At 41.2% G+C, this 56,793-nt stretch overlaps 4 protein-coding genes, 1 long non-coding RNA gene and 1 pseudogene across 12 annotated transcripts; 1 reads left to right on the forward strand and 5 right to left on the reverse strand.

The window, feature by feature from the left end:
* Positions 1-2,898: 2,898 nt before the first annotated feature.
* On the forward strand, positions 2,899-4,976 carry LOC115674790 (wall-associated receptor kinase-like 1; annotated as a pseudogene).
* Positions 4,977-12,989: 8,013 nt separating this feature from the next.
* LOC130140982 (uncharacterized) lies at positions 12,990-14,684 on the reverse strand. Its single transcript, XR_008818941.1, has 2 exons — positions 14,109-14,684; positions 12,990-14,056 (listed from the first exon to the last, which is right to left on the reverse strand). It is a non-coding gene; the product is annotated as an uncharacterized LOC130140982 (long non-coding RNA).
* Positions 14,685-26,862: 12,178 nt separating this feature from the next.
* On the reverse strand, positions 26,863-29,122 carry LOC115674734 (NAC domain-containing protein 2-like). Its single transcript, XM_030597228.2, has 3 exons — positions 28,776-29,122; positions 28,339-28,667; positions 26,863-27,687 (listed from the first exon to the last, which is right to left on the reverse strand). Exons 1-3 carry the CDS (start codon positions 28,942-28,944, stop codon positions 27,022-27,024), a joined length of 1,164 nt encoding a protein of 387 aa, XP_030453088.2. The 5' UTR covers positions 28,945-29,122; the 3' UTR covers positions 26,863-27,021.
* A 3,504-nt stretch (positions 29,123-32,626) lies between these two features.
* LOC115674733 (pentatricopeptide repeat-containing protein At5g15010, mitochondrial) lies at positions 32,627-39,895 on the reverse strand. 8 transcript variants are annotated; one of them, XM_056321601.1, is made up of 5 exons: positions 37,925-39,895; positions 35,664-35,742; positions 34,474-34,668; positions 33,403-33,641; positions 32,627-33,342 (listed from the first exon to the last, which is right to left on the reverse strand). In XM_056321601.1, exon 1 carries the CDS (start codon positions 39,767-39,769, stop codon positions 37,979-37,981), a length of 1,791 nt encoding a protein of 596 aa, XP_056177576.1. In that variant the 5' UTR covers positions 39,770-39,895; the 3' UTR covers positions 32,627-33,342; positions 33,403-33,641; positions 34,474-34,668; positions 35,664-35,742; positions 37,925-37,978. The 8 variants fall into 8 exon arrangements, with proteins under 8 accessions (XP_056177576.1, XP_056177575.1, XP_056177574.1 ...); XM_056321600.1 differs by lacking the exon at positions 34,474-34,668 and adding an exon at positions 37,417-37,461; XM_056321599.1 differs by lacking the exon at positions 34,474-34,668 and having other exon boundaries at positions 33,433-33,641.
* A 3,457-nt stretch (positions 39,896-43,352) lies between these two features.
* LOC115674745 (apyrase 2) lies at positions 43,353-47,523 on the reverse strand. Its single transcript, XM_030597244.2, has 9 exons — positions 46,701-47,523; positions 46,463-46,591; positions 46,311-46,367; positions 46,107-46,199; positions 45,042-45,247; positions 44,814-44,905; positions 44,225-44,442; positions 43,950-44,139; positions 43,353-43,779 (listed from the first exon to the last, which is right to left on the reverse strand). The coding sequence occupies exons 1-9, from the start codon at positions 47,004-47,006 to the stop codon at positions 43,664-43,666; spliced, it is 1,407 nt and encodes a 468-aa protein (XP_030453104.2). The 5' UTR covers positions 47,007-47,523; the 3' UTR covers positions 43,353-43,663.
* A 547-nt stretch (positions 47,524-48,070) lies between these two features.
* LOC115674785 (aquaporin SIP1-1-like) lies at positions 48,071-51,443 on the reverse strand. Its single transcript, XM_030597302.2, has 3 exons — positions 50,882-51,443; positions 50,302-50,574; positions 48,071-48,410 (listed from the first exon to the last, which is right to left on the reverse strand). The coding sequence occupies exons 1-3, from the start codon at positions 51,182-51,184 to the stop codon at positions 48,264-48,266; spliced, it is 723 nt and encodes a 240-aa protein (XP_030453162.1). The 5' UTR covers positions 51,185-51,443; the 3' UTR covers positions 48,071-48,263.
* Between the last annotated feature and the right edge of the window lie 5,350 nt (positions 51,444-56,793).

Consider the following 56,793-nt stretch of genomic DNA (forward strand, 5'->3'; position numbering starts at 1 on the left):
GAATGTACCTTGTTTCCACGGATTATATGCCTTCAATGCAAACTTGAGAATTCCTCGGATCTCTTGTCGGGGATGAAGAACAGAGAGCAACAACACCGTGTTCTCACATAAACTCATAATGTCTTTCTTCTTTCTGTAATTGGCAATTTTTCTCTATTGATTTCCTGCTCTTTATATCTCATCAGATATTATTCCCTCATTGAAATCGCTTTTATTTCCTTATTAAAACTGTTAAAAGTAGTTACATGATCCGTAATTAATTGCCTGAGCAATTACTTGAGATGGGCCACATGATAGGTCATGGGTTGGGTTAGCCCAACATGAGCGGCCCACCCATAAAACTCAATATCCATAAGTTTCTATGTCATAATATGTTACCTCTACTCCGAGTAGTCATGATCTACTAGATATAAATGAAAGTGGATACCCTGCTCACTGCCAGGAACACGTGGAAACATTCCTGGGAGCAACACATGCGGATTTCATGGAAGCATTCAGGCCAGGTTCATCATTATAGGTAATTTTCGACTCTGTTTCTCGTGATTTAAGGAGAATAAATGTCAAAGCATTTCACTATATGTTTTTTATGTCGCACAATCATTTGTAAAGCTAATTTGCATATAAGCCTGAGATTAAAAAATTAAAACCTCAGTAGCATATTGTAGGAAATCTTGATTTGCATTAATTTCTTTGATAGAGGAAATACACCCTTCATTCTATTGAACATACAAAAAGTTCATCATCTAAAATTTCGTATGGGAAATCTCATTTTACCAAGCAAACGTTCTTCCATCCTCTGTGAATCAGGAGTTAGCAGAGCCCTCGAACTACCGTTTCGTCCAATCTACACTTGCAAACTGTACGAAGTTATCAAGAGGAAAAAGAAAATCAAAGAAACGTTCTTCAAGAAGAACGGTGGGCTTTTATTACAGCAGCAACTATATTCAGGGGAACGCAATGTCGAGAAAACCACATTGTTCAAAGCAAAGGAGCTGGAGAAAGCTACGGATAAGTTCAATGAGAAGAGAATACTCGGTCAAGGTGGCCAAGGCACCGTCTATAAAGGAATGTTGGCAGATGGAAGAATCGTGACAATCAAGAAATCAAAGGTCTTCCACAGCAGAAGCAGAAAATCTCCCGGTGTGACAGTTTTGCATGCTCAACTGAACTACCTTGCAACAATAGCTATGAATCCACAAATAATACCAGGTTTTAGGCATTTCTGGTGCTGAGGCCACAGGTCTTTATTATTCTACATCATTTGAGACATGAGAGACCAACAAAAAAATGAATAGTGAATCATTAATTAATGATTGAAATGTACTGAATATTCTTCTAAACAAGCACTGCCATGGTGTTTTGCTTAATGACATAGATTGAATCTGAAATTCAAGTTCATGGCCTCTCGCCTGGACTCATGTAACACTTTATTTTTCAAATGAAGAACGGGATATCATACACAGAATGAGAGTCATTTCTGAAATATTCAAAAAACATTTTTCAGTGTTGTATTAACAACCTCATGTCGTCTAATGGAAGTCACCCATTCATGTCTTTTACCTCTACTTGTGAAGCATGATGTATTAACATAAAAGAATTGATGGCGGAAGCTCCACAATGTCTGGCCACAACTTGCTAATTTCTTTGCTGAATCCAGTAAAAACGTCTGGTTCAAGCTGACAAAATTAAACAACCCTTGATAAGTTAATCTTTTATGTGCTTCTCTCCTCTGCCATCTGACTCGTTCAATCTCATAACTTAGTGAGTATAATATTTAGTGTCTTCTTTCTAAATAACGGTGCTAGAAAAAGAATTTTCTCTGTACAAACTATAGTGCCTTAAGCAACGAGTACATCACATACAACAGAGAGAACTGAGGATGGTCCATTTGCTTTTCTACTCCATTCTCTTGCTGACATTCCCACTAAACAATGCAACAGCTAAAGCAACGGTGTCTCTAGCAAAGTCCAGTTGCCAACAATCCTGTAAAAATGTCGCGATTCCTTTTCCGTTTGGAATTGGAGAGAACTGTTACTTCAACATATGGTTCGAGATCAAATGCAGCAGTATATTCTACCCGTTACTGACAAGTGTCATCTTGGAGATTCTGGAGATCACTCTTGCAACTTTCCACAATAAAGACAGCATCGTTCGCATCAAATCTCCGATCATATACTCAAACTGCAGTGGCAGGGGAAATGGAACCCTTTCTGTTAGCTTGGAAGGAAGTCCATGTGTTTTCTGAGACCAAGAACAGCTTTGCTGCAGGTGGTTGTAATAATCTCACATTCCCGAGAAACGCGGCGTCGATGGTTACTGGTTGAAAGTCCATTTGCAATGAAGGTACATAGAGTCAGGCTTTGTCCTTCCTCGAGATATTTATAGATATTCAAGGAAAAGCTCTCAGCACAATGATATCAAGTTACATGAAGTGCATATACTTTTGACCGATTTAACTTGCTAGAAATACTTAGCAGGATTCTTAGGATGCATGATAAATCTGAAGGCATCGAAGTAACTATACGCAAGTCTCTAAAGGTGAATGTGATTGTGTGCCAAATCAAGTCCTGAAGTATGTATGGCTAGAGGGATGATTGGAAATAATCTAAAGTTGGAAAGGAAAATGTATATAAATTTGCTTACTAGATTAGGCTGGCAACAAAAAGAAGCCACACATGCAAGCCAACCTATTTGCAACTATTAAGAGTCTAGCCACATCAAACTATTTACCCTGAATATTTGGCTAAACTAAATTTAAATTCGTGCACTGTTACCGCCTTATTATAAGGTTTTTTCATCATGTAGAACGTGTCAAGCTCATGCATGACTATACCATAATTATTTCAAGCAGAATATGTGTAGCTTACTCATATAATGGTAATTCAATAAGGTACAACCATGGGTAACTTCAGCAGTTCCTCTGGCATTAATTGCTGCCAGACCACAATTCCTTTGGACCTCAAGATCTTCAATGTGAGTATAGGGAGCATCAATCCCACTAGAGGTGAAGAAGGTTGCAAATATGCTTTTCTCGTCGACAAACGGTGGTTCGTGGCCAAAATGACAGACCCACTGACATTATAACCGGACTTGGAATATGTCCCCATTGTTCTGGACTAGGGATCGAACACAACTGCTCTCAATGCGCTTGGATTGACGTACTATCCTAGATCAGGTTCTCCTTCCCTGGCTTACCGTTGCGGCTTTCCGTCTGACTCCCCATCTTATCTGTTTGATGAAAACTTGACCGCTCAATGTGCCCGCTACTACGGCTGTAGGGGAAATCCATACCTTACAGATGGATGCCAAGGTAATCTTTTCCAGTACTGGTATATCATTCGCATTAAAAAACGACAAAACTGTTCAAAGAGACGTTTTGGGTGAAACATATCATTTCAGAGTGATAGCAGATGTTTTAAAGTACATAGAGAATCGTGTGCAGCCCTTTTATGGTACATTTAATCTACATAGTCACCATCTTTTAGACATTCGTTGACTTACCTAGTCACTGTCTGTTAGATGTAAATGAATGTGAAGACCATAATTACTGGCCGGGAGTATGTCAAAATATTCAGGAGAGTTGCCGTTGCAGATTTACTGGAAGAATGCAGGCCCGATCCATCATTATAGGTATCCCTCCACTCTATTCCTTGCAAACCAATCTTGTATCGCTGTTATTTGTAAAGATAATCAGCACATGAAAACTGAGATAAAAAGTAACGTAGTTCAATATGTCGGGAAACTTGATTGGCATTGGTTTGCTCAATAACTTAGTTCGGACTGCTGTTGCCGTTCGTTTATACTTACAAACTTCGCAGAGTAATCAAGAGAAAAAATCAAACTGAGGGAAAAGTTCTTCAAGAAGAATGGTGGGCTTTTATTACAGCAGCAACTATATTCAGGGGAACGCAATGTCGAGAAAACCAGGTTGTTTAGTGCGAAGGAGCTGGAGAAAGCCACAGCTTATTTCAATGAGAATAGAATACTCGGTCAAGGTGGCCGAGGTACAGGGTACAAGGGAATGTTAGCAGATGAAGAATCGTTGCAGTTAAGAAGTCAAAGTTTGTCTAAGAAGAGAAGGTCAAACAATTCATCAATGAAGTCATCATTCTCTCACAAATCAACCGCGGAATGTGGTTAAGTTGTTGGGGTAATGTTTGGAAACAGAAGTTTCCTTGATTGTCTATGAATTCATCCCCAGTGGAACCTTTTTCCAATACATTGATAACCAATGTGAAGTATTTCCTGTAACGCGGGACATGCAATTGCAAATCGCTGTTGACGTTGCGGGTGCGGGTGCTCTTTCCTACTTACATTCTGCAGCTTCAATTCCTGTTTGTCACCGAGATAGAAAGTCTACAAACATCCTCTTAGATGAGAAGTACAGGGAAAAAGTAGCCGATTTCGGGACTTCAAAATCAGTGGCCATCGACCATACTCACCTGACGACACTAGTACATGGCACTTTTGGTTATCTAGATCCCGAGTTCTTTCGATCCAGCCAATTCACCAAGAAAAGTGATGTATATAGCTTTGGCGTAGTTCCTGCAGAATTGTTAACAGGTTAAAAGCCAATCTGTTTGACAAGGTCCGAAGAGGATAGGAGTCTAGTGAAATACTGCATTGCTAAGATGAATGAGAACCGACTTATCGACATCATCGATCCACGGGTAGTTGATGAAGCTAAGAAAGAAGAGATTAGTGCAGTTGCTTACCTCACAGAAAGATGCTTGAACTTGAGCGGAAAAAGGAAACCCACCATGAAGGAAGTCACGGTGGAACTCAAGGGAACAAGAATGTCAAGGATGGGCTCCGACGTCCGCTCAATTCTAGAAACCGTTTCAGCTGAGACTGGCCTCTTCGATGCCTCAGAGGAGTACAGTTTTAAATCAAAAGACTTTGGTGTAGATACTATAGTAGCATCATGTTTCGAAGTTGAACCATTTGCATCTCATGAGGCACAACTAACAGATTAGTACCATATCCCCTTACCTTCATATGCTCTGGCGTTCCCCACAAAGCATTCCATTTCTTTCAAGACAGACAAAAAAGAGATTGTCCTAACAAACCGATTTGCAAATATCCAATCTGGCTAAAAAATAAAAACACTTGCAGATGTACAATTAAGTAAAGTACTATACAGTTTACCAAGTATGGGATGTTAATAATGATAAGCAACAGAATGATCAATAATCCATTGTCCTGTAAAATGTTAGAGTTAAGGAAAATTTGAAGGACTATGTTTTTTATGCCATTGCATGTGACGAAAGTCTTTGCAGCTAAAGAGTTCAATGTTATGTAGATCTCTTGCGGTTTCGGCAGCGCTTGATCATTGGTTACAAATATTTGATCCTGATTTCCCAATTCAATCCAGCTACAGCCAGCTTGCTTTTCTACTCCATCCCATATTACTGATATCCTTGCTTTCACCGCTTCATCCCAATTGCCTACTTCAGCATTTACATTGGATGAGAGTACATAATTCGAAGTTTCATCGGATTCAAGTTCTGTGAGCTTCTCAAACGCTAATTTGGCAAGTGTTAGATTCTGGTGCTTCGAACAAGCTCCAAGCAGCGCACCCACAGTCCAGCATTTTCTTTAGTCTGTGTCGCTAGCAATTTCAAATGCTTCTTCAAATCTTCCTGCTCCAGAGGACAAATCCACCATGGCATTCTTTGCATAACCCGTTATCATGGCATTCCACAAAACTACATCTTGCTTATCGGGAACCAAATCAAACAGCTTCCTCGCGCACTCAAGCTGCCCACTCTGCATAAAGCACGTTATAATCAAAGCCCACGAATGACGGCTCCTTCTACGCATTTTCTCAAACAACCGATAAGCTTCCTCGATCCGATCATCATGCAGGTACCCAGCAGTCACGGTGCTCCAAGAAACCAAGTTACGAAGCGGCATTCCGTCGAGCAGCTTCTGCGCATCGCAGAACCTTCCGTTTTCGGCATAAACAGAGACCACGGAGTTGTGCGTCACAGTGTTCTTCTGGGTCACATCGGAGAAGACGCTTAGTGGCTTCTTCAACCCGGGCTGATCGACCCAACTGGGTGATCTTGGAAATTTGGTCGAAGAGGTGGCTTCCTTGACCCTCCTAAGGCCCCCTGAGTCCCCCTCCTCATGACGCGATACACAAATCGCGCGCGGACTCGTAGAACGACTGCACTGCTTGCCAGTGGTCCTCAACTAGCTCTGCTGCAATAGCTTGCTCGTCAAGAATGGTCCTTGAAACGAGCTCCATGCAATGACCGTTAGCTTTCGTGCTCTGAAGAACAGAGGCATGTTTAACTAGGCCCTCTCAGCGTCGGTGAATATGGGATGAGTCTAGGAAACTTGCCAATTTTTTTTTCAAATTTAAGTAAAATACCAACCTTACAAGGAATTTATCAACATTCCATTAAATTAGTGAATTATTAACTTTTTTGAAATTTTACAAGTGTGGTCAGTAAACCACCAACACTATAGAAAAACTACCGACATTTCAAATAAATTAGCAAAGTATCAAACTCCTTTCAGATTTGACGAGTGTGTAGTTCGTAATACACAAACCTGCGACGAGTTTACCAACGTCTAAATAAATTAGTAAGTTACCAACTCCTTTCACATCTACACTTGTGGATGGTTTGCTACTAACACTAAGAAGAATTTACCCCAACATATCAATGAAGTTAGTAAGTTACCAGTTTTCTTGAAATTTTGTAAGTGTGATTAGCAAAATACCATCCCATTAGAAATTTATCACAAGTATGGTTATTGTACCATGGTGAATTTACCAACGTGCAAAAGAATTAGTATATTACAAACTTTACAAATGTAGTTTCTAATTTAAACAACATTATGATGAAAATACTAACATTTAATTGGTTATTGATGAAGTTCTTTTAATATATAAACGGTTATTTGCTGACATCTGTACCTAATATAGCGTGTCGCGAATATATCATTATGTCAATTTCTTGGAAACTATACCAGTCTAGTTGATAAATCACAAACATTATGAGTATGACAATTCTCCCTCTGTCAAGGGAGCGATACCTTACGGAACTATTGATTTTTATTACTTTGACCATCATGGAATCTTCATACACTATCTCTTTCTAATTTCAAATTTGTAAAATTCTGCACGGAGTCTTGAACATGTATATCCTGCACTCATTGCCTAATTCTATTCGAATGTTGCATTTCTATCTCCAAATCATCTTCTGTTCACTGTTTGTGATGTTTTTTATGATATTGTTGCGGATGAGTTGGCTAAATTATCGTTGTACAACATTCTCAATTTACACGTATTGCTACTACCCCTAAACAAGCCTACCGAAAATCTAATTGAATATTATAACTTCACTGGAAACTTAAATCTCATGTTTCTCAAAATAGTCTTCCTTTTAAATACGGAGATGGGAAAAGTTGTAGAATCCCTACTCCTAGTGTGGTTGAAATTAGAACTGCTATAGTTGAACTCTAATAGCTACTTCTAGCGAAGATGAAAATTGTCCTAAAGAGAAGTAAGACAAAGATGAGCAAAAGTTCTTTGACAAATTTGAGATAAACCTTAGTTTTATTGCCATGTCTGGATATTAGAGCAAAACTTTCAGGTCAAATAAACATTCGAAATGCTACAATTCTCCTTCTGCCAGAGGAGCGATGCCTTACGGAACTATTGATTTCTATTACTTTGACCATCATGGAATCTTCAAACACTATCTCTTTCTAATCTCGAATTTGTAAAATTCTGCACAAAGTCTGAACGTCTGTATCATGCACTCATTGCATATTTTTATTTGAATGTTGCATTCCTCTCTCCAAATCTTCTCAGTCCACTATTTGTGTGATGTTTTTTTATGATCTTAATGTGGAGGAGTTTGTTAAAATCATCGGTGTACAATATTCTCAATTTACACGTATTACTGTTATCCTAAACAAGCCTTCCGATATGTCACTGAATGTTATAAATTTACTAGAGAACTTAAATCTCATTTTTCTCAAAGTAGTTTTCCTCTTAAATACAGAAAACTGATGTAGCTGAACTCTAATGGCTACTTCTAGCGATGATGAAAATTGTCTAAAAGGAAAAATTTTTATTAGAGAACTTAAATCTCATATTTTTGGAGGGATTATTTTACAAAGGAAATAATTTCCTTTTAAACAATTTTTATCATTGCTAGAAGTAACCATTAGAGTTCAGTTACGGCAGTTCTAATTTCAACCACACTAGGAGCAGGGATTTTACAACTTTTTCTTTTACATTTTTGTATTGAAGAGGAAGACTACTTTGAGAAACATGATATTTAAGTTCTCTAGTAAATTTATACAATTCGGTGATATATCGGAAGGCTTGTTTAGGCTAGCAGCAATATGTGTAAATTGACTGAAAGTTTTTTTATCTGATATCCACGCATTAGAATAAAACTAAGGTTTATCTCAAATTTGTCAAAAAACTTTTGCTCATCTTTGTCTTTCTTCCCTTTAGGACAATATTCATCATCGCTAGAAGTATCCTTTAGAGTTCAGTTACAGCAGTTCTAATTTCAACTACACTAGAAGGAGGGGATTCTACAACTTTTTCTTTCCCATCTCCGTATTTAAGTGGAAGACTACTTTAAGAAACATCAGATTTAAGTTCTTTAGTGAAGTTATAATATTCAATAAGATCTCGATAGGCTTGTTTAGGGGTAGTAGCAATACATGTAAATTGATAATATTGTGCACTGATTATTTTAGCCAACTCCTCCACAACAATATCACAAAGAGTGAATTGAAGATGATTTGGACAGAGGAATGCAACATTCGAATAGAAATAGGCAGTAAGTGCAGGATACATAGGTTCAAGACTCTATGTAGAATTTTACAAATTCGAGATTAGAAAGAGATAGTGTACGAAGATTTCATGATAATCAAAGTAATAGAAATCAAAAGTTTCGTAAGGCATCGCTCCTCTGGCAGAAGGAGAATTGTAGTGTTCCGAATGTTTCTTTGGCCTGAAAGTTTTGTTCTGATATTCAAGCATGGCAATAAAATAAGGTTTATCTCAAATTTGTCAAATAACTTTTCCTCACTCTTGTCTTTCTTCCCTTTAGGACAATTTTCATGCTCGCTAAAAGTAGCGATTAGAGTTCAGCTACAACAGTTCTAATTTTAACCACACCAAGAGAAAGGGATTCTATAATTTTTCCTTTCTCATCTCTGTATTTAAGATGAAGACTACTTTGAAAAACATGAGATTTAAGTTCTCTAGTAAAGTTATAACATTCAATGAGATCATGGTATGATTGTTTAGGGATGACAGCAATACATGTAAATTAAGAATGTTGTGCACCGATGATTTTAGCGAACTCCTCCACATTAAGATCATAAAAAACATCACAAATAGTGGACCGAAGATTATTTGGAGAGAGAAATGCAACATTTGAATAAAAGTAGGCAGTGAGTGCAGGATACACAGGTTTAAGACTCAGTGTAGAATTTTACAAATTCGATATTAGAAAAAGATAGTGTATGAGGATTCCACGATGGTCAAAGTAATAGAAATTAACAGTTCCGTAAGGCATCGCTCCTCTGGCAAAGAGAGAATTGTAGTATTCCGAATGTTTTTTTCACCTCAAAGTTTTGTTCTGATATCCAGGCATGACAATAAAACCAAGGTTTATCTCAAATTAGACAAAGAACTTTTTCTCATCCTTGTCTTTCTTCCCTTTAGGACAATTTTCATCCTCGCTAGAAGTAGCCATTGGAGTTCAGCTACAGCAGTTCTAATTTCAACCACACTAGGAACAGGGCATTCTATAACTTTTTCATTCCCATTTCCGTATGAAGAGGAAGACTACTTTGAGAAACATGAGATTTAAGTTCTCTAGTGAAGTTATAATATTCAATGAGATCTCAGTAGATTTGTTTAGGGGTAGTAGCAATACGTGTAAATTGAGAATGTTGTGCACCGATGATTTTAGCCAACTCCTCCACAACGAGATCATAAAAAATATCACAAAGAGTGAATGGAAGATGATTTGGAGAGAGGAATGTAACATTTGAATAGAAATATCCTGCATAGGTTCAACACTCTGTATAAAATTTTACAAATTCGAGATTAGAAATTAATAGTGTATGAAAATTCCATGATGGTGAAAGTAAGAGAAATCAATAGTTCCGCAAGACATTGTTCCTCTGCAAGAGGGAGATTGTAGTATTCCGAATGTTTTTTTGACCTGAAAGTTTTATTCTGATATCCAAGCATGTGTCACGACCTACCCGTCCCGATCAGGAGGAATAAAAATGTATGGGTCTAAAGGTATTTGTCGATGGATGTGAACATTGATTGATTCGTTTGAAGGACAAACCAAATAGTTCATTAATCCAAGGACCGAGGTGCTCCCAAGCCTCATACCTCATGCGACGAGAACTGTCTAAACTATGTATTCAATTGGAGTCGCCACTAGCCATAATCAAGGGTTGGCTAAAAACCCTCATCGAGACGTGAGAGTGTCATATCAATACGTATGTAACTAGAGATTCTAAAGATCGGAGACTTGATTATACTAGTGATCTAACTAGTGCCATTTCAGTACCTAAACTTGATCGCTTGCTAACCAACGCACTAGGGTAGCCTATCGAGAAGCCTAAAGCTCATCCTAACCATGCTAAAAATGAAAAATAACAACCAATGTATTAAATGTGCGCAATCTAATAATCAACATGAAAATAAATAACCGGCGATCTACCATTGTCTCTAAAAAGGAAAAGGCAATCAAAGGCCATAAGGTAAAGCCTTAATGGCTTGTTCGATTTTTGGAGCAATTTTTAAAGGTTCACTTTTTTTTCTATTTCTTTCTATGCTAAGTCTAGAATGAAATTAACACTAAAATCTAATGAAATCAACTCAAAAACCGATTTCTAAACATTTCCTAATTTTTCTGAACTTTTCGAAATTTTTCTGAATTTTTAATTTTTTTAATGTTTTTTATTAATAAAATAAGCATTCTGGACCGGGTCCCCTCACTCGATCCGACCCGGCTCTCTGACCCGCACGAGACCCCTCTTTCTATTTCTTTTCTAATTTTTTATTTCTTTTTCTATTTTTCTTTGGCTTTTTCTAATTGTCTTTTTCCCCTATTTCTTTCTCTTTAATTTTTTATTCCTTTTCTTCCCCCCTCTACTGTTCACCTTCTTCTTCACCGAGACTTCCTCACGCCTTTCTTCAACGCCGAGACCGCGCCGAAACCTCTCCACCGGCGAACTTCCCTGGCAACGTCGACGTCAATAGCCAACATTGGCCCATTCCGTTGGTCATCTTTCGGGCCGTCGACGTCAACCTCCAGCCGTCGACGTCAATAGCCAACATCGCCGATCACCACCAGGTCATCTCCGTTGGTCATCTTTCGGGCCACCACTCCAGCCAACATTGGCCCATTCCGGCGACGTCAATGTCACCAAAAACACTCATAAAAAAAAGGGAAAATTTCAAAAAGGAACCTGAAGTGCTCTTCTTTTCTCAAAAAAGGATCCGAAGTAGAGTTTATCTCAAATAAGGACTGAAGTAATCATTTAGTCTCAAATAAGGATCGATTTCCGACCGTGAACCGATTCTTATTCCGGCAACTTAGGCGGGGGTATTTTCGTCCAAAAGTATTTTATTTATTTTTTTCACTCTTCTTCCCTGTTCATCTTCTTCTTCGTTTGACCCAAGAGGGAGGTGAGCTCAAGAACGACCAAAGATGCCGTCAATCCGGGAGCGATGGTGGGAGGGGCGCCAAGGTCGCCCTCGGCCGGCCACCGTTGAGGGACGGCCTCTTTTGGGCGGCCGGCGAGGACGGACTCGCCCGGCCGGCGAGGTCGACCCTCACCGGATCTCGGCGAGGGTCGCCGCGCCGGCGGCCAACGAGGATGGCCTCACGGCCCGGCCACGGCCCTCGCCGCAAGGGCGGTGATTCGAAAGAAGAAGGCAGAGAGAAAAGAGTAAGGAGGAGAAGAGGAGGCGGAGGAACCCATCAAACCCACCACCCAAAACCGAAGCCAAAAGGCCGCAAGCATCACCGGTGACGACGGCCCCGCGGGGGATCCCTCGATCGCCGCGATCCGTAGATCGATCCGAGTGCCTAAATTTTCCCTAAAAAAAACAAACGCCATTCCAGCAAATCAAACACATATATACACACCAAAGGCTGAGGAAATATAGGACTGACTGAGGCGTCCTCAAACTGCAAGCTCCTCCGGTGAGGGGAATGGCTCCTCCGGCGAAGGTTTCATCCTCGACCGACTCGGACATCGAACGATATACCACAAAATCGAAGGAAAGCACAAAGTTAGTAACTATATTAGAACCACTCAAGCATATAACAAAGCTTTGGGTAGGGCTGTAAACGGTTTGGTTCGGTTCGGTTTGATTCTCTTGAAAAATTGAACCGAACCGAACCGTTAAGAAAGCACCCCTGAACCAAACCGAATTGGAACCGATCTGAAAAACCGATTTGGTTCGGTTCGATTCGGATCAGTTTTCGGTTTCTTCTTCTTCTTTTTTTTTGCTTTTTATTCATGGCTCGATTTTCTATTTTTTCTTCTCTTTTTCTTTTCTTTTTTTGCTTTTTATTCCTATAAAAATATTTTAGTCATTTACGCTATTCAACTATTTATAATTTCGATTACCTTATAAATGTGAGTTCTTACATTAATTACTATTTTAGTCATTTCAGTTTGATACGTCCAATCTTGTCTCTTTTTTTTTTATATAAATTGTCATTCAATACCTCAATGTGGGCTTGAATATTTTCGTCCCAATTAAAAAAGAATGAAGTCGAAACTTTAAGTTACAATCAATTCACTTTTTGTGAACTCATTCTGCATTTCCTCGTATGCGTATTGACATAATGGAAAGTGTACCATGTTATATAAGGTCAATATAATCCTATAGACAAGTTATTTGTGATATGATCTCACAAATAAAAGGAGAATTGGAGCTAACTGCACGTGGAGCGCTTATACGTAGCTTGTGGTCATTGAATTAATCTACTGATTTGTATTCCTAAAGCGGGCTTTTCAGGAAAGACAATCATTTACACAGTGATGCATCTGCATCATTTTCATCATCATCCAAGCTCTGCCTTCTTCAAAATATCAGCAACTTTCGCTCAACGTCTAACAGAAAGAAGAAAGCTACAGGAAGTTTTCGCTGCTCAACCGCAGTGATCTACTCTAATGCTCCTTAAAATCAGCCAAACTGACCAAAAGCATATTGTTTGGGGTCTTTCATAAACTAACAGCGGATAAAAGACAGGTCCTTCTGATATAAGGTATAGGAGTAAAAAAAAATTGGTTTTGGAACTAGCCTGCACTCACAGAATGAAAGAAAGAAACAGCTGCTTCTATCTGTGTCCATCAGATATATACAGTGATAGTATACACAAGACTATGTACTCTGCTTCCTCAAAGGGCCCTTGATGTGAATGCAACCCGCCTACAATGCTCCAGGAAGCCCACAAACATCCATTGCCCGGTAAACAACACAATGCGACATACACTTCATGAAAACTCAGTGATCTCCTGCACTATAAGCATAACTGAGCATTCAGTATATTGGCATACAAGCTAAACCGTATTAACTACTCTATAATGTTTTCTTAATTTGTCCAAGACAAGCTACATTGGGTGAGTTCATTGGCCTTAATAGATCTTTGCCAAAGCGAGGAATGGGTACAGTGAAGCAAGATGATGCATCAGCATTGAGTAGTATTTGACAGTAACTTGAAGGTCAACATCAATAATTGAACAATATTGAGGTTAAACATGGATAGCAATGCAGGAAAATACATGATGATCATTCAATATATTATATGGGATTGGGGAATGTAACAATAACAACAGCTGGGCCTTAGCCAATAAGTAGGCTCAGTGACAAGGATCCTCTTTACATGTTACGTAACAAGATATCAACAGAAAAAAACAGGTGAAAGGAATAAGAAAAAAAGAAAACATGATTTGACAATTCCAATTAACATGTCGTCAAGCACCTAAGCCCTCCACAGGTACTCAGAACCACATTAAACACCCCCGCTAACTTATATAGAATCAGATCCTGCAAAAATGTTCAACTGTATCCCCTGCCTGACTATAAAAGGGTTTAGTTCCCAATCTCCCATTACTTCGCAACAGTCCCTTCTCCACAAATCAACAGTATATCCAGGAACAAGTCAAGCACAAGATGCATAATTATCAAATCCCATCTAGAAATCTATCTACATATATATAACGATAAAAAGTTCATCAAGCACTTCCCATTCGTTTAATGAGATTTCCGAATTGCAACAGAATACAGGGCTCGTTCTTCTCCAGTTCTAAGTGTTCTCATAGTCAATCTATACGATGGTCATATTCACTAAAAGGCGCTTGATGCAATCTTATATTGAAAAATGAGGGACAAACGTTAGCCCAGTCTCCAAACTAGTTTTGACAATTCACCTCGTGTAAATGGTTAAAATGCCACAACAGTGCCCCAAGGGTAGCTCACTTTAGAATGGATTTCTATGACAAGTAGAACATATGAAATTATACGAATTAAAAAGCATACATTTCACCTACCATGCTTCCCCACAGCAAGATAAGAATCTAAACCGATCCCAGGTAAAGCAAAAGTGGAATTCAGATAGCGAAACTCCACTAAATTGAAAAGCATACATTTCACCCACCATATTTCCTAACTGCAACATAAGAATATAAACCGATCTAAAGCAAAAGCGAAAATCAGATAGCAAAACTGCACTGAACCATTAACTTAATTCATGATTTTATTGAGCAAGTATAGAACAACAGCAACGCAGGGTACTCCGTTCAACACATTCCAATTCTCTGAGACTATCATAATCCACATATAACACAATCAGCCAATCCACACTATCAAACGCATACCAGAACAACAAAAACATCGAAGCCCTAACCTTTCACCCCAAAGAAGTGTTGTTCGGCTAAGTTCGTATATCAGAGATTAAAATCAAACGTTAGGAAAACTAACCTGAAAGCAGTACAACCAAATAAGCAGAATATTGATCCGAGCCCAACGAATTAACGTCGTGTCCTTAAGACGAATTTGGCCCCTCAATCAGTACCCGAGGATATTGGACAATCATCTCCCAGGATAGAACGGATCTCGTTCCTCCGAAGCGGTACGTATTCGGAGGACTCCAACGAACGCAATTTTGCAGAACAATCGCACCAAATGACAATAATGAAGTGAATATGCGTAGAGTGCGTCGGGAAAAAATGAATGCCACGAAGTGATGTCTATTCCGAACTAAACTGTTCGGTCTTATTCAAGTGGCGAAAAATGAAGAGTTGCGAGTTTTCGTGAACAGTAGCGAAGGTTCACTTGAACCGGTTCGGTTCGTAAACAGTCGCGAAGGGCTTCGGTTTTCCGTTCGGGAACCTCACGAACAGACATGTGTATTTGTCCAAAAAATAAATAAATAAATAAATAAATAAATTCTAAACAACGTGTCTGTTCGGAAAAAATAAAAATCGATAGAGAGTGGACCCGAGCCGAGCCGGACGGGCGGCGGCGCGCGCGAGGTGGACCGACCTAACTTGACGTAAGTCCTCTCTCTTCCACAAAAGTGGGATACTGCTTGGGACCCAAACCCATTTGTGAGGTTCAACTATTTGAACCCATCTCCCATCTCTCTTCTACCCTATGTGGGACACTTTCACTCACACACTTCTCATTCAATTCTATGGGATTTTGGTGCCAAAATCCCAACAAGAAGAACACTCGGGAACTCTCTGGGTTTGTCGCGGCCGCGAATCAGCTTCGGAATCGTGCAGCAAAACCGGAGCTTTGTTGAACAGGCGCGAACAGGTTTCCTTCGGTGATGGGGATGATACCGCCGATGCCCTTGCACCAAGAGCCGCCGCCGACGACAGGGAACCGATGAACGGAAAAGGTGACGGCGGCGGGGCTCGGTCACAATCTCGTCTCGGTAGGGCTCGGTCGCGCGGACCGGCGGAGGAAAACGCCCGGCTCGGGCCCGTGATCCCGGCGGGAGCTGCGGCCGTCGGAGGCGGCGACGGCGGCGGCGGAGCCGGAGGGGGGAGTCGCGAATTTCGAAGGTGGAGCGGCGAGGAGGAGAGGGAGAGGGAGAGAGGGAGATGCGAGCGCGAGAGAGGGCGACTGGGCGAGATAGGGCTTTTTAGGGCTAAAACTGAATTGTTTATTTCAGTTCAGTTCAATCCGAACTGATCCGAACCGAACTGAAATAAATCAAATTGAAAAAAAAAATTAGTTAATTTTGATTATTCAAACCGAAATCGAAATCGAACCGAAATGCATGAAATTTTCAGTTCGGATCGGTTCGGTTCGTATCTCGGTTCGGTTTTTCGGTTCAGTTCTGACACCCCTACTTTGGGGTGTCGGTTTCGCAAAAACAGATTCGCAGCTTCATTTAGGAATTTTGTCAAACAGGTGGTAGGCATGGTCGAACAGAGACTTAAGACTGGTCTTGAACGTGATTTTTGGCTCAGACATGATGTGTAAAGCAATAAACAACCATACCTTACCACAAAGCTGTTCCAGTTTACAAAGAAACTCTAAAAATCGACACGACCAGATTTGACATTCTAAGCTAGCACGGTTTCAGTGAGGCATTTTATCAAACACAAGGGAGGCGACTCGGAAATGGAGCTACAGGTCCGACTTTAACAAGGTTCAAGGAATTTTTTCGACATACGATGTTCAGGTTGACCTCAATCAGTATCAAACCACTATAAACTTCCATTGAAAGAACCCGAAGATCACCGAACAGATCCGGCGTCTTTGGTTCCCGCGAGGCAGGGGAAAAACAGAGCATTTTTGGAGCTTACATGGTTCGTGTGGCTTTTTGGCGACAAATGGCGGCCAGTAGGTGGATCTCCGACGAACTCACAGCGATTCCGGCGAGCGGGATGGATTTTCTCGCCCTTTCTCTCTTGCTCTACCTCCCGTCTGTCTCTCGCCTTCCCCCTCTCTCTATCTCTCCCCCTCCTTTTCTCAAAAACTCACCACCCTCTCTGCTTCACCCCTCTGCCCTTTTTAAGTATGTGCAGAACGTCCTCTTTTGGTGAATAGACTACACGGTCAAAGAGAGAGAGCCCTTCATGTCAGTCAAAGAAAGAAGAAAGCTTCTTCTTTTTTTGTCATTTTCTTTTGACTTCTCATTTCCCTTCCTTTTGCTTCTTTTGTGAAACTGTGAATAGAGAAGGAGGGAGAAGACACCCGCTCCGGGTCAGTCCATGGGGAAGAGCTCCCCTTTTGTCTTTTCCCCTTTTTTTTCTTTTTTTTTGGAAAAAAGTTTAATAATACTTTGAAAAGGGAAAATATGTTCTACTAAATTATATTAATACAAATGCACCTAGTGTCTACATGTTATGCAATTTAATGAGAATTATTTTTGTTTAGGGGTTAAAAATTAATCCCTAATTTTCTATGCAATGAAACATTAAATGAATAATTAAAATTTAGGTGTCAACAGCATGGCAATAAAACCAAAGTTTATCTCAAATTTGTCAAAGAACTTTTCATCATCTTTGTCTTTCTTCTCTTTAGTACAATTTTCATCCTCGCTAAAAGTAGCCATTGGAGTTCAAGTACAGCAATTCTAATTTCAACAACACTAGGAGCATGATAGAGGAGTGATGCTTTGCGGAATTATTGATTTCTATTACGAGCTTCAACTTCTATGGTCAATAAAAAAGAGATATTAGAACTGCTGTAGCTAAACTACTGTAGTCTTCCTCATCTTTATCTTTCTTCCCTTTGGAACAATTTTCATTCTCACTAGAAGTAGCGATTAGAGTTCAGCTACAGCAGTTCTAATTTCAACCACACTAGGAATAGGGAATTCTATAACTTTTTCTTTTCCATCTCCGTATGTAAGAGAAAGACTACTTTGATAAACATGAGATTTAAGTTCTCTAGTGAAGTTATAATATTCAATGGGATTTCGGTAGGATTGTTTAGGGGTAGTAGCAATACGTGTAAATTGAGAATATTGTGCACCGATGATTTTAGCTAACTCCTCCACATTAAGATCATAAAAAACATCACAAATAGTGGATCGAAGATGATTTGGATAGAGGAATGCAACATTCAAATAGAAATAGGCAGTGAGTGCAAGATACACAGGTTCAAGATTGTATAGAATTTTACAAATTCGATATTAGAAAGAGATGGTGTATGCAGATTCCACGATGGTCAAAGTAATAGAAATCAACAATTCCGTAAGGTATCTGTGACATTCCGAATTTCGACCGATTTTTGGGATTTATAAAACGTGTAATTCGTCAGTGTGCTTATAGTAAAATCTCGCCCGGGAACTGATCACTCCCGGTTATTGTTTTTAAAATTGAGATTTCGCTAGAATCGCACTCGATCGAATTTAGCCGTTATTTAGAGCCCAAACTTTGGTGTCGAATTTCTCGGAATTCCAGGACGAATTTAATTGGACGGTGTCGATATTATTGTGGCCCACCTCGATATTGCACGGGATATGTGGAAAGTGAGTTTTTGACTGGGTACCGATTTGGACCGGTAGACCTCTTTTGCGGTGTGTTTTTATTAATACCCTTTGGCCAAATCCCAAATTATTAATTAGGATTTTTTGAGGATCGTTAGATCGTTTTTGGATTCGAATCGTGACCGTTGGATCGCGATTATTGCAATTTGACTTTTACTTTTCCTCTCTCTCTCTCCTCCCCTCTTTTCCGCCGGCTTCCCCCTCCCCCCCTTGCGTGCCTGACACGCCCACCTACTCCTCTCTCTCATCCTTATCTCCTTTTTCTTTTTCTTTTTCTTTTCCTTTTCTTTTCTCTTCCTTCTTCCTCTCTTCCGCGTCCGCTTCTGGCTCCTTGCTCCTGCGTCTGTCACGCCGCTGCTCCTCTGCCCCTCGCCGGACTGACCTCCGCCGCTCATCGCCGCCGCGCACCGTCTGACCGCCGCGCCTTGCCCCCAGCAGCTCGTTCGCCGCGGACAGGCTTCGCCAGCCGCTTTCCCCTCCCCCGACGCCGCAGCTTCTAGCCTCCGCTCCTGCTTCTGTTCGGCTCGCCCCTGCCCGGCTCCTCTCGCCGCCGTCCCGAACTTCGACCGAGCGTCTGCCGCGGCCAAACTCCGCCTCGTCCAGCCGCCGTGTTCAGGCTCCGCCAAGCCGCCGGACCAGCCACCACAGCGGCCGCTTCTTCGTCGTTTCCGTTCGCCGGTTCGTCCGCCGGCCGCCGAGTCCGAGCCGGAAACCACCGCGGATCGCCCTCGTCGCCGCCGTCGTCCTCGCACCTTCGCCGGCGTTAATTGTGTAAGTTAACCCCTAATCCCGTGTTTAGGGTGTTAAACTTGCTTAGGTAGTTTAATTAAGGTTTAGATTAAGTTAATGTTGGATTATTAGATGATCTTTGATGATAGGTTATTAATTATTTTATTATTGTTAGATTACTTTATTAAATGAATTTATTTCGGAATTAAATATTATTTTATTATTAAATGATAAATTTCGGATTAAATGTTAATATTTTATTATTAAATAATTAATTTCCGAAAATTAAATGTTATTATTTTCGAAAAATTTCTAGCGTCAAATTGTGATGTCAATGTTGGTTTTCGCCGTATAAGTTGGCGTATTTAGGAAATGATTTGAATGATTTCGATTCGAGGAAATATTTTGACATTTTGAAAAATTAAATTATTTTCGGATATTATTAATTAATTAATTTCGAATTTAATTTATTGTTATTTCGGAAAATTTATAATCTCAAATTATGATTTCTAGCTTGAATGTTGGCGATTTTACCGTGAATTGTCGTATTAAATTGAATTTATGATAAACTGTTTTGATCGGAAGTTTTTAAGAAAGTTTACGAGTTTTTGGCATTAAATTATTTTTATTGTCATGCCAAGTAATTGGTAGTGATGCTTTGTGATTGATAAACATGTTTAGCATCGAAGCTTGCAAGAATTGAATGACTGTTTGCATATGTGACCACTTGGTTTGTTATGCGGCATTGTGTGAGCACTATTCATGGACGCATGGGCTAATTGAAAAGATAATAATTGGCCAGTATGCTTGTGTGCTCGTGTGGTCACACGTTAAAGCCGTCTTGCTGTGTATCGCTTGACGTTGCCCGATTTATCGGATGCCTGGGATAAGGAGTGCCGATACCCCGGATGCCTTGTCGCGGCCCGAGGCCGGACTTGATGCTCGTTACGGGATACCATCTTACTATGTATCGTTTGATGTTGCCGTATTGGAATGCCGTCATCCTGTGTATCGTTTGACGTAGCCGTGCCCGATGGGGCGGGACGGAGCCCAATTTTTACCGGTAGACCGCCATCTTGCTGCGTATCGCTTGATGTGTGGTGGCCCCGAGGGGGCGTAATAATTGGAATACGTGTGATGCATAGTGCTTGATTATGGGGTAGAAACTGCTAGGCATGGTATGGGACGTGCCCAAGCGGGTTTTACCTTATAATCGAGACACGCGCGACTGTGTTGCATTAATGCATGGAAAATCTCGTTAAATGCTTCGAGGATGTGACATATGCATTTCATCAACGAGTGTACCAAGGCGAAATAAGGATGCTTGTGGTTGTTTAATATTGTTGCTATTGATGCTGTATTGACTGGTTAGGGACCCCGTGCGAGTTAGCCTCCTAAGCGGGGCTTAGGCTGTTAACTTATTGAGACTTTCGTCTCATTTGTTGTTGTTAACCACTTTTCAGGCCGTTAGCACGTTGATGCACCCAGTTGGTTCAGGGTGTTCGGAAGTTGGTTTTTTTTTGGAGTTCGACTTGTTGGTGGAGTAGATTAACCCTAACCTTTGTCTTTTGCTGGCTTTTTGTGAAAACCCCCGGAGTGGGTTTGTAAGTATGTTCCCAGGAGTTAATCAAGTGAATATTAAAAATGACTTTTGTTATGTCTAGTTTTCCTCTGCTATCCCTGATTTGATTACTGTCTGGGGATTGTTGTGTTGGTTATCGTTTCCGCTTGCGTAATTCAAAGATAAAAAGAAAAGGGTCGGCGACGAGTCCTGGGTCATCGCATCATAACGACCATAGCGGGATATTGCGTGTCCGTAGGGTTCGGGGCGTGACAGTATCGCTCCTCTGGCAAATGGAGGATTGTAGTATTTCTGTGATAAATTTACTCTCCGTTAAATTGGATTAATATCATGAAAAACCACAAATTGATAAATTTATGATAAACGAAGGGGTAAAATCCCAAACTAGTATACCCATCAACTATCACGTATCATCCAACTCAGCAATTTGACGGTAAAATTGAACAGAAACTAACAAAGGGTAAATTTGTCACAAATATACTAATTTGGGGTTTTTCGTGGTATTAACCCAAAACTTGTTATAAAAGCGTAATTAAGTCTTAAAACTTACAAAAAGTGTAATCAAATTCAAAAACTTGTCAAATTGGTATGATCAAATCCTTCCATTAACTCAATTCAACTTGGCTATTGGACATTGCTGACATGGCTTTTTTTAACATTTGTTTCTTTTACATGGCGATAACTTGGCTAAATTATGAGACATAAGACTAAAACAACGTCGTTTTGGGCCAAATCTGATTTTTAATATAAAATTTATTTAAATTCAATTAAAAAATAAGTTATATTTTAAAAAAAGGGGGAGGGAGACAGTCGGGGAGGGCTACAGCCCTTGCCGCCACCGCCGTCTCACCCTCACCGATTGTAGACAAGGATCTAGGCGAGGGTTGCCGATTCTCGCCTAGCCTGGATAAGGACCAGCGACCCTCGTCTGATATGGGGAGGGCGCAACCCTTGCCCAGTCAAGCCCTTGCTTGCGGTCAGTAGGGGTCATCGGCCCTTGACTAGGTCCCGACGACCCCGCTGGCCATCCCCCCTCGCCATCTTCTCGGCGAGGGTGGGACGGCGACCCCTCACCGCCTATCTCCCTCTCTTTATTTTTTTTATTAATTTAGTTTATTTTAAATAAAATTTATATTAAAAATCAAATTTGAACAAAAATGACGTCAATTTAGCCACATTCTCGGTACATAAAATAGAGAAAAAAAAAACCACATCAGCATTTCAGTTAGCCAAATTGGATGGAGTTAATGAAAGAACTCTATTGAATCAATTTGACAAAATTTTAGGTCTTGATTGTACTTTTTGCAAGTTTTATGACTCAAATGCACTTTCATGATAATTTTTAGGACTTCAGGTGCACATGTCCTTTTTTTCCTTTTTTACTTTTTTATAGAATTTTGCAGCACTATTCGAGGATGAATTTCTCCACAGCACTAATTTAATTTGATCTACTGAATCGGGTTCGGACAATCGTTTTCCATCCGAAAAGGCTAATTTTGATTCGATGAGCGGAATTTATTCTTAAAAACTTTTGGCGGCCACTTGTTAAGCATATTCCATATAATAATTACTTATAATATAGTGTAATTAATTATACATATCGCTAAAGACATTGTTAGTTTATTGTACTAAAAACAATAAATTTTTAATATGGTTATTTTAACAAAATATCTTTGAATTAAGCCCTTCCTTTTTTTTTCAACGTAATACTCGAGACACTTTGATATTGCTTTATCTTCGTGTGTCTTAATGTTTTTATGTGCATCGTCCTTTCGTAATCATACTTCGAAGGAGTAGGATATGTATGAGTGGAATGAAACTTATCAGAGCGTCGAATCCGACAATCGAATAAGGGTCCTATCGTCTTAACAAAATGCAAGTAGCTATTGGATGTGCATTCCGGGTCATTTCGAAAATACAAACCAATGTCTAGGACAAAATCAATTAGGCGTTAAGAGTCTCGAATGCTCCTTCATTAGGACAATACAATGTTAAGTGTTTGATGAAACATCTGGTCTTCTCCACAGCATCCATGAATGCATGTTCCTCCTTTCTTTGAACTTCATCTTTTATCATGCAAATCAGATGATGCTCCTAAGTGGAAAAATGGAGGGCAATGGGAAGATGCTTTGAGCTGCCCACGTTGTGGAATATTTCGGTAGATATTTTGACATAAGAGATGGACCGAGCACGCATGACGGATCCTCATCTTTCTTCCACAACAGTTGTCATGGCAAATTCAATGAGGATATAATAAGCGAGGTGTTGCGTAGACTTTCGTAAGATTGTGGTCCCCAGGAAATTCGATGGTTTTCGCTTAGTGACTAAAGTTCAATCGAGAATGATCGATAACCGAATAAATTGTTAAATTTGACTTCGAATTAAAAGTAATGGGATTCTAATATGCCTTGAAATCTCAAGGATTATGCAAACCTCAAATTACTAAATTATGCGTGAGCGGTAGATTGGAAACGATAAGGAAATTGCATGACATTTAATTAAATTACACCGAAAGGCTTCATTCGTGGAAGCCTTGCCTGCTCGATGACTGAAGCTGAACATGAACTGCTAATGAAGATAACTGGAGTGTGTAGAGAAAGTAGAAAGCTTAGGAAATATGAATGGAAAGCTTTTATACTCGAAAGTAATTCAAACTAAGGCAAAATCTAATCACAATCAATTCGTTACCAATGATCTTCGCATCTTCAAGTTTTTAGAGTCAAAATCTGATGCACTGTTTGTGATTTTTGATATGTCTTGATTGCTTGTGAGTGCACGTCTTTCTTGATTCTTGATGTATCTTTCAATGGGTCATTCCGTTTTCCGTTCCAATCTTTCATTGCAAGAATCTTTAATTGTCTTGACTTGCGCATTAATATAGGGATGATTTGTAACTGTTCCCGATTCCTTAGCTATTACAATTCCCTGATTGATGGATCCTCCTTGACTCGGTTTTGTACATGCTTCAAGTTAATTGGTTGTCGCTACGTGTCATGTACTTCACTTAAACTTTGCCAAGTGAAAATTCTTGATCATTAGCCATTCCATCGATGGGTCTTGCATGTCAACTTATTGATCTATGAACTTGTCAAGCATTCTAGCGATCGGTTCTTATGGATCAAGTGTATTGTCATGGCCCGATTTGGTCCATTAAATTCTCTACTTTTAGGCACTAAGTTTGGGTCTGGTATTTAACAAGGTGACTACTCAATCTTTTCCCCACCTACATAATGACATTATTAAAAGCAATGATCTTACAATCCACAAATGAAACATACGTTCCTTACAGTCAACATCTCGAGTTCTGTGACCGATCCGTCGATGATTGATGGTCCACGTTGCTCTCCATCAATGTCTCTTGGATACATAGAGATTCAAATTGCTTTATCTGGTTTCTCATGCAATTTGGGGAGGAATAAGTGAACAATGAGCAAAGACAGATTTTACCAGGACAGTCGAAACCGAGGTAGGCAAGTCCGAGACCATGTTTTGCCCGATGTGTGCTTTGTGGCATTCACTTGACAGTTTCTATGTGTCTTTCTGGCAGATCAGAAATAACACCAGACGGGAGAAAACAGTCAAGACAAAGACAGTAGAGCCCGAAGTTCACTATCAAACCTATACGCACTTTCATCGGATTGATAGAACATGCATATAGGAATCCCAAACTAAGTAGCAGATTACCTTAGACTCTGTCTTCCAGAGTTCCGGCGTAACTTGTTATCCATTAGACATCACATACATGTACGTTGGCTTTCGAACCACCGGTCAAATGCAGAGAGTAGAGAAACTCGAAATCAAATAGACTGATAGCAATGTAATGCTCTACATGCATATTCAACCATTTGTCTTTTTCAACTGCTGAAATGTATGCAAAATTCTTGATTACTTATAGGATTAAAGCAGGCAAAAATCCATCAAGAAACTTAGATGCAGGTCCACTTGAAATTGTGCGTAACTGGGCAATTAATGCTGGAACTCTAGAGGTTTAGTCCAATTAAATTTAAAGGGCTAAAGACCGAGGAAGAACAGTTGGACCCTTTCATTGGGCCCCTTGTTTACAACATCGGAGCTACATCATCTGAAGCCCATATGCTTATTTTGTGGACTGCTGTAGCTAAATGTTTTTTTTTTTTGGCGAGAGGACTAGACTAGTAAAGGTTAAGATGCGTATGCAATTGTTATCAAATTTCTTGTTCCTTTTTTTTCCTGTCTTTATTCTCAAAGTTAAAGTACTGCTAATACCAGATGTGACCTCCAAATAACAGGGCTCAAGGTCGGGCGGCGAGACGATGAGGGATAAACTTCATCATTGAGAGGGAAATGTAACAAAAATTGTGGCCTAACTCTATCAATCGAATTGTAGCTACGCTCTGACAATTATCGCTTATTACGGACATCATTTAAGTCGATAACCAAATAGACTTATTTTTTTCATATGATAAATGTTATTTATAACGTACAAATCCGTTATAGTTCACTGGACTGGATGTTAATTACTACAAGGGGAAAGTTGTCCAAAAAATCCTAAATCGATTGCACTTTGGTCAATTCAGTCTTAAATCTTTCAATTTTGCCAATTAAGTCCTTAACCTTTTTACGTTTTGTCAATTGAGTCTATCCTGCCAATTTTAACTGGAAATCGCTAATGTGGACGCCGGTAGTACCACATAAGACAGCTGGTGCTGACATAGACATTTTTTTAAAAAAAAATTAAAATTTTATGAATTTGTTTCTTTTCTTTTTTCTTTTTCTTTCTTTCTTTTCCTTTTTTTTTTCTACCAAGTTCGGTGAGGGCTGGTCGACCCTCGCCGACCACAGGCGAGGGCCGGAGACCCTCGTTGGCCACTAGGCAAGGGCAGGATCCTCGCCTGCAATCGGCAAGAGCTTTGCGGCCCTCGCCTATATCCAATTAGGGTCGGGCATCCACCCTTGTCGGTCTTGAAAAAGAAAAAAAAGAAAATAAAAAAACATTTCAAAAATTCAAAAAAAATTAAAAATATATTAAAATTGTCCACGTCAGCGCCAATTGTGCCACGTAGAACGGCTGCTGCCAACGTCAACGATTTTCGGTTAAAATTGGCCGGATGGATTTAATTGGCAAAACATAAAAAGGTTTATGAATCAATTGGCAAAATTGAAAAATTTAAGACTGAATTAGCCAAAGTCAATAGGTTTAGACTTTTTGGACAATTTTCCCTCACTATAAGCATAGATATACAGGGTACAATACCCAGTTATATATCATTTTCTTGTCTTTCCTTATTTCCTCACGACTTTCAAGGAATATATTGCTATGAACTATTTAAGCATCACTTGCACATTCTCCAACCTTTTGTTGCATAGAGTCCCACCGGACATGTATTTCGACGTCCGAGTTAGCATTCCGGCGAATCAACCCGGCAGAAAAAAGCTAAAGGTGAATACTTTTAAAAAGTACAAAAATACATTTATGAAAAAAAAATAGTAGAGGGACGATTATCAGTCACGAACGATGGTTCGAAGACTATCAGTCGCTTAGTTATCTACAATACTAAAGTCTTCCCTGACTAGCTAGGTTGAGGTAGTTGAGACAATTCTTGTTTACGGTACATATTGACATATTTCCAGGAAAGAACAAAGTTCTTGTGCGATGGACTGATGTAGTTCATACGGATATGAAGCAGCAGCAGCACATAGTTTTTATGGAAGTATCACTCGCTAGTGGCTGCACTGTTTTAACTCTTCTGTGGGTCCAGATGTGATTAGTCTTGCACTTCTTTTGAAAAGTCAGATTGACCTCGTAATGATTAATGTTCTTAGGAATGATATCATGACATTAGGTATCTCCTACGACTTTATCTTTAACTCAAGCGTTCGCAATCCTCTATTTTGAGATATGCTTCTCCACGAAATAACTAAGTTTCTTGAAACGATTTTACTCATTTCACTTCCTATGTACGTAAACTGATTAAGTTTTCATCAGCATAGACTCCCGTTCAATTCATTCACATTTCTTCTGGGTCCTTACAGTTGTGGATTACATTTCCAATTTCCCTCGTTGTCAAGGGAGAGAAGAATCATGCATGCACATCCATATATTACTTCCCTAAAATCCCTACTTCACTCGTGTCTGGCTCGAACATAAATAATCATCTCTTCCTTTTTTTAATCCGCCTTTGCGCCATCCGTTTATCCGTGAAAATGACTGTAGTTATTTGGACCTAGCAGCAACTGCTGATTCAAGAATGGGTAGCTATTGATCAAGTTATACTGCGGGAAGTCGGCCACTTGGCTTGTGGTGTTGGTGAAGCTGCAGTGACCGAGGAGCCTCTTCGGCTGATACGCCGCCGTGTCGGCATCTGCCGTCGCAATCGGACGGTGACGCTTGAGCCTGTTCTCCTCCATGAATGGAGCCGATGACGAAGAGCTGAGCTGGGGCAGCTTCTGGGCAAAGCAACCGTTGCTTCCATTATTACAAGTCCCATTGATGAACATGTGCTGATCATTCATCTCCACATAATTATTGTTATTTGGAATCAATGAGGTTGATTGGTCAAACCCGGGTATGTTGACCAGTTGGGGGTTGCTGTCAGATAGAAAGCTACTGAGCATGGAGTAGTCCAAGGCATCCAATAAATTGGAGAATGAAGAGGACTTCTGAGGCATGAGGCCACCATTGTTTTGACCATTATTAACGGGGATATCTGTTAACGGTTTCAACGTTTCGTTTTGGTGAAAACTACTGAGGCCTTCTTCTTCTTCTTCTTGATCTTGATCAGGTGTGGCCACTGAAGCTGTAGCGGGAGGTGACACGTTGGTCTTCTTGTAAATCCGACACAGAACCCAATCGTCCAACTGGAGCCAAATAATTGAAAGTTAGAATTTCAGTAAAGTCAGGATGCCAGATTCTCACCTAAAATGAGTGTGAATAGGAGAGAGAGAGAGAGAGAGAGAGGAAATGTCAACAGCACACAAACTGGAAAACATCGGCTCTCAAGCCTTTCGCTTTTTGTTGTTTTCTCGCGCGCCTAATTTCTCAGGATTCTTGTAAATTGACGACTTTTTTCCAAACCGACAGCTATTAGATCACTGTAAAGCCTTCTTTGGCAATACAAAGGACATCACCTTTCCATAAAGAGTAAGAACAAAGAACACTTTCGGATTAGGCTAAGCACCAATAAACTGAGATCGACTTCACAAGTACAAAGAGGGTTTGTCCACTAGTAGCACAACTTTCGGGTTATAGTTAATAATTGGAGATCAACTTCAGAGTTATGGAGGAAGCTTGTCGACAAATAGCACAGCTTTTTCTAGGACTTGATGGGTCCAGCAAAATGTATTGGACAGACTCACGAGAACAGATTATGCACAATAGAATTAGGTTGACAATGACAGAAAAAATTTCTTCTCATGTGAAATTAATCGAAGTCTCGCTATTTTAACTATACTAAACTGATCTGCTTATCTGAATTATCTACTTAAGTGCACTTGCATGAGAAGGCTCACCCTCATGGAAGAGTCTTTAAGCTTCAAGGGGTTGGTATTGGGGCGACTGTTATAAGCGGGCGACTCGGCGAGGCGGTACTCGTGCATGATCCAATTCGTCTTGACTCCCTTGGGAGGCTTTCCCTTGTAGAAGACCAGCGCCTTCTTCACGCCGAGTTTCTCATGGTACTGATGTGCAGATGCTGCAGAAGAAGCCACAATCACTTTGTCTGTGCCAGTGGCCTTCCAGTACCCTGAAGCAGCTGCTCTATTGGGCCTTGCTCCATTTGGGTACTTCCTATCCCTAGGGCTGAAGAAGTACCATTCTTTCTCACCAAAAGCTGCTTTAGCTGATCCAAAGACAATCAGAAAAATACAACCCCAAGATTAGTCTCTTCGATATATATTAATGCATGGAGGGTGGGTATAGAAAGAAGTGATTAAAGAGTACCAGATACCTGGTAAGTCCCAAGGGTTAAGCTTGTAGATATCCACCTCTGCTATGATGGAAACAGGGAGAGGTGAAGATGTGACCTTCCTTCTGAGGTAATGGAGGATGAGTTCCTCATCAGTTGGGTGGAACCTAAATCCTGGTGGCAAGGTTGACTGTGGGTTCTTCATGATCATGCTAAAGCTCAAGCCTTTCTTCTAAAACAACGTTCAAAAGAAAAAGGAAAGAGGCTCACAATCAAGCCAAACCCTTAGATAGGGGGGTTGTCTGGGTGATTTGGGAAAGATTTAAGGGGAAATCTTCTCCAAGTGACTTTCTCAAGAAGAAGACTGGAGAGAGGATTGAAATTTTGGAATGGGGGAGATTGGAGCCCATTTTATGGTTGAGTTAATTTGTCGTCACGTGTGAAAAGAAAGGCAGAGAGAAAGAGAGGCGCGAGATGAGACCAAAGCAAGGTGGGGCTACCAGGATGAAGAAATTCAGCTGCATGCTGTGGTGCCAAGTAATTATTCTCTTGTCTTGGAGGGTATTTGGGTTGTGTGTTGGGTTAAGTCTCCTTTTTTTTACTTTTGTCTTTCTATCTCGCATAATGTTGTTAATTCGTTCGTAGAAAAGATGGCGGCTGAACTTAGGATGAGGTTACTTCGACCAATAAAAGAATTTAGGATGAGGTCCAGCCTCTTGACATCATCTTAAAGGAGATAGACACTTGACACGTGCACCTCCCCAGTTTGTCCACATTGTGAGCCAAGAGCCTTTGTGGCAGTCCCCGTCATCTTGCCGTCTACTCGTGCCTCTCTTTTTCATCGTGTGGTATTCGCGGTTAAATCATTATATATTCGGGACACGTGTCGCGCGGAACAGAATCTTCTGTGATAGACGCACTTGTAATGTGATATGTCCTGACGATCTTATCTCAATTAAGACTCTTTCCATTCGTTCGTTGTAATATTTTAGCGTGTTCACGATAGTCACGTAAAATCACAACGGGATGGTACACGATATAATGAAAAAAGCAAATATGTATTTGAATTGGGTGCCGAGAATAGGAAAGATAGGAGACACTGATAAAGGGACAAATAAAAGGACATGAGTTTGGCAATTCTTCTTGCAAGGGGGGATGTATGGTGGCTAATGCTCTACAAGGTTATGGGGTTATTGTTGTGCATTATCTGCATACAATTATAGTTGGACCTTATCCCTATGTTATACGTAGAGTGGCAAGCAAAATTACGGTCATGTGCCGCATAAAAAGATGGCAAAAGTTGGCATATCCTTTTCTTCCCTTGGTCAAGTTACATCCCAAGACCAGCATGCAGAGACGTGTAGCCAAGCCGCACATTCATTTAGTAAAGATTAAGGAGAAGTGCTAGGCTTTTCTCTTTCGAGCGCATTATCTATAACGCACGAGACTCTTCCGTGCATATGCACAACATCTGAAAATCTCCGACACATCGAGTGAAAATTTCCCCTAGAAAGCAACAAGAACTAAATCGCGAAGCTTCCTTTCGTGAACACTTACGACTAACCACAAACCGAATAGAAGAAACTTGAATCCGATGACCATTCGTCGCTTCCGTATCGACAATAGCCATCAGAAGTTCTAAACTACATGTTAGGAATTTGTCTTCGATTGAACAACCACATGTGGGACTAATTAATATCATGGTCCAAAGCACACGACCGTGTCACTGTTCAATTCCCTCTCTTCTTTCATCTGCTTTTCTCAATTTGAGAGATGGATGTTCGAAGAGAGATTCTCCCACAGATAGCAAGGGATAACGACGCTATAAAAAGGAATGGTCAATCAATGAACTGGGGTTCTCAATTCTCATGCTACGTGGAATGGGAAAGTACGTGCGTTTTCTCCTTCGTGGCGAATGTGGAGTTAGTCAAATAATTAGATGCGAAATAAAGAATCTCTCCCCCACCACGCTCCATGCAATCCGAAAAAGTCCTAATGTGCGCCCGCGGGACTTTGTCGTTCCTCACACAACTTCTTCCTTCGCGACTCAGCCAAACTCAAGGAAAAAAAAGTGCGAAAACAAATGGGGTTCCTATTCTCCATGTCTTTATGTTATTTTCCAAAGCGCATGCGCGTCCACGCACCAACCAATCGCTCGCAATCATGGAGGCGTCTCGAACTGAGATACTGTTCCTCTTTTCAGGATTATATTATTAATCTATTGGGATGTTAGGTCCATCCTATTCTGTCCCATAGTGGTTTGTGGTTAAAAGTCCTGGAAAAGTCCACGAAGCAAAGACCCAGATCCGCATACAATTCACTCCAAACCATATATTATCCCAATTCAAAGTCCCACACGGTATAAGAAAAACCCTAAAAACCAAATATTTATTAGGGGTGAGTGACCGGATTGGTTTGATCGGGAAACTGGCCTTACCCACCCAGACGATTCAAGGCCGATTTCACAAGGAAACCAGTCCCCGGTTCCTTCTTTCAAAAACAGAGAACCGGAGTTTGACAGGTTCGAATTCCGAATTTATACCCTGATTGACCGATTCTATGTAGGAACTCGAAACCCAATCGGTTTGAATAGATTTATCCCTAACCGTAAGTAAGTTCTTTTACTTTTTTCTAAAAGCAAAAATATATATGTTGAAATTGAATACGTTTGACATATTAATCTCAAACAGAAAGAACAATATTCATGTTTGATACAATATAAAATGAAACAAATAAAAGAAGGAAAAAAAGGAATTGATTGGTACTTAAGTTGACTGGGGAAACTACAAAAAAAGTCCTAAACCTATTGCGCTTGTGCCAATTTAGTCATAACCCTTTTAATTTAGCCAATTTAGTCATATACCTTTTGACAATTTGCCAATGTAGTTATCTGGCTAATTTTGGCTGAAAATTGTTGACGTAAATGCTAACCGTCCTGCCTCTGCGAACGTAGACAATTATTCCAATTTTTTTTTAATTTTTTTTGAATTTTTTCTTTTTCTATTTTTTATTGTGGCCGGCAAGGATTGTCTGGTCCAAGCCCTCCTTGGTCGCAGGCGAGGCGACCCTCGCCTGTGGCCCGCAAGGACGGCCTCGCCTAGCCTTCGTCAGCCATTGCCAGAGATCGGCCACCAGCGATAAGGAAAGAAAAAACAGAAAAAGGAACAAAAAGAAAAGTTCAAAAAAAAATTAAAAGTCATTTCAACGCCGACCACGTCACATAGGATGGTCGGCGCTGACTGAATCACTACGTCAGTGTTTTCTGATTAAAATTGGCCGAAAAGGACTACATTGGCAAATAGTTAAAAATGTTGAGGATTGTATTGACACAATTGAAAGATTTAAGACTAAATTGACACAAATGTAATATGTTTATGACTTTTTTGGTAATTTTCCCTAAATTGACCCTAGAATGGCCGGTTTGGTTCCCGGCCAATTATAGGACCAACAGGATTGGTTCCTGATTCCTAAAATTGGGAACCGACGCCAACCGGGTAGGTTCAATTTTAGGTGTAGAGTCTATCCACCCTGAAACCAATCACCCTTACTATTTATCAAAGAAAACAACGTAACGAATTGCTAAGAAACTATACGCACTTGACTCGCTGAAGATTATGACGGACATAAAAGCTTAACTTACAACTGATATGAAATGCGTAGATAGTCGATTTGATAGAAACAAGACGGTACTGAACTTGGCGTCCTAAATTAGAAACATGAGCTGCAATAGCCTGTACCCTATCTGGTTCCAAATAACTTGATTCCAAACCGTGAAAAGAAAGTAAAGAGTAAAAGGGTATCGGTAAGCATTGCTGTAATTGTAGCCAAAAACTTGTATTCCCTGAACAATGCGATTGGGTAAATCTACAATTGCATTGCGCATCACCAAAACATTTAAAACATGGAAAAACCATATCTTTTATACTGTCGAAATGAATCCATTTCAGCTGTACACAGATACCTAAAGCTCCCATCGGCCCAAAAAATAAAACGAGAAAGAATAAAGGTACCCGTTTGTTTTGCGCGAAAAGGAAAAGATAAAAAGAGGAAAATGCGGCACGAGAAATGACGGGTTATACGGACCAGGTATACCATGTCAATCACCTCGAAGAATATTCTGACTTAACAACTAAGGAATAGGACACAAAAAACATATAAAAAATTGATCTTGGGCAGCATTCCAAAGACATGGCATATAACTTTTCCAAAGTGGGAATATTCTTTTCATCGGGCTTCCAATTTGTGTAACGAACACAATCCTTGAATTTCCACAGGGTGAGGGGAGGACTAGCGACGGGCCGATAACGCCAAGCGTGGCGGTTAACCGACGGTGTAAAGCTCGCGGGATCCGACAAAGCAAAGATGGGGGGAAGAAGGGAAAGGACAAACGAGGGTGTGGTGAAGTGGCCGATGAAGCATCTGCTGAAAAGAACGACAGCTACCTTCGCACGCACGCACGCACGAATGAGAAGGGAGAACAAGAAAGGTTGATGATTATCCATAACTTCTTGGACTTTGGTGATTATCCAGTCCTGGATTCTCTTTCGGTTAGGTCCAAGAGGCTTTTGCTTTGCATTGATTACCCTCGTCCTTGACGTATTCTACTCCCCTGCAAAATATATATTTAGATATATAAGATTAGGATAATGTCATGAGTGATGCAATGTACCTTGGAAATTCCACAGGTTGTTCACGCCACCTCGCCTCCTTTTCCCATGCACCAGGTAGCTTGTTGAGGTTGGGTTTCCAGAATGGAACACGTGATGGATATCCGGAGTTTTATTCTATTATTGTTGTTGCCATGACAGAGCACGAAGTCCGGGGCCCTTTTCGTCTGCGGTCCAGCTTCTCAGGCATAATCAAAGGAGGAGAGAAGAACCGAGAAGAAAAACAAACTCAAACAACCACCTGTACATGGAAAGGAACATGAAGACTTTATCAAAACAGCTCGAGATATTTGATAAAAGTGATGCTAAATTGGTCAAAAGAAGGCTCTCCACTTAGTTGTGGGAAACTTGACTTTTTTCTCTTCTTTATTTTTTTAAGCCTTACCGGGTTAAAGATGCACTAAGGACAAAACTAAATGGAAAATCATAACAAAGATGCATTACTTCCTCCTTTGTCTCAAACCCTTTACCTATCTCTAGATTGAAAATTGGCCCCATGAAGAACCAACTTTGTCACCACACTATCAACCCACTTTTCTTGCTTAAAAAGCAGAAATTACCAAAGGAAAAGGACGAAAAAAACTGAAACCTCTAGTCACCCCAACATGTAGTTCTCAGAATCTTTCCACAATTCTAAAGTTAAAGCCAAGACATGCACTATCAGGGCCATGATGGCATTGAACTCCTAAACCGGCCTCGCATGCTGTCTTGACAGTAACAGAATCGGTGGCAGAACTTGTGTTTATCACCACGTAGTTAGACCAGTCAAAGCATATAATAGTAGCCCAGGAATATGAGCTTTTGAGTTCAAATAGTCCAAAAAGTCTCGATTATGACATCCAGTAGTTTTCCACGTGTGGTTCACCTAATCTAGTGGCTAGTAGTTATCCAATGTCAAATGGTGATGCACCTGCTTTCGCCCTTGAGGTGCACAGGAAATTGTGATTTTGACCTAACCTTAGATGTTATCTCAAGGGCTCCCAATGAATCATCCTCATCTCTTCCAGCCTCTGATAGCAAAATATTCTCATGACACAACCAATGGCATGAATGACAGTATAGAAACTCGTCACCTAAAAGATTGAGAGAATTGAGATCTTGGGTTAATTCTTTCTAAGGACGGTAAAATCATCACAATTCTGCCACAAAACTGAATTCTTCCTGAGGGCTGATGAAGGAACAATTCTTTCTTCACACAAGACGCATGTTCCGAAAGTAGAGCAATCTATAGCAGCAAACAAACAAAAGATCTTCTCCGGCTTTATCACCTATTTAGAAGATAACCATTTTCATCTGGTAAGAAGTTTAGCTAGATCAAATTTTTTTTCCCTCAAAAAGAAGTCCATTATTCAGTGCAAACAAGGAACAAAATAAGTTTGATCCTAATTTGAAAATGGTGAACTGATGGCGGTGGACTAGTCAGTAGCTCAAAGCCCACCAGCAAATAGTGATGAAATATCCGATTGGTGGGGATGGCAAAGAGTAGAGGTTGTCAACATATATGTACACACACGTGCAGTGCAGGTGTGGTGCATTATTTCTGGTTTCGTCTTGCTTAGCACAATCAATGGAAACTAGTCAACAGAAAAGATTTCTTTGTCAGCGGTGAAATGCTTGAATTTAGCATTTTAGAAAATTTTCCGATTTCAAAAGGATGAGTTAATTTTCATACTATAGTCTTGCATCCGAGTACATGTTATTGTAGACTTATTGCTGAAGACTGTTCGTCACCACTTTGGGCCAATTAACTTGCCATCATTACACTACCCCCACCACATGCTGGGATAAGTAAACCGTTGTTGTCTTCAAAATCATTGCAATCTGTTTTTGCTTCCAGGCGTCCCTTTTGGTATCGAATCTACCAATTCATTCCGAGAAATATGGACAGAACAGTCACGCCTGGGAATTTGAATGAAACTGACGGATGTTACCTGCATTAGTTCTCAGACCTGACATCCCACAAGTTGTTTATACGTTGAATGGAGATTTAGCCTTTTTAAATACTCTGATACTCAGAAAACATTTTCCAATTGATAAGATATTAATGATTTCTTCTTCAAAGGAATGAAAGGCTATAGATCGATCTCCTTAAAATAACTGGTTGGTTTAATGGTCTACTTATCATGCTCTGGAAATGGAAACCGTGCATCGCTCTTATCCAGATGGTATTTTTTTTCCCATTACAAACAATGGTCTAGCATCCATTAAATTTAAGGGGAAAAGTATTTGAAGATGATAGGCATATTGGATCAATCACAGTTACCTTTGGTCAATGGGCAGTTTATAAACCTCAAGACAGATCCCACTTCTAGAGCTTGAATTGTTCTGGTTCTTCACTATGCCTGAAGAGGACGACAATTGCTCAGACAGTGCACTTGCTTAACAAGAAGCTGAAAAATTCTCAAAGTTGTTGTCCTTAGGGAAAAGGCTTTTTATCATGCAGCAAGAGGGCAATGAAACCATTAAACCGTAATAACAATCAGAACTCCATTAGAGAAAAGTCTCACTAGATATCTGCAAGAGGTACACCTGCACATGAGTATTAACCAGTGCCCATGACACTTGACAAGCATCATCCAAAGTTCAACGTCGTGTGCTTCAAGTGCGATGCACAGTGAATTCATCTGAGTTTAATGCTCACCAGACTACTAAAACATCGGGTGGAATAATTAACAGTGCTTCTACCATCCTCTACATTCCATGTTACATGCACATGTTAATGTCAGCCACGCACACACCATTCAGGGTGACAGAAGGTCGGTTGGGCTCAGGTTTGCGAAAAACATGAAAGGAACCCTATTCATTTCTGAACTCCCATTAGCCATTACTAGATCACCCTGAACCAAACACTATTCACTGAAAGAAAGGCGGACCAAAAGGCCTGTTCTATTTGGTGGTTTCAGCATCAATATACTCTTATATTCATTTTATTAAGGCTGCATTTGTTTCGCGGAAAATGAATGATTTGGAAAATCTTTTCCTAAAAATGATAATTGTGATCTAATTACAATTTTAAGCTTATTGCATGTAACTACAAAAAGTACAAAATAATTATTCAGCTAGGCCTTATAAGCTCAGTTATTCAGGTTCTCTTAAAAAACTTGAAACTGGATTTAAGACATTTAAGAAGCAAAAGTAAACATGAGATTCACTCAAATCCTACTGAGACCCATATTTAGCTTGGGATCACTCTGCCCATCTCAGTTTTACAGCTCTGCCAATATTTGGATCACCTTACCAGGTCACGCCGAACCAAACACTGTTCACTGAAAGAAAGGCGAACCAAAAGGCCTGTTCTATTCGGTGGTTCCAGCATCGATATACTCTTATATTCATTTCATTAAGGCTCTGTTTGTTTCGCAGAAAATGAATGATTTGGAAAAAAATTTCCTAAAAATGATAGTTGTGATCTAATTACAATTTTAAGCCTATTGTATGTAACTACAAAAAGTACAAAATAATTATTCAGCTAGGCCTTATAAGCTCAGTTATTCAGGTTCTCTTAAAAAACTTGAAATTGGATTTGAGAGATTTAAGAAGCAAAAGTAAACATGAGATTCACTCAAATCTTACTGAGACTCATATTATGCTTGGGATCACTCTACCCATCTCAGTTTTACAGCTCTGCCAATATTTGGCTCACGTTTGCCCGTTCTCAGTCTCTTCTGTGTTCAGATGTTTTCAGCAAGACCAACAAAAGTAGATGGAATGCAGCAAATAAAGAGTGATACATTCGCACAACACACCACCAGATCCGATTTTTCATAAAATTAAATGATTTCCTTCTAGTGCATCCATCACATATAAGGCAACATCCACGCCTCAGAGATCCAACATTTTCATACTCACAAAAATAGTCATGACAGTAAGTCTCCCTGACTTGATGACAATCACCAGAGGCTAGGAAATTATTCCCATTTTAACTTGCTATTTTGTCGAGGGGGTATACATTACACGATTAACCAGAGATAACATTGAGGGAAAAAAAAAAAGACACAGCTTCAGGTTTACTGCACCTTAATTCGTTCTGAAGAACATGACTAGCTCCAAACAAGTTTTCCCTAAACAAATGTTGTGGTGAATCCAGCATGAACTTCCATGGTACCTTGACATGTATGTTGCAGACCAAATTTTGCAATGGAAAAAGGAAGTCCCATGCAGAGCATCTAAAGTTCCAATAACAGCAACTATGGAGGAAGATGCCTCGCTGTGTCACATGGGCTTATGTAAACACAAGGGGCCACAACAAATCAAACATTTGGAATTTCTTATATCCAGTACTTGTTGCAGGGTAATTGCCAAAAGAATATGGGATTCGAGGGGAAATACATACATGAATACTATCAGTTAGAGCATAAGCACCAGAAGGACTAACTTGCTTTTGGCCTTCACTAATGGTAATCATGCAAAATTCAAACATGAGGAATGTACAATCAACTGCATAAACTCTTAACAACAAATAGTACGCCTCATAGAATTCTTAGTATCTTCCGAAGTGTCTAAAAGATGAAGTTTGTAGACTACCTTTAGAAATGTCTGTATACAATGCATTGACAGCATGACCGAAGATACCCTATCCTAGTGCTCCCAAAAAGAATATCCCCGCTCTCTTACAACTCTTCTCGACTCAGGTTGACGAAGGAAATCCGATTCGTGATTGAGTTTTCTGGAGGAAGCTTGATCCAAATGATTAAAAGGTGGCTGATTCTCCACCGTACTAATCTCTGTTACTTGTTTCCCAGACAGCCACGCTTGAAGCATCTCATCAATTTTAGGCTCGGGCAAAAACTGCTTGTCCTTCATCTCCAAATAATATCTGTGCGCTTCCTCCAACTTTCCATTCAGAAAGAGTCCATGAATCAACACAATATAAGAGCTGCGATCAGGACTCAATCCATTCTCAGTCATTGCCTTCCACAGCTCAAAGACATTATCAAGTTGGCGCCATCGACAAAACTTTCGGATCAACATGATGTAGGTATCATAATTTGGATGGCATCCCATCTCCTTCATTTTTGTTAAGAGCTCAAAAACTTCTTCCCCTGTCCTAAGAATACGTAAAAAGGCATTGTAAGTTCGAATGCTAGGGTGAAGCCCCCGCTGCAGCATCTCCTCAAAGACCTTTTTAGCTCCATCGACATTCCGGGCATTACAAAGAGGCTTGATCAACGAATTGTAAGTAACAGCATTGGGTGCAATACCTTTATCATCCATTGTTCTCATAAGATTCACAGCTTCCTTCACAAGCCTACCCTTTGCAAGAGCATAAATGACTGCATTGTAAACTTTCCTATCCGGAGCAATCTCCAACTCCTTCATCCGGTTAAAGAGCTTAAGCACCATGTTGAGGTTCCTGGACTTCGAATAGCAAGATATGAGACAAGCATACGAGACAACATCATGCGCTATGCCTCTCTTGCTCATCTCTTTCCAAATTCTCTCCCCCTGCCGAGGACTAATGATCACATTACACCAGCCATTGAGGATTATATTCAAGCTCTTCGTATCGAGAGGGAAAACACTCTTGTTACAGAAGAGCAAGTGCTCCGCGTCTTGCACGTTCTTGTACCGACAAAGCGCAGAGAGGAGACCCTGAAACTCCTCAATCCCGACATCGAAATTATATCTTCTATGCGCGTAGAAGGTATTGATGGCCTTACCAACGTTGTGCACTGCACAGTATCGTCTGATCATGATCAGTAGAGTCTGAGGGGTGATGAGGCAGGGACGATCCTTGCCTCCTCTCATTTCGTCGATCAATGCCCAGGCAGTGTCGAACTTCTTCATCTTCGCCAAAATAGAGATCATGGAGTGATATTCACGGACCGAATGGGAGTAGTCCCGTTGGTTCCCAGCCCACAGGAAGAAGGCGAATGCCGATTCCCAGTCATTCCGGACCTGCGAAAGAACCTCCACCACCAATTCCGACGACGCGGCAACTCCACACCTATCGAGTCTGGACGCCGTTTCCACGCGACGGGACGCCGTCTCGCGTAACACGTCCACGACGGACTTCGCATCGCGAGCGAGAGCCTCGCTCACCACCTTCCGCTCCCGTAAATCAGCCTCGCAATCCGAGACTCCGCCACCGTCCTCGTCTTCTTCTCCGTCGCGAGAGCTGCCGCCAAGATCATCGCGAGCTGCAAAACGCCCGGGAGCCGCCGGAGACGCGTGGTCGGAGTAAGCACGAGCAGGAGACAAAACCTCGGAGACAGAGACCGGGGGACCCGCGCGGTCGGAATCGGCCGAAGCAAACGACGCAGGGGCGAACGCCGGCGGGGGGAGGGCGCGCCTCGACGGACCGATTCGAGCAGAACTGCAATGGCGGCGAAGCAGGACGAAGGCGCCTAGCGAGAATCTCCTTATCATCCTGACGCGAAGCGAAGGAGTCTCGCATGCATGGCAAGTGTTTGATAAAAGTACCGAAGCAAAAACTTTGACTGCCTCGTCAACGGACAATAGAGTGAACTATCTAACGGACCGCCTCGTTCGTTACTTTTATTCTCCTTCGATAATCATTGGAATTCTCAAATTTGGAGTATACTTCTTTCTTTTTAGGGTTAATACCGTAAAAAAATCCTAAACTAAAGTGGTATATATATGTGACAAATTTATCCAAAATTAATTTTCTGATCACCAAAAACCCCAAACTGGTACACTTGTGACAAATTTACCCTCCGTTAGTTTTCGTTAAATTTTACTGTCAAATTACCGAGTTAAATAACACGCGGCAATTGACGGATGTACTAGTTTAGGGTTTTGCACATCTGTTTATCACAAGTTTACCGGTTTATGATTTTTCGTGATATTAATCAAATTTAACGGAGAGTAAATTTGTCACAAGTATATCAATTTGGAGTTTTTTATAGTCAAAAAATTAGTTTGGGTTAAATTTGTCACGGGTGTACCGGCTTGAGATTTTTTGTGGTCAAAAAATTAATTTGAGGTAAATTTATCATAAACGTACTAGTTTAGGGTTTTAAGTGGAATTAATCTTTCTTTTTATCTTGGATGAACCGAGCCAATAGAAAAGTTATTGTTAAGTGCCTGAAGTGAGAAGCGAAAATATTCTGTTAAAGACGTTCCTCGGTAATATCATTACGACTCTCAAAGCCACGCACGGTCGCAATATCAAACCCAATACGACGAGTAGGGCCCCCTAGGAAGGCGGCCTTCTTCGCCTTCCACCAAAGCTGCGCAGGAAAGGCCCAATTTCAATCCCAGGGAACAATCTTCATAGGGTCTTTTCTGTCTAGGTGTAGGTCATCCGAATGGGCCAAACGGAGTCATTTCTCAAAAACAATAGCTAAGAGCCACTTGGATCTAAAACCTACATGTTGATACTCACCATTTCGATATCAAATCCAATACGACGAGTAGAGCCCCCTCGAAAGGAGGCCTTCTTCTCTTTCCACTTAAGCTGCGCAGGAAAGGGCCATAGTCAATCCCTGGGGAACAGTAAAGTTTCATGGGATCTTTCTCTCTAGGTATTGATAATCCGCATGGGCTAAACCGGATCACTTCTCAAGAACAATAGCTAAGGGCCCTGATATTACCACTTGGACCTAGAATCCACGTGCTGATGCTCGCGATTTCGATAGCCATACTAATGATATGGAGGTTATCTCTCGAGAAGTATTTAGTTCTAGTATTCTTTATTTGACATGAATAGTTGAACTCCGAAGTTTCGAAGCAAAAAATTCAATTTAAATATTTTTCTATTTTTTCAATTGTTATCTGTCAGAAAAAAAAATGAAAAGTGAATTTTCTATTTTTGAAAGAAAATTCAATCAAAAGAAAGAAGACTCAAAATGAATGTATGTTTCTCACATCCATTCTTCACCATCCTATTGTTGAAAAAAAGAAATCGTATGTATCGGTATCCAAATATTTGGATTTAAAACACGAATATATGATCCGATAGATCTATCCTATCTATAGAAGTGGATCTTGTGTTCTGAAATTAAAGAAAGATATTGAAAAAGGCTCTTGTGTTGTGACTTTTGGTAAACCTTTCTTTGTGAAGGAATCCTCTTCAATATCCTACAAACAAGAAAATGGAATCAGAGATGTCTGACATATTCTTGCGGAGTCTAAATAAATAGGAAATAAAAAAAAATCCACTCTTACAATTTAATCTCTATCGAATTTGAATATCAGAATAGTGGATATAGTCATGATTCAACGAGTTAGGTCCACTTACTTGTTCATTTGTTTGTTGATTTCTAATTTTTAAAATAGATTTGATTGGAATAATGGGAAATAGGAATAGTTGGCAATTCAAGAGACAGACTTTATCATTATTCATTATAATAAATGTAAACAAGTTTTCCGCTTTATTTTATAATTATAATTACTATAAGGGAAATTATGTAAAAGCAACGGGAAGAATTGTTCGGGTAAGTGAGGCTTATTTGGGTCGTGTCATAAATACCCTGGCCAAACCTATTGATGGTCGAGGTGCATTTACGCTTCTGAATCTCAATTGATTGATCTCACACTCCAGATATTATTTCAAGACATTTCGCATACGAGCCTTTACAAATTGGACTTCTTGTTATTGATTCGATGATCCCTATAGGTCGTGGTCAGCGAAAATTAATTATTGGGGATTGACAAACCCATAAAACAGCAATAGCCACAATTACAATTCTCAATCAACAAGGTCAAAATGTAATATGTGTTTATGTAGCTATTGGTGAAAAAGCATCTTATCAGGTAGTGAAAACTTTCCAGGAAAGGGGGCTATGGCATACAATTTTGTGCTAGGCGAAATGGCGGATTCCCAAGTTACCTTACTATCCCTCGCTCCTTATACAAAAGCACTTCTCGCTGAATATTTTATGTTTCATGAATGACACACTTCAATAATTTAAGATGATCTCTCCAAACAAGTATAGGCTTATCGCTAAATGATTCTTCTATTACAAAGACCACTTTCCGAACCAGCTCAAGTACCACTTTAATAGGCGAACAGCCCAACCCTTGGAACATACTATAGCCCCAAGAGACAGAGAGCCAACATCAACATGTCAAACCTTCCCGTTGATGTGAACTATCGGGAAAGATTAGCCTGATGTAGCAATGTCTTGCTGGAAACCTAGAGTTTCTTTTTTCACGACAAAAAAAAAACTCGAGTTTCGAGTTTTTACTTGATCTAGAATGTGATTTATGTGCCACTTCAAAGTGATCTATTAATTTGCTAATAAGTCTTTTAATGGCAATTCCATCTAATACTTTATTGTGAAAGACTAGATTGACTCGTTTTGCCATAAGTACTTCCATATTCTGCTGAGAGGGATTGACAATGAGTTTGAGTCATTAATTGGAAAACTTTCTTTTCTCAATCTTAATTCACATAGAATTTCAAGAATTAGGGTCCTACTTAAACCAGAGAGGCCCGAAACCGCACTAGTGTCATGGAATTACTTAATTTAGATACCATAAGTACCAAATGAGCAGGCTCAACAAAACCCACATATAGCTTCTTCGATTTCTTGAAAAAGAGAAATATAACTGACGGTTGTTTGACGGGGTGGTTGGAACAAAAACACATTTGGTTATGAATTCCTATTTGACAAATAAAAGGCATATTCAATCAAGAAAGAGCCCATCGGCACCTGCAATTAGTTGACGAAGGTAACCGGGCGTTATCATGATCGGTTGATGGAGGGAAATCAGAATCTCAGGTTTTATGGTCGAGGATCGGGTAGAGTTTAATGAATGCTTTTCATCCTTGAATGCAACTAAATCAATAAAGCTGTCGAAATTGCATGGAGCTATAGCGGTTATCAGACTCTTTCAATTTCTTCAAATGGTAGCAGATGGATTCCGTGTGAACTGTGATGTATAGATCTGACTCTGACGGACACACGGCCCTTCATGTCTCATCCATTTTCTATACACCAACCAGACCCAACAAGTAATAAACAGGATGAAATGCCAAAGGAAGGGAAGCTTAAAACCACAGAGCACCTGTATTACAATCTCAAATGTTCACATGCAAAGTAAAAGAATGTGACAGGGTCAAAATCATCTCCACAGGCAGGCATCAAAAGAATATTGGAACTCAGATAATTACATGGCAATAATAAATCAATGCTCTTCCCCTCATTATTCTGAATATATTGACCGCAAAATTCGAATTCAGTACTGACCTGATGTCAACTTTTAACAATCAACTACTTTTTCCTTCAGCCTCCTCTGAGAATCACAGAACCAAGTGCCTCTTAGAATGCCAAGCTAATATGAGATAATCTGCAGTTATCTTTGCGCCGATACAGCCTCTATGGCACTGCCTAATGGCCATGCTGCTTCAACGAAGGCATTGCGATACTTAACCTTCTTCACCAGAGTAATCTTTTGCCAGGGATCAATAGCTGTAAAATGGAAGCACGAGAAACAAGTGCTGGATGAATTAGATTACCATACGAATATCGAAATTGCTCAATCACTCCTATTTGTAAAACAAAAGACTAATCAGCACCCTTTAGACATAAAGCAAAAGCCAGGAATTATACAGAAGAAACTGACTGGAATGCATACTTACCAAATCCATCTACAAGCAATGTATATTGGTAAACGAGATCCATGCATAAATACGGCAGATTACCAACTTCTACACGAGGATATATAGATTTTGCATCTTCCAGTTTAGTTTGGCAAGCACGTTTAGCTGCCTCCTCAAACTCCGCAGCACTGACCTTGGCAACAGGTTTGTTGGGGTCCACAAAGCCAGCCTACATTGATAAGATACTCTGCATAAATTATGCTTCATATATATCATGAGAAACCTTCAACTTCAAAAATTTGAGATATAACTACCTCAGCAGCCCTGTCAAAGAAAAACGAAGCAACGAATAGATTCTTCTGTCCATCCCCTCCTCCACCATTCCAAACACCACCGAATGTGCATTTCATGTGTGTACATGTTGCTTCATTAACTTTGAGGGCTTTCAAAGCAATCCTTCTGCACTCATTCATGTTTGAACCAGATGAAGAAGCTGGTACTTCGTAGTTCACACCACCATATTGGTAAGACCCTAAATATAGTCAAGGCAGATGGTCAATCATTAATGCACCATTTGCTATCCAATGGAAGTTCTAAGGAAATGGGTTATGACAAGGATCAACTAAAGAACGCAAAATTTGCTCTTGCTTCCAAATTTGCGCATCAGAAATGCATTGTTTCTATAGGCCTGGCAAAATGCTTTGAAGTGCTTGAGTGGTCATGCTATTGCTAAAGCCACGTTATTAAGAGTCTAAACAGCTACCATCACTCACCCTCCAACACAAGGCATAGGACCAGTGAAGCTCACAACTCTTAACAAGTTTATAACAGTAAGAGAATCCATTGTATAAAAAGAAATGGACCTAAGTCTAAAGGACTTGAAAAAGTGAGTAGTTTACATACCCTCGTAACCTTCCAAGATGCAAGGGTTGCCTGAGTCACCAGAAACCTTCAAAATTTCCGCTCGAGCTGCTAGTAGACCATAGCGCAAGTAACTGTACAGTCATACACAAATCCAATAAGTAACAGTAGTCCAGAGCTCTGCTGAAAAGGAAATAAAGCACCATATACACAATGATAGGGATGTAAGCACTGGTGAATATCATAAAGAATTCGGACTGAGAAAGAGACCTATGAACATAGAGGTGGTATTTTCTTCCTTTGAGAAACATTTCTTTGACATACTCATCCTCTCCATTTGAGACCCTGGGCGCCTTCGCAGCATCCTCTTCCGATATAGCATATGCCATCTGAACTGAGCCCCCTCCAAGATCAACAACTCCAACCGTATCGGAATATTGCTTTCCCAAATATCCTAACAGATAGTTTATTGTCACCTGAGAAGCGTCAAGTAAGTTATTGACTTACTCAATCCTAGCAGAGTGAGTGCAACATTACCATTAGACTGTAAGCAATTGCCCTGGCAGTTAAGGAATACCATCATACTTTAACTTAGGTCTCAGAACTTCCATTTCATTGCTGATGAACCATAGACACCTATAATGTGGATTCATGTCCAAGCATCACGTTCTCTTTCTTCTTAACTCCTTATCTTTCACCTTTCTTCTTCAATAACTAAGTTACTGTCTCATAAATTAATAAAACTGTGGAAAAACAAAAACATTATAAAAAAATTTAGGTTTAAACTTCAATTAAAGTACACAGCCTACATTAACTGCTGCTCAACTACAAACTTCCATTCAATCTTGAAGTAAAGGCAACATAACCTACATATTCTGTACTGTAATTAAACACAATTTCTCAAATGTATGGTGATAAATTGAGGAGTACAACATTCAACAGACAAAGGTCGTCATTTCTTCAGTAGGTCATTGCTAGTAACTGGTTCCAAATGCTTTCCACAAGCTTGGGAAGGCCAAGGGTAACTTTGAAAAGGCATGTTAAGTAGGGAGGGTGGCTGGGCAAGTCGTGTAGTGAAAAGGCAATGCTCGTATTATAGTATTATAGTGCCATTTAACACAAGTTGCTGATAGAACAACCAAAGGCAATTATCAACATTTCTTTTTATTGCTTCCCAAGCCAACAGGGGGTGATATATTCAACGTTAAACCACATCATCAGTACAATTCTTTAAACTATATAACGCATCTAACACTCGACAACCAATTATAGCAACAGTTCCCAAATTAAAATCCAACTTTATACATGCATAAAAAAAAAGGTAAGCAAACATACCCACTGATAAGCACCTTCCTGTGTTCCATCCAAAACACTAACCCACCCTGACTCAGATTTAAGGCTGCTTCTATCTTTCAAAAGCTCCCGAACCTAAAGGGATGTCCACATGTACAAAATACAGCAATATCGAAACCCAAAAGTTAGTTTTCCAATTCAAACCTAAGAAACTTCATTTAATGGTCCAATAAAAGAAAGCATTACCGCATCTAGAATCTTATCAGATGCATCGCCTTCCAATGCCCTCAAGCCAGCCGTTGCCTAGTGAAACATCAGAGCCAAATGCAGAAGATGAGTAAACAAACGTCAGATGCCCGGACAAGAACTCCATTCCAGCGTTTGCATCATTAACTTACCCCGACTTTAACCGGAGTCTTGCCGCGGAGCTCTTTAGGAACAACACTTTCTGCTTTATCAAGAAGAGAAAGCAACGAGTCCGCAGCCTGTCTGGGATTTTTCGCATACGCGCTTAAACCCGGCTTAATCTATAAACACAAATCAAACAAATGTCACGCGTAAACATCCAATTCAACCAGCATTAGCCACAATCACCCGACATTACAAACATAAGAAAAGCGACGAAGGAAAGGTAACCTGAAGAAAGAGCTCGAGTTCCTTTCCCATGGGAACGAGATCCAAGTACTGATCGAAACAAAACACATGCACGCGACTCCCGGAGCTACCCGCGTCGAAAATAACCGCATAAGTCCTGGACTTCGAACCCGGAGAGGCCTTGCGGTGCGCGAGCGTGTACTCCTCAATCGACTCGGAAGGAGATCCAGAAGGCATCAAGAAGAGCACAAATCCAATGAGCAAGAGAGGCACGGAGATCACCAGTATGACGCCCCGGTACTTCTGGATCTTGTCCTCGTGGAACCGCCCCGGGGGCCGCTTCATCATCTTGTCCAGCTCGTGCTGGTGGTGGAGCTGCTGGTCCGACGGCGGGGAGTTCGGGTTGAGGGCGGCGGCGGCGTCGAAGAGCTCGGCGGAGGAAGGGGATCTGTACCGGATCTGGCCGTTCCCGGCGGCGGCGGTGGCGGGGGCCTTCAGGGACTGCGCTTCCTGTATCGGCTCCAGCTCTCCCTCCTCAGCACCCCGGTCGCTAAGCGCGTGTTATGCGTGCGCGCGCGCGCGCGTGTACGCACCGCAACCGGCGGGGGGAAGGAACCTCCGATCGCCGGAATCCTCAGCCGGCGGAATCGAGCGGAGAGGATCCGACGGAACGGTATCGGACCGCGACAATGCCGATTCCGATCGACGGAGACCGATCAGAGCATCGGCGGAGGGAGTGAAGAAGGAGAGCTCCGGCGCGATCTCTCCGTCCACCGGAATCCTAGAGAGAGAAAGAGATGGAGAGGGAGAGAGAGAGAGAGAGAGAGAGGGGGAGAGGAGGAGAGGGGGGATGAGACGGACCAAGCAAGCGCCGCGACGCGTCTGTAACTGCGACGAGCGGAGGAGGCAAATATGGGGGAAAAAAATTGGCAACGACTTTTTTTATTTTTTTTATTTTTTTCTTCATTTAAAAAAAAATTAGGGATTATTGTGAGATTTTTTTTTTTTAACAATATAGTCTGTACTATATTCGGCGGAGTATGGAATATGTAAAGTTTTCCTGTAGAGTAAAGTTCAATTGGAGCAGCTTTTACATCAATCCTCATACTATTATTAGGAGCATGTATATGCACGGATCTAGTCGATATGGGTCGAATCGTTTATGTGTGAGATGTGGACCGAGTTCACAATTAACTCCGATCTATACATCCACGAGTCCGACCGACGTTTCATGATCTCGACGCCCCAGAACCCTACCTGATTTGAAGATATACTAAAGCAGGAGGAACATTAACACCCAGGATTTCCAACACCGGCATTGCCGACCGCGAAGAGGGACGCTCCGACGAGTCCTCACCCGATGCCAACTTCACTCCGTGTATAAAAGTTACGCCCGACCGACGCAAGAGGAGTTTGGATGGAATGATACCAACTGTCCATTTTCTTTTATTACGAGCATTGTAGCTATCCATGTCCAAAATCTACATCGATGAATGAAAGTAGGCCTACCACTGTAAATTAGAACAAAAAGAAAAACAGAGCGGGCGAGCAAGTTCGAGGACTAGGCTGTCCGACACCCAGAAGGGAAGGAAGCTAGGTGCTTTCTCAGGCTTTCTTCTGCTTGACGGGCGGGGGGAAGAGGACCCGGAAGACCCAAGCTGCTAATATCGCTCCAACAAAAGGGCAGATCCAATAGACGTAGAACTGTTCCCATGTTGTGTGCCAATTGTTCACATATGCCCACCCGAAAGCCTGCAAAGACGCAATAACACGTGTTAATGCATGCTCTCCTGAAAACTTGTCATGCCAAGGGAAGGCCGGTGCCAAGAAAGACAGTGGACCAAGAACACACATACATACAGACAAAGAAAGGGGGGAGAAAGAGAGGGAGGAGATTAATCAGTCGGTCGACAAGGATTGGATGCATTCAATGGGAAGTTGGGAGGATGATCACCGGGTAGCAGTGGGAAACAGGAAAATTTTAGATGAAAGCCAGATGCTTATACTTTCTGAACTGAAATAATAGTTGACTACCTTAACATTTGCATATCGAAACAAATCAGTCCTAAACAGGAGAAAAGCTCGTCCTCTAAAGCCGTATAAATACCATTGCTAAACTATCCTGGCAGTAAACATTTGCTGAATTGCGCACACCCTGGCTGAATCGAACAACAAAGCCAATTGAAAGAGACAAGAAACATGACTGACAAAGAGGGGCAGAGATGGGAAGAAAATGGCATACTTGTATTTGCAAACCATGAAAAAGGCAATAACTTTTTCACTGGAATATCAGGAACAAAAACCTATCATAAAACAGATTCTATAATGATGCTTGCTTGCAACTAGACACTGAAAATATCCTTGAACAAGCTCTCTCCACCAACTTGTCTAGCAGAGAGGTCTAGAAGAGAGAAAATTGAACTCCATCTGATACAGCTGTATCTTTTAACACACAGCACATCCATTAAAGCAATGAATAGCATCACGATGGAAAAGAGTATCCCCGCCACCTAGTGAAGAATCTCTCCTCTGACTAGGGAACAGATCCTTCATATACTCAACGGAGAAAGGAATATCTTGTCAAAGTGGGGAAGCTGTCGCAAAACCTCATCCAACAGACTATAATTGGAGCTCGCGAAACAGAAAAGGGTTCTTTTGATTTTTGAGTAGATAAGGAAGGGTGACAGAGTTTCTAGACCAGGCTATACATCTAATACATACGAGAACAATAGATGTACATCTCATATGTGTAACCTGAGAAGCAAACTTTCGAGAATTGGACTCACTATTTGTTATATGAATGCATCCAAACCTTGCACATGATAGTTGAACAGATTCGCTCTAACGATAATGCACATTGGTATCAACAAATAAGTCATGCATTGAAGAGAGCAATCGCTGTCAAGATGTAATTGCATGAGATCGGATCCACATAATATCGAGAAGAAAAATTACTGTAAAGCAAACTCAATTTAAAAGTAAAAAACCTTACCAAGATCACACCTTATTTTATATCCACCAGTTACAACTACAATTTTTCCTGACACCAATTTGCATTATTAGGTCGTATGTACTTTCACGATTGAGATAGTTGAGCATGAGGTTCAGTCTATGAAATGAGGATTATACGACTTGTTGCTAGTTTAAAAGGTTGGGCTGGAGCTGATTCGGTGCTGTCAATAGCGTTTGGGACCAACAAATAAAGAGGAGAGATAGAACACGGGGAAGTGACAGTGAATTCATGAAGAATTGTCTTAAGCAGTCAACTCTGCAACATCAATGAATTTATAATAAAAAGGCAACAAAGGGGTTTTAAAGACCTTGACCAACAGAATTATTAATGAGATAACCAAACACTGGGAAGAGATGATAAGTAATTTGGTAGAAAGAGCAATCATCTGATGCAGGCAAGACCCATACTCACGAGGGACAATTCGACAAAAAGAAAAGCTCCATCACACCAACAATAAGATAATTAGCTGACTCGGTCCAAACACTATACAAATCATCTTATTTGAGCTCTAAATGTTCAACAAGAACAAGATTTTCATATCGTTTAACTGTGGATGTAAGATCAATCAGCAATAAGCAAACATCATGCAGGCGGATGGAAGCTCGGGATTGACAAAGATAATATACTCACGTTGGCTGGATTCATGGATGGCCCAGTGTAGGAAGACCCCGCGACTACCAAGGCAACCGTCACCGTGGCCAGCAACCAGGTCTTCACGAAGGAGCTCTGAGGGCCTCTGAGTACAATGAGAAGGACGAGGAAGGTGATCAAAAAGGTCAAAACGCCCTCTGCAATAGCTCCTGTATGCAAGTCCACCTTCAAAGATGGCCCTTCCAACATGTGCTTGTATTGTGAAGGCATCACCTCCATGATCGCAAGAGCTCCACCAACAGCACCGGCTGCCTGTCAAAGCAACATTCATCAATCCACACACCAAAACAACCACAAAATTGAAAAAAAGAAGGAGGAGCGTGGTGGTTTGTAGCATTTGAAAGTGTCGTTTCTCTTAACCCTTTTCCGATCCCGGAAAAAAAGTGAACTTTATACAAAATCTCATCTTTTTATGACAAAACCGTTCGCAAACGGCAGAATTTGACCCGACCGTCCCATTACTCATAAACCCACAAAAGCAAAACAGATTATCTCCAACAGATCCAAAAAAGATGTTACCGGATAAAGCGAAATTCGAGTACATTGCAGTGTAATTTACCTGAGCAGGAAACCGCAGAGCCATGGAGAAGAGGTCGTCGGAGCCGACGCCGGCGGCGTAGAAGGACGCGGTGGCCGTCGGGTTGAAGCTCGCGCCGCCCAGCGCGCTCCCGATCAGGTCAAACACCAGCACCAGGACAAAGACGAGCGAGGTGGTGATCAACAGCGACGCCCACGGCAGGACGGCCTCCCCGAGCCCGAGCGCCGCCGCCACCGCCGTCGTCGCGGCCCCCAGGGTCGACGCGGAGAACACCCACATGAAAGTCAGGACCCCGTCGGCGACCGCCGATCTAAACGCGCCCATGACGGCCCAGGAAAGGGTGAAAAAGCCCTTGTTTTGACAGGCTAGTGAAGAAGAAGAAGAAGAGCAGGGATCCGAGCGAACCACCTACTGCCAATGAGTGGTGAATACTATATACTAGTTGAGCGGGACGTGATGTGCGCGATGAGCATGACGCTACTGGAGGATGATGATTGACAATTCCGAGGCTGAGTATTATCGAGGAATCCCCCGAGATTTCTGGTCATCTCTTTTCCACCCGAGCTGTTGAAATCATTCAAAATTTTTTGCTGGGTCAAATCTTTCTACGGATGGGACTCGAAGTCAATCGAGTTGGGTTTCAAGCCGGTCGAGCCCAGCCCACTCTGCTTCAACCACGTCTCTGCTGCACAGTCCCTCTCCTGTTTCAACACTTGTCGTTTTCGGACAGATGAATTACTTTCCTGTGTCCTGAAGAACACTGCTTTAAGGAATTAGTTTTGTCGTGTTTGGAAAGGAGTACAGTGAGCCGGAGAAGTAATGCAGCCTATTTCGGGCCAAAAAAGAAAAAAGCCATTTTCTATTGACAACTTAGATTTTCCCAGAAAAACACTTCCGAAAATGTTTTTCCGAGGAAAACTATTTTTAGCAAAGAAAGCAAGAATGAGTCGAGAATAGATAAACAAGAAGCCACGAATGTGAAACAAATCGGGTCGGAATTCGACACTAGTATCGAGTTTAATTATCGAACAAAAAAAAATCATCAATCATAACGATGATCGATTTAAGAGTAAATCGATTCTTACTTTGAAACCTAAAACCGGATCAGTAGAATCGGTTTCCTATTTATGGAATCAGGAATCTACCTACCCGGTTTTGGAATTGGATCAACCGATCCGATCCAGTTCCCACGTGGGTCTGGGAATCGGTGGTGATTTCTTTCTTTCTTTCTTTTCAATTCCATGCAATATTGCAAGTGTGTCTCTTCTCTCTGCAAATATGAACGTTGTTTTTGTACAAGTTACAAATCTCTTGCACATAGTTATCGTATCAATGTCTACATAGCGCAGCTAAAGTTAAAACATAGATCTTCATGAGGACAGGTAACAAGATTCTCAGTCCTTTATCGCAATGCATTGGTATCCCCCAAAAATTTGCGAAGAAGGGAAACGAGAAAGAATCTTTCAAGTAACTCCGCATTCTTGCAACCCCCGATCATCTACTAAGAAATGTTTTGTAATAATAAGAATTATAAATATATTAAATATATATATATCGATTAGGTCCAATCCACACCTAGAACCTAGAACTGGACCGCTTATCACTAGTTTTAAAATTTTAGGAATTGGGAACCCAACCGGTTCTCAGTTCGGTCTGGTTCAATGCTCACCCCCCAATTAGTCGGAGAGAGATTTTTGAAATCCCACACACAAGCAAGTGAAATATTTTAACAGAGCTGCGGTCCTTTGCAAAAAGTTTTGCGCACGCTTGTGGTACGAGAATCCGAGTTTATGCTGTGCATTTGGTCTACACGCACAAAATTCGCTATCATTTGCTCGAAACTCATCAGGTTTGAAAAACCGATATTTCAAACAAATCAATCCAATCCAATCCAATCCAAGAACCTTCTTCTTGTCTTCTTCTCAACGGCTGTGTTCTAGTACAAAGTTCAATACGCAAGGTAAGGACGTGTGCATCGCTCGAAAGGGGGATTTGATGGATTAGCAGACAAGTCACCCACTAAAACTTTACGGACGGGTCAAGACACTCGAGCTAAAGAGACCCTTTCCTTGTCACCTTCCCATTGCGAAGTGACAAAAAATCAGTGGTTTGACTCATCAATCAACGTAAAAATTGACAATTGTTTGGAGAAAAAGTAAGCAATCATCAAGGTAAAAACATCACTCGACTCGTCGCGAAGCGTGGCCCCGAAAAGAAGTTTCGCATAATAAGGCCTAAAAATCCTCGTGACCAATCAGCACATTAAATCTAGAGCTCCCACAATCCGGATTAGCCAAACATAAAAATTCGAAATCGGTCTTGTTGGTTTCTAGGTGGAAGACGGTATTCTAATTTCTCAACGATTTTCCGTGCACCAACCAAAATCCATTTGTCCAGTTCGGTCAAAAGCAAGTCATCTCGCAACCTCCTAGATGCAACAGGGGCACGTAGACGATGCTCGTACTCGGTGTGCGACGGGCATCGGATTGGATGCCTGCGCATTTCCACGTTACTGATTATTCGCCATGACCGTCATCGTTAACCAACCTAAAGATGAATAAGGCTTCGAATAGAAAATAAGAGAAAACGGGGACGGTCCGGAGGCTGAAAAGGAGCTTATTTTATATGCTGTGAGTTGCGTAAGATGTTATGAACGTTGGTTCAAGTTTCATTGGCTCCGCGAATTAAGATAAAAAGAACAAGCAACTAAGTTGCCTTGGAAGTGTAAACAAAACCAAAACGATTCGAGCGGGAAATAACCGCAGAAGAGTAAGCTGGACGTAGCATATTTACTTGGTTTAGTGGCATGCTGGCTCTATAAAGAGAGATCGACGAGATGGTTCCACTATAATTGGCAAAAATAACATTACAAGTCACTCAATTACATCTGTTCACAAGTGTTTTTTGACCTGGTTATGTCCGCATAAAGCCCCACGTTAATCAATCAAGAAAGTCACTCGCAATAGGTTTCTCTCGACAGCTCTCTCTAAGTTAGGTCCGACCTAACGAGCGAAATATATCACATCACGTATTTTATTTTCGATCCCGCGCATGTTCCATTGTCTACTATAGGTGAGCTAAATGTTCAAATTTATTCGACGTGAAATCCAGACCAAGTTGGATGTCCAATTCAACAACGACCAAATGTCCGAGTGGCACTCCTACAACTAGGTCCGACCAGGCCTATGGTCTTTCGTCCTGGGGTCCGAGAAAAAGCCTTCGGACCCGCGGCAGCTCTGGCCCCTTTCCTGCTCCATTTTGGACCTCCCCAACACGATTCCGGACGTACCGAATCTCGTCCCCGTGCCCTCCAAGCTAATCCGCACGCTCCGGACACATCCTCGAATCCGATCCACTCGGGGGTCCAATCCACACACACACAGCAAACGCGCCATGCTGACCGAGGCCCGAAAGAATTCGTATCCAACCTCCTCATCATTCGGACTCGACCGTCCCCGTACAAAGCTTTCAACGCGGCGTGGAGCAAGCCTCATCAGATGTCCTGGTCGTACCCCGTTAGCTTCTCCTGCATGGGAGGAGAGAGAAGGGGTAAACGAGGAGAAAAGGGGGAAAACGACAGCAGAAAATGGAGTTGAAAAGAGCAGCAGCAGCAGGAGGAGGAGGAGGGAAGGAAGGAAGGAAGGGTGGAGAGGGGGGTTGGTCAATGGTCCGGTTGATTATTATTACCATCTTTCATCAAAGGAATGATGTCGGTGGTGGCCCAGTCGCATTCGCACTCCTAAAGCCTGGCAAAAAGATGGAAAGGACCAACAGGACGAGGCACTGTTAGATGAATAGCGGCAGTGGCAGCCAAAGAAAGAAGGCAAGAAAAAGAAAAGGGGAAAAGGAAAATTATGTTGGCACACGACATTCTGCATCTTTGATTCAACGTGCAGTCAACCTTAACCTAGTGAGAGAGAGAACTGAAAATGGAGACGTCAAACCGTGAAAGACAAACGCCTACTCGGATTTCGTATGCATGTGTCAAGGGAGGTCCCGGAAGTTAGATCTAGTCACTGTTATATTTAAATCACGGCGGATTAGCCTGCAATTTGCTAATAATTCGACCTCCACGCTCCGTTTTAGCTGTATGTTCTGGTGTGCCCCATTCGTACTGCTATCGCGATAACTCGATTTTTGGGACAAACTAGGACGACAAGTTCTTAAGTGACCCGAACGTTGATATTTACACGCAATTCGTTAATCTCGATGATGTTTTTTCCCTTATAACATAAGGGGATGAATAAATCAGGGATACCAACAAATAATCCATAAATTTCGACCTTACGGGCAATGCGAACCTTAAAATTTTAATTTATTCAATGTGAATCCTAAACTTTTAACCTCACGTGACACATGTTAAGTCGGGTCAAAGTTTGAAGAGCCGTTTTTCCTAAAAAATTGACAGTCAAACTAAATAAAAAAAGTGATCCATATAGTGACTTTTTGGCTGCTCCCTCGTTTCACATTCGACCTAATACATAACGTGGTTCTTGAACTCTAATCCATGACGGCACGTTGCATATCGGGTCAAAATTTGGAGAGGTTTTATTTTTTCTTTAAAAATTGACAGTCAAATTAAATCAATCAAAAAAGTGACTAATACAGCGACTTTTTCTCTCACTGAAAAAAAGGGAGAAATTCCAACGCCAATCTCCCGCTTTTTTCCCGTCCTTTTTTTTCGGAAATTCCGGGGTTTTTTCTTACGGGCTCCCTCACAATCAATTGGGTTCCGGGGCTCGTGTCCTAGAGAGAGAGAGAGAGAGAGAGAGAGAGAGAAGAGGCTGCCCGAAAAAGCGGACACGAGAGAATCCAGGGATAAATGGGTAAAAGCACCCCCCCCCAGCTTCAACGTGGTGTCTGAATACTCCCCCCCCCCCCCCCCCCCCTCCCGTGGGCCCCTCCTGTCCTCTCACTTTCGTTCAACTCATTCATTCAATTCAACTCCCGTCCAAGACACATCCCCCCAAAATTAAAAAAAAAAAGGACAAAAAATCCCCGGACTTGCGAAAAAGAAATATTTCGATATTGAAATACTTACTAATTTCTACCGCGAATAAAAGTGAGATACGAAGCCAAAGACGCGCACGGTACCGAACTTATAAGCCACCTCGATCGAGAGATAGTTTCATTGGGTTTTGGTCGCTCATGCTGCGTGGGTCTCTCAGTTCGACTTCAGTTTGCGTATGTCTAAACGGGGTCCGGAACGAAAAAATCCACGGCTCTTAAAAGATCTCGATGCCAAGTACTTACTAAATTTCACCAATCCAAAGCAAGGCGAGCCGCTGAATCAAAAGACCCGCCGCGGGTATCGAGCTCATGTCGCGAACGCGAGCCTCAGTCTACGCGCGCCTGAATAAAGATAAATTAACCAGTACAGTTTGATTTACAAAATTGATTTTCCGTTTTTTTTCTGGTGGGGCTTTCTTCGAGGAAAAATCTATCTAAATTTGGTTATTGGAAGGAGTGAAGAGGAGAGAGAGAGAGAGAGGACTGGAGGAAGACTTCCGCTCTTTGCAAATTACTGAGCTACAAGCTACACTACAGAGAGCTACAGAGAGGAAGCTACTTCCCACAAGCCCACCCCCCCGACCCCTCCTTTTCTCTCTCTCTCTGAAAATCCCCAAAACATCCGCTTCACACAAAACTGTCACTTCCCCCAGCCTGCTTTGCTTCCCTTCTTCCCCGTCCCCCACTCCCCTACTGCATCCTCCTCCTCCTCTTCCTTCCGTCCTCCACTCGTTCACTCTCTCTTTCTCTCTCTTGGCCGTGCTGCTTCTGCTTCGCTTCCCGCACCTTGTTCTTCCCCCCGCGCGAGCTTTAATGTGAGCTCAGCTTCGAGATCTGCGTAGATTAGGGTTTTCGCGAGCTCGGCCCCGCCATGCGTCCGGCTCTGCTCGGGGAGCTCTCCGCCTGAATGCGCTTTGGTTCGG

Source organism: Syzygium oleosum, unplaced genomic scaffold (genome assembly GCF_021117445.2).
Source record: "Syzygium oleosum isolate NSW1041296 unplaced genomic scaffold, Sole_v2.1 Sole_v2.23, whole genome shotgun sequence".
NCBI classification, from domain to species: Eukaryota; Viridiplantae; Streptophyta; class Magnoliopsida; order Myrtales; family Myrtaceae; genus Syzygium; species Syzygium oleosum.

What these genes read in the sequence shown, in the direction of transcription:
- LOC115674734 (XM_030597228.2), bottom strand. Translation starts at nt 28,944, where the DNA reads ATGATCATGAAGAACCCACAGTCAACCTTGCCACCAGGATTTAGGTTC. An exon ending in TAACCCTTGGGACTTACCAG is followed by an intron (nt 28,668 to 28,775) that starts GTATCTGGTACT and finishes TCTTTGGATCAG; the next exon opens with CTAAAGCAGCTTTTGGTGAG. An exon ending in TTAAAGACTCTTCCATGAGG is followed by an intron (nt 27,688 to 28,338) that starts GTGAGCCTTCTC and finishes ATTTGGCTCCAG; the next exon opens with TTGGACGATTGGGTTCTGTG.
- LOC115674733 (XM_056321599.1), bottom strand. Translation starts at nt 39,769, where the DNA reads ATGATAAGGAGATTCTCGCTAGGCGCCTTCGTCCTGCTTCGCCGCCAT.
- LOC115674745 (XM_030597244.2), bottom strand. Translation starts at nt 47,006, where the DNA reads ATGATGAAGCGGCCCCCGGGGCGGTTCCACGAGGACAAGATCCAGAAG. An exon ending in AACTCGAGCTCTTTCTTCAG is followed by an intron (nt 46,592 to 46,700) that starts GTTACCTTTCCT and finishes TTGTGTTTATAG; the next exon opens with ATTAAGCCGGGTTTAAGCGC. An exon ending in TCTTTGACAGGGCTGCTGAG is followed by an intron (nt 44,140 to 44,224) that starts GTAGTTATATCT and finishes TTATCAATGTAG; the next exon opens with GCTGGCTTTGTGGACCCCAA.
- LOC115674785 (XM_030597302.2), bottom strand. Translation starts at nt 51,184, where the DNA reads ATGGGCGCGTTTAGATCGGCGGTCGCCGACGGGGTCCTGACTTTCATG. An exon ending in CTCTGCGGTTTCCTGCTCAG is followed by an intron (nt 50,575 to 50,881) that starts GTAAATTACACT and finishes TTGCTTTGACAG; the next exon opens with GCAGCCGGTGCTGTTGGTGG. An exon ending in CATCCATGAATCCAGCCAAC is followed by an intron (nt 48,411 to 50,301) that starts GTGAGTATATTA and finishes GCGTCTTTGCAG; the next exon opens with GCTTTCGGGTGGGCATATGT.